General features: G+C 36.8%; 2 protein-coding genes across 2 annotated transcripts; one reads left to right on the top strand and one right to left on the bottom strand.

Annotated features, from left to right (window-relative positions):
- Positions 1-65133: 65133 nt before the first annotated feature.
- On the bottom strand, positions 65134-65772 carry LOC149822773 (putative CCR4-associated factor 1 homolog 6). Its single transcript, XM_089980373.1, has one exon. The coding sequence runs from the start codon at positions 65770-65772 to the stop codon at positions 65134-65136; it is 639 nt and encodes a 212-aa protein (XP_089836499.1).
- A 4137-nt stretch (positions 65773-69909) lies between these two features.
- LOC149822772 (putative CCR4-associated factor 1 homolog 10) lies at positions 69910-70716 on the top strand. The gene has a single exon (XM_089980372.1). The coding sequence runs from the start codon at positions 69910-69912 to the stop codon at positions 70714-70716; it is 807 nt and encodes a 268-aa protein (XP_089836498.1).
- The last annotated feature ends 1373 nt before the right edge of the window (positions 70717-72089 follow it).

Raw genomic sequence — 72089 nt, 5'->3', positions numbered from 1 at the left:
TCGATTTGTAATTTATTGTGCGATATATTTATCGACTTTTTAGATATTATGGTTTTGTGTTGTCGATTTGTAAGTTATAATGTTGAACTGCCGTATTGATTTTCAATATATTATTCGATATGTATATCGATTTGTAAGATATTATATGTTTTGTAATATGTATTCATAAGATATTTGTACACAGACTTTGAAAATGTGTCCATGTAGAAACACATTGTTACACGCATTCAAATCGCTGCTCTGTCAGTGTTTTGTATTGAACTCGTTTCACAACATCTTCGATCTACTAACAGCGTTATCGTCAACACACATGTACGGCATTTTAAGTCTTTTATTGGCATTGTAAGTGACAACTCGAGTCTCAATATAAGCAAATATCAAACCGCAGTTGCTTTTATACTGTCATTCATTAAATCGATTCTTTGACTTGCTAACCCTTATCAGTATCCATTGTTATATACATCTTGATTAAATTGTAGTAAACGTATGATGTTGCTAACGCAACATGATATATTGCTTACAAAACATTCTCGTCTCTTCTCTTCTTTTGCGTTGTCGTTAAGCATTACTGAAGAAAGCAATGACGCACAAACATTCCGACCAGTGCCATTAAAGCATTGTGAGTAACTTTCCATCTCATTATGTTGTCGATGAAGAACACATGTCGTCTTGTGTTTCATTAAGGCATTGTTTTGTTACTTCAGGTAGATCTTGTTCTTATGATGGTTGGAAACTGATCGATATTTATAAAACGTTGGGACCTGCTGACAAGAATGCTTGTTTACAATTGCTAGGAAGAGCCTCCACCCCAACAGGTATCTTACATTCACTCATTATATGCATTGTATCTCAAACCACTGTATTAGTAACATACTATCGATTTGTGAGATATTGGTTTGTTAGTTAATATCGATTTGTTTGCTATTATGCTGGCAACACAAACCGATATATTGCTTATAACATTGTTGAGCTTATCATCAGGTTGTAATGAAGACGACGTAGCTCAATCAATTAAAAGTGATAGAGAATTGAACATCTATATTAATGACGCAACTGAAGAATTGAACATCTGCACTAACGATGCACATGATAAGAATGATACATGCATTAGACCCACTCTTGACTTGAATGTTCCAGTAGAAGAAATGCAATTCAATAATGATGTAGATTATCATGACAGTATACATAATAAAAGTGTAGGCACTACGAATGAATATGGAAGTACACTAGACTATGTTCTAGTAGAAGAAATGCAATTTAATAATGAGGAAGCTGCATATAAATTTTACAATGATTATTCCCTAAAAGTTGGTTTCAGTGTGAGAAGGTTTTCTTGGTCAAAAAATGCACAAGGTGTCGTGGTGAGAAAGACATATGTTTGTTCCAAGCAAGGTTGGAAGAAATCAATGGGAAATCCAACAAGGAGCATGCCAGAATCAAGATGTGGATGTCAAGCGAGAATGGTTTTGAGAAGACATCCGAATGGAAATTTTTTACTTCGTACTTTAATCAGTGATCATAATCATGAATTATCTGCATCATTTATGACTTCTATGTTAAGGTCACATCGTAAAGTAACTGTAGCACATGCTGCAATGACTGAAATAGCCGATAGTGCCAGCATTGCACCAAGGAAGACATACAATTTGTTTGCCCACATAGACGGTGGTCGCAATAATGTGCCATTCACACCTTTGGATCTAAGAAACCACTTGAGAAGGAAGAGGACAGATAACATGAAGAATGTAAAAATATGTTCGTTAGTTGATTACTTATAGAAGAAATCAAGCAATGACCCTGGTTTCTTTAGTGCAATGCAACTGGATGAAGATGAATATGCTGTGAATATGTTTTGGGCCGATTCAAAGTCAAGAGTAGATTATGAATGCTTCAATGATGTGCTTGTATTTGATACTACAATAAAGATTAATACTGAACAATGGTCATTTGCGCAGTTTGTCAGAGTAAACCATCACTCACAGAGTTGTATATTAGGCGGCGCGTTTTTGTATGACCAGACCAAGAAAAGCTTTGAGTGGTTGTTTAGAGTATTTACACAGCCAATGAATGGGAAGCAACCTGAAGTTATACTTACAAATGGCGATCACGCAATTGCGGCTGCAGTGCTTCATGTGTGGCCATATGCACATCATCGACTATGTTTGTGGCATATCTTTCAAAATGCAACAAAGAACATAGGACACATATTTAATCAGAAGACAGGGTTTGATAAAAAGTTTACTAGGTGTGTTCTTGACAGCGTAGACGAGATCACCTTTATGTCTGATTAGGAGGAAATGATTCAGACATACGACCTTGAAGATTGTCTGTGGTTACAAAATTTATATGCAAAAAAAGAGAAGTGGGCATTGGCATATGGAAGACAATACTTTTGTGCTGGTATGATAAGCACACAAAGAGCTGAATCTATGTATGCCACGCTGAAGAAAACCCTGTATTTATGTTTAACAATGTTTCATTTCATGGAACAATATGAATTATTTGTATACGGTCTAAGACAGAATGAGCTTGAACAAGACGTCAAATGCTTCAATACATGACCTCCAACTTTTGGCATGAATATATTGAAGTGACCTGCATATCTGTATACACTAACTGTATTTGAATGAATAAAAAAAGAGGTGTTTCATGTCATGAATTGCAATTTTGAAGGACCCATGCAAACCGAGAATATGCGCAAATACCATATTTTATTGGAGGGCGAAAAACATCACAAAAGGCAAGAAGCACATGTCACGTACAATGTGGACAATGGAAGAGTTGCATGTTCATGCAAAATGTATGAATTCAAAGGTATTTTATGCTGTCATGCATTAAAGGCACTTACTCAAGAGAAGATACAAGAAATACCGAAGTCTTATGTAATGCAAAGATGGAGAAGACAAGCAAAGATTGAAATGCTTGGAGAAGACAATGTGAGTAAATCTGGTGTCGACGAGAAGTGCCACATAGCCTCACATTACCAACAACTGTGTAGGTCATTTATGCATGTTGCTGATTTGGCATCAAGAAGTGAAGAAGGCTATGTATGCATGAGAAAAGAGTCAAGGAAGTTACTTGAAAACATGCAGTTAATTAGCCTGCAGTCTAATGTAGGGAATGAATACAAGTCAAAGAAAATGGGATCGAACAACGTAGGTAAAAATCGTGCTTCGCAAGAGACTTCTGAGAAGTTGTGTCGTAGCATGAACATCATCTTCAACAAGTCGGTAGTGAACGTTGTTGATTATGATGGACATTCATGAAGCACAGGGTATCAAAAGAAAACCTGCCTTTGATCGCAGTCGTCAGAGGACAAAGGGTGCACTAGAATTGGTTGGCAAGAAAAGGTCTAAGAAACAACCAACCTCTAATCAAAAGCAACAAAGCCCTTCACATGAACAGGTATATAAGACATTATATTGTTTTCCATTACATGAAGCTTGTCAATATCTAACTCGTGTAACGTCCAACATGCAGCAATATTCTAAAGACGTAATACCTAATGTGCGAACCTTCAATCCTCCCGACCAGATTTTCGGCAACGATAGCTTCAGTTTTACAAGTCTTTTGGTATGTAATCAATGTTGGGATGAGGTTTGCATTTCTTGTGAAACCTAAGGCAGTATTTTATATTTTGTGTTTATGACAGGCTATGATGAATTTGCAAGAGAAAACTTGTACACATGAATCTCGTTTGGGCTATTAATTAAGTTGTCATGCATCTTTGTATGACCTGATTATGACACTGTCGGATTTGTTAATAGTTTAGGGTTTCCAGCAGAGCTCGTTTACTGAAAAATTGTTGGGTTTCCCTTCTTATTCAGACCGCAGCAGAACTCCAAGGACGTCCACTGATCTTGCCGAGGAAGTCTTTCGTATTCGTTGGAATTTGATTTGTCAGTGATTATTTCGTATTCGCTGTATAGTGATTTGTGCACTCATTCGACTGCGATTTGTATGAGTAATGTATAACAGTAATTCGTTTAGGTGCAATAAATATTTACAACGCTTCATAGTTCAAATCATGTGCATCGATTTTATGAGAAATTTATAACAAAGTAACGATTGCAATACAGGAATCGCTGTACATATAGCGTAATACATTACAAATCGAGATGAAAATTGAACATGAAGCCTCAACCCAATTGCCTATAACATAATCCCTATACCCTAAACTGAATGAACATCGAAGAACACATTTGCGATTTATGCGGTCAACACATGCATGCAATCAAAGTTTGAAAATGATAAAAGTAAAGATCTATAAGAAATGATCGACGTACACAAATTGTTATAAATCTTTACATATTGTATTGAAAATCGCAAAATAAATTTACGTTGTATAGTGTAAAAAAAACATGGTACTGTTACCTGTTGAATGGTAATAGTCAGCAGTGATAAGTTACATATGTCGTTCAGAAATCACATTTTTCCTCGTCGTCATTTAATGTAAATCGCAGGACACATATGCGATTTGTAGGCAAAGAGATTGATGTAGTGCCAAATTCTTCATTGATCGTACATTATTAGAAATTTATAACAAAGTAACGATTTCCATACATGAATCGATGTACGTACAATGTAATACATTACAAATCTAGATGAAAATTGAACATGAAGTCTCAACCCGATTGTCTATAACATAAACCCTATACCCTATGCCGTAAACTGAATGAACATCAGAGAACACATTTGCGATTTATGCAGTCAACACAGGCATGTAATCGACGTTCGGAAATTATAAAAGTAACTATCTATAAGAAATGATCGACATACACAAATCGCTGTAATTCTTTACATATTATACTGAAAATCGCAAAATAAATTTGGCAATGTATGCTATAAAAAAAACATGGTACTGTTACCCGTTGAATGGTAATAGTCAGCAGTGATAAGTTACATCCGTCGTTAAGAAATCACAATTTTTGTCGTCGTCATTGAATGTAAATTGCAAGACACATGCGATTTGTACGCAATAAGATTGATGTATTGACAAATTCTTCATTGATCGTACATTATAAAAAATTTATAACAAAGTAACGATTTCCATACAAGAATCGATGTACGTACAGCGTAATACATTACAAATCGAGACAAAAATTGAATATTAAGCCTCAACCCGATTGCCTATAACATAAACCCTATACCTTATAACCTAAACTGAATGAACATTGAAGAACACATTTGCGATTTACGCGGTCAACACAGGCAGGTAATCGACGTTTGGAAATGATAAAAGTAACTATCTATAAGAAATGATAGACATACACAAATCACTGTAATTCTTTACATATTGTACTGAAAATCGCAAAATAAATTTGGCAATGTATGCTATAAAAAAAACATGGTACTGTTACCCATTGAATGGTAATAGTCACCAGTGATAAGTTACGTATGTTGTTCAGAAATCACAATTTTTCTCGTCATCATTTAATGTAAATCGCAGGACACATATGCGATTTGTACGCAAAAAGATTGATGTAGTGCCAAATTCTTCATTGATCGTACATTATCAGAAATTTATAACAAAGTAACGATTTCCATACATGAATCGATGTACGTACAACGTAATACATTACAAATCTAGATGAAAATTGAACATGAAGTCTCAACCCGATTGCCTATAACACAAACCCTATACCCTATGCCGTAAACTGAATGAACATCGAAAAACACATTTGAGATTTATGCGGTCAACACAGGAATGTAATCGACGTTCGAAAATGATAAAAGTAACTATCTATAAGAAATGATCGACATAAACAAATCGCTGTAATTCTTTACATATTGTACTGAAAATCGCAAAATAAATTTGGCAATGTATGCTATAAAAAAAACATGGTACTATTACCCGTTGAATGGTAATAGTCAGCAGTGATAAGTTACTTCTATCGTTCAGAAATCGCAATTTTCCTCGTCGTCATTGAATGTTAATCGCAGGACACATATGCGATTTGTATGCAAAGAGATTGATGTAGTGCCAAATTCTTCATTGATCGTACATTATAAAAAATTTATAACAAAGTAACGATTTTCATACATGAATCGATGTACGTACAATGTAATATATTACAAATAGAGACGAAAATTGAACATGAAGCCTCAACCCGATTGCCTATAACATAAACTCTATACCTTATACCCTAAACCGAATGAACATCGAAGAACACATTTGTAATTTATGCGGTCAACACAGGCATGTAATCAACGTTCGGAAATAATAAAAGTAACTATCTATTAGAAATGATCGACATACACAAATCATTGTAATTCTTTACATATTGTACTGAAAATCGCAAAATAAATTTGTGTTGTATGCTGTCAAAACAACATGGTACTGTTACCCGTTGAATGGTAATAGTCAGCAGTGATAAGTTACACATGTTGTTCAGAAATCCCAATTTTCATTGTCGTCATTGAATGTAAATCGCAGGGCACATATGCGATTCGTATGCAAAGTAATTGATGTATTGCCAAATTCTCCATTGATCGTACATTATTCATTGATCACAGTGGTTGAGCACTAGATCTTTTAGCTCATAAATACCTGCACAAGTAGTGGATGGTGTGATTATCTTCTACTTCATGAACCAGCAACAGTCAAGCCGGCGGTTCCTTTATATAACTTGAGTTCTTCAATCGAACATGTAACCAACTACATAGCAAATTATGGTCGATGAGGCAGACGGAGACAGCTACATGACCAACAATGGCGAATCAGGCGTATATTGTCTACCCATTGTCTCCATTTTCATCAAAATTCATCTATTTTAAGTCATTTTTTTAATTTCTGTTGTGTACTTTATAATGTAATTTCAATGTCGTTCATTGCAAATTCCTTATTTATTTTAGAAGAACATCTACCGATGAAGTTGGTCAAAAACTTAGTTAATCACTCCTAGAGGACATCAAACGAATGCACTATGAATTCGCACAATACAACATGATTAATAATTTTGTAAGTGTGAAACTAGTAGGAGTTGTCTATATATGTAAGCCATGTGTACGTACGTTAACAACACCATATTTGCTGTAAATAGACTATATCCATTTTCGTCAGTTATATTAAACGCAATGCAACAAGCAAAACTATAAGCATCGTCAGCCCGTATTTCATGGTATATCGGCTGTATTTTATGTTGTTTTTGGTTATTGATTTAGTCCAGTTGATTCATATTTTCACATTGCTATCAACAATGTTTTGGGGTGCAAACTATCTTACGTCGTTTGCCATACTCCAGTGGATTTAAAGACGGCCTACCTTATTGGGTTAACAGTAACCATTGCAGAGACCTTTTGTCAAGTGAAAAAATAAGTAAACATACCTAGAGTGCAAAGTTACAACATTACAGTGCTAACAACATTTGTTATGATCCATTTGCAGATATTGATTCCTACACTTTGGCAATCTGAAAAGCATTGGGTCTTATACGTGATGGATTTACATGAAAAACAACTATGGTGTTACAATTCGTTAGAAGTTGACAGTGGCTTACGGCTTGACATTTCCCATCTCGTAAGATTTCATCTATATGAGTATCATGTCTTCTACTAGGGTCATAAATTTACTTTCGTTCGCATTATTCTCAGATCGGTTTCGTCAAAGGCATTTCGGGAGTCGATGTTAGCGAGTGAATCTATCGCACAACACACCATGCACCTTTACAAAATAACGGTGTTGATTACGTCGTATTTATAATGAAGTACATTGAAGCGATATACAATGGTGCAAAACCCAGTTTCGACGTTGTATGCCATTTCTTTGCCTCTGTTATTGGGGCTCCAATCCACGTCTATTATTTCCACATTACAGTTTTTTATTTTGCAGATTAATATACCTGGATTCCGCGAAGAACTCTGAAAAAAATTGATGGACTTTCTAACTGTAAAGGAAAATTTGTTGTTTTGAAATTGCAATATGCTTCGTCGTCATTGAATGCAAATCACAAGGATAACATGGGCTTTATACGGTAAGCATGCGCAAGTAATGAAATCTTGTAATTGCTTCAAGATGTGCTCTCAACCCGCATGACTAACAGTCACAGAATTAGATTGCGATGTATGCAATCAACAAAGACTTCTAATGTTCGAAATGATAATAGTCAACATCTATAGGAAAATGCTTGATGTTTACACATCACTTTTTTTCTAACACGCACAAACTGAAAATCGCAAAAGAGATTCGCGACCACTCCGGTCAACAAGAGCCCTTAATATCGCTTTCATAACTATAAATAGTACACAATGATAATACAGGTTTGCAGTTCAGAATGCTGGTCTACCGCCATCTTCATTGTTATTACCTTGAAATCTTGTGTAATAATTTAAAAAATTTTGGACTGGGAAACGACATTTCCTTTAATTATCAGTTTGCAGACATGTGAAATAAGTCTGGACGGATACCTCATTTGCGTCGAAGCTGCTTATGCACTCGATTTTAGAACAAGTCTTTTATGCAGGAATTGTCGGTTTCACGGTTCCTTATTCACAAAGCAAAGTGGAACACATGATTAACGTGTGTGATGTGTCATTCATATATAAATGAAACGTCCTATCACTCTCCACCAGTTTTCAAAAAATATGACAGTTTTGATAAACACAGAGCAAATCTCAAATAAAATACACTATGCATTAATGAAATTAAACAATGGTATTTCATACAGCTGTATACAAAACTAATCAATGCGATTGGACATAGTTGTTCAAATCACGATAGCACGTATCATGTGGGTTTGATTTTAGAAATAGTTTTTGGTCTTATACAAATCCACAACTTCGTCCACCCTCGTCCCAACAAATCGCTTTAGTATGGACTTACACCTCGACATTGGGTCGGCCCGAGTCACTTTGCCAACTAATCCCTTCACAGAAAATGAGACATTTTTTAGACTGGTTCATCATTTGCGATTTTAATTCAATGACATTGAGCAATAGAACAATTTCTAAGCATCAAACATCTCTTCCAGCTATGCACTAACTTAGTTCACGATGGAGCATATATATTACGATTTTCATTCTCTTAAGTTCAGCAATACATCGATTTTTGAGGAACAAACCATTGTTATCGATAATTACTTCGTCATTTGTTAAGGGCGAACATTACATGCCTTTGTGGACCACAAATCCCTGAAATCTATTTCTGTGATTTTTGTTCACGGAGTGTGAGTTATACAAAGATGTTGGAACAACAACAAAATATCTGTCATTGTGCAGGATTTTTATTACAATTTTTAGTCTTGTAATTTTAGCGATACAACGATTTTTGAGGAACAAACCTTTCTTATAGATAATTACTTCGTCATTTGTTAAGGGCGAACATTACGTGCCTTTGTGGAACACAAATCGTTGAAATCTATTTCTGCGATTTTCGTTCACGGAGTGTGAGTTATACAAATATTTCAGAACAACAACAAAATATATGCAGTTGTGCAGGATTTTTATTACGATTTTCAGTCTCGTAAGTTAAGCGATACAACAAATTATGAAGTTCAAACCTTTCTTATCGATAATTACTTCGTCATTTGTTAAGGGCAAACATTATGTGTCTTTGTGGACCACAAATCGTTGAAATCTATTTCCGTGATTTTCGTTCAGAGAGTATGAGTTATAAAAAGATTATGGAACAACAACAAAATATCTGCCGTTGGGAAGGATTTTTAATTACTAAAGAGCAGCATTACTGGCATTGGTTCAAAACACACAACACAAAACTATTTTTTCTTACGATTTAATGAAGTAGATGTAGCAGTACAACGATTTAGAAGCGTGTTTTGTAAAGTTGAAATTATATTCCAACGGAGACAGATTTACAAAATGTATATGCTTACAAAAATTTCCTACGGAAATTGGAGTAGACAGTCTCCAAAATCGGTTAGAAATCTATTTACATCCTTGTAAACTTTTCTGGATCGTGCCATCTGTTTCATTTGTAAGTAGTCTTGTTGGCTGATTATTTATGTCTGTCGTCTTTTTAAACTCAATCAAATTTTGGCATAGTTCATCGTGTACTTCAGGTATATCATCTTGCAACAAAATATGTAATGTGAAACCAATATATAACAGGATTCCTCAATAACATCGGATACAAAGCTCATACAATGTCGAAACAAGGTTCTTCTCCATTGTATATTGCTTTAATATGCTTCATTACGAATATGCCACAATCGACACTATTACTTTATAAAGGAGCATCGTTCGCACATAGCAACATCCACTCGGCAATATCGACACCCAAAAGGTCATTTATGAATCCCGCCTGTGATAAATGTAGAATATAGTAAAATCTGGTCCACTTCAAATAACTACGATTCACCTATGGACAAAAGCTTACCAAATGTATAACGTCACGTTCTACACCATTGTGACAGTCCAATGAGTTGTAGCACCATAGTTGTTTATGCCGTAAATTCATCTCGTATAAGACCCAATGTTCGGGATTTTGCCAGAGTGTGGGAAGTAAAATCTGCGAATCCATACAATATTTTATAAATCCATAGACATATCATGATGAGGATGTTAGGACTAAACCTTGTAGAAGGGGTTTGTTCACTTACCTTTTCAAATTTCGAAAAGTCTACGCAGTCATCAACGGTATTCCAACAAGGTAGTGCATCTACGAATCCACTACTGTATGGCTTTCGCCGGACATATGTCTCGTGCACGAAATAGTAAGGTTTAACCACCATGAAACGTGATTAAGTAATAAAAGCAAATAAAACAACAGCAGAACAGACATACCATGAAATAAGGTGTGATGATGCATACTGTATTGCTTGATGCATGGCTTTGAATATAATTGACAAAATCACACATTGTCTGGTTGCAAAAATTTATGAACTTTAAATGCATGCCAAAATGATGACCTAGAAAATGAAAGTAGTTACACACGCACAAAATTACTGATAGTGTTCCCGTCTGCAAATTCATCTTGCATCTGATTGATGTTATCTTCGAACTCTTTAGGGCGTTGTCGCCTGCCCTTGTCTGTGGATGTTGCACTGAGTGCACCATGAGCATTGTATTTATAATTCGATATTGAAATTCTTTTGTACAATAAACAACACAAAGCGAATATACGACATAAAAAGGCAAATGTTATCTTTTTAGGTCACAAAGTTCAAAAAATATACGCCTTAAGCGATAGTACTGGTCTTGTAGATGTGGTTGTCTTCTTCTTTGGCGCTATACCTGATCGTATTGCTCCCATCGTCCTCTTCTTCGGCACCAAGCCTGGTCATATTGCTCACATTGTCCTCTTCTTCGGCACCATGCCTGCTGGTATTTCTCTCATCGTCCTGTTCTTCGGCGCCATGCCTGGACGAAGATATCGATGACACCTTTGCGACTCAGATACAAAATCAATGTTGTCATTCAAATATAAAGGAAATGCCTTTTCACATACCGCTCTTTTTCGAAAACCAGCCTCAAATTAATTGATTGCGATTTAAATAAATAAAAAAATGTCGTTTCGACTGCATATTATAACAATAGTTTGGTGGGAGATTTACCCGACTCGACATTACCCAGTGTCCAGGTATGTATAATCTTTGACGATTATTAAATTGATTATCATATATGGGTACATCGATATATTCATGCCACAAACTTTCCTTATCGGTTTTTTAACAACAAACGTTCATTATCGCTTCAGACTATTATCATTTAACATCGGCAAATTCGTTCCTTCTTGTTGTCCGCATACATCACAAATCGATGTTCACTTACACTGTTTACAAATGGCGATTATTACAAGTGTCAATCAAAGTCTAATATCCAAAGTTCTTCATTCAGGGTTCACATTTCGTATAACATTTTTTGTCATTTCTCAGCATTTCATATCCAAAAATGCATGAATCGCTAACCTATTACTTTGCCAAACGTTACTAACCTTTGTTAATTGCATACAAGTAAAATTAACCTGTACATCGATAGTTGACAATATATGTCGCATTCTAGGAGGTTAAGCTAATGGAGCAATTTTTGGCTCCATTAATCATGTATGAGTTTAGCGTTTTTTATTAATTGGCTACGAGGGAAAACTTTATTTCTAAACAACAGACGTTCCATTTCCTACATGGCCAGCCTATTGATGACCTATATCCCTTTCCACTTAGTGTACTCTAGAACGAAGAGTTATATTGCGATTTTAATTGCGATTGTCATTAAAAAATGATGAGTTTTATTGCATTCAATCTTCACGACAATTAGTTATAGAATTACAACAAAAAACTATAGCGTTTTCTGAACATCAAACTTTTTGTGTTGTTGTTGACTGATATTATTTACGAGGAAAGAACTTGTTCTATCAAGGCGGAGACAAATACAATCGATTAGGGGACCTTGTTGACCGCATAAATTGCATGTGTTATGCAATTTTCACTCAAAAAATGAAGAGTAATATTGTGATTTGTGAACAATATTACTCATGCCAATTAGACATCTATTACGAGTTATATTGTGATTTTTATTCAAGCAAGAAGGTTAGGCAATGCCACGATTTCTGCACAACAGACATCTTATTTCGATTGAAGTTAGTTTATTTACGAGATCCATAGACGAAACATCTCCGTTATATGCAATAAATAAGAATTAAACAATAAAAGAATGTCACGTTAGGACAATTACTTAAAGAATTACAATAAACAACTATCGTGATAAAAAAGAATAGCTAACGTTTATTCCGTAGCACTTGACGAATTAGTTGAAATTTGAGAGAGAACATGTTTCTTTCTTTTTCTTGGTGGTCTGTCTATCCTCGGTGGCCTCTTGGTTGCGTCCATCTGATTAAAAAAAATGGTCATCATCTCTACCATTGAGTTCAACTATCTCCCCATATTGCTTATATCCGTCCTTAACTTTTTATTCTCCCTCTCCATCAGTTCGAACTTTTTGGCGGATACAACATTCTCTTCAGTAACATGTGTTCGCTCTTCTTCGCGATTTGTTAAAGAGATAATCGTTATTATAGCCTGAGGGGGATGACAGACGGGTTGTAGATGCTGGGATGTAACATGAAAGGGGGCACTTGAGAGGCATGAGTTCCCAATTTTCTCAATCTCCAGACTTTGCCGCATAGGTTCCCAATATCTTTAGAAATAGAAGGGATCAAATAGTCGTTCTTTATAATCATACGATACGACACAGACACCACTTGAGTTCCAAATTAATAATTCGTCACTGTAGCGTTCGCGCCAATTCACATTCCTGCCCCCACCACTACTCATCTTCCTTCTAACTTCCAAAGGCTTATTTGGGATAGACTGCCCCAAGTCAGATTGTAGGAGAACTCGACTACCATGCTGCAACTCGGCTTCACAATTGCAAAACAACCAGAAATTATGGTGAGACAATCGAGCAGCCTCTACAACAACGTCTTGGTCATCGTCCTCCCCATCTGCATACGGTCTCCACAAAACCTGTAAATTGGTAATTCATTTTAATAACGAGTGACAAATATATTACAATTTACTTAAGAATGATATGGAGCCAACAATATGTACTATGAAAGACAATATTTTGCAACGAAGATTACTAAAGAATGCTAAACATTACACCATTTTATAATACTGAATGATAAATGCTGACCCGATTGTAAGCAATCTTAGAACGATTGCCTCAATTAGTTGAAACCCATCTAAAATAGACTTCGCATTATGAACTGTGACGTTTATTGTAGCCCAGCGACCGATCATTGGAAAACCGCAAACCGCAGGGCCACAATGTGGACGCAATGAGATAATATGTTTCCATGCCCAAGCCTAACAAAAATAATATATTAGTAACACTACAACCTTCAATGAGCTTAGTCTACAATTACTATGAAATAAACAAGTACCTGAACAAATGGCCAAAAACCACCGACTGTTTTCGTACCATTACTCACACGGTATAATTGACTGTACAAGTGTGCGAGCATAGCTGCACCCCATAGTAGTTGTCAATGTCGTCTAAGTCTTCCAGGTATTGCAGCCACATGTAACTTATTCTAGAACCAGAACAATAAAAAAATAATATAAGACCAAAAAAATAAAGAATGAAGTCGCACAACTCTTGGTCAGCTATTTCAGATGCGCAAGTAGCAGAGCGACCTCCCCATTTATTATGAAAAGATGAGACCTTCATTGATGTGGAATTAATTCCACTAGAAATACAATGATTCCATTCATTCAGCGACACTCCTAGTAGGGACGTGCATTTTTCCCTTGCGTTATAGTTTGAATACCGTAATAGGACAACACTGCCATCGCACTTAAAACCAGTGATCCTCGCCACATCTTCTAGAGTCATTGTGATTTCAAAAGAATCAAACTGGAATGTGTTCGTCTTAACATTTCACTTATTTATCAGGTGGGTCATGGTATTCCAGCAAGTTTCAAAATATTGCTGGTCCAAAAGGCCACCGAAGTGCATGTTTCGTAATCGGTCCTTCTAATATGCACTCAGCTGACCATACCATGACAAAACTGCAGACCATTGACACCGACCTCCGAGCTTTTCACCTAGTGCTCTACTTTTTCTGTGACCACCCTGTAACACACAATAACATATTATTCCTACCAATTGCAAATTAGTACCATTTGTACTTATAAATAATATTATACTAATTGCTATAATTAATATAGGTTGCACTCACACTATCTCAGTAATGGTTATACACGTTAATACCTAACACAGTAATTGTTATACTAAAATCGCTAAACATATTATTAAATCTTCACTTTCAAAATGAATTTATTTACCTTGGTTGCACTTTTCTCCTTTTCAACCAATCTCTTCAACCTAGGCCTTTCCGGTTGGTCCACTACCTCACAATGCCTTTCCCTTTCCTTCTCCTTCTGCTCTGACTTCTCTTTCCTTTCTCTTTCCTTCTTTTTCTCGACCTCCTTCTCCTTCTGCCGCCTTTTTTCATCTTCCTCACGTTGTTTCCATCTTTCCTCCACTTCCTCTTGCTGCTTCTTCCATTCTCTTTCCTTTTTTCCCTCTACCTGCTTCTTCCGTTCTCTTTCCTTTTCTTTCTCTTCCTGCTTCTTCCGTTCTCTTTCCTTTTCTTCCTCCTCCTGCTTCTTTCGTTCTCTTTCCTTTTCTTCTTCCTCCTTCCTTTCTCATGAGTATTTAGTTACAATACATAATGACCAATGGTTTGGCTTATATATACATTATCATCATCATCATCAAAGAAAACTGACATCATCAATAACATCAACCTCCCTCAATATAGTGATGTGCTTCGAAACATACATCATCAACATTATCATCATCAGCAACAACAACACCATCAACTTACTCAGTGGCCTATGCTAGTAATTGAGAACGATAGAAGGCAAATCTATCTACCAATGGAGGTCCTTAACCTTTGCAGTTTTTTTACATGATGTATATTGGCAGCAAATGAAGGTATGGATCCCAAATGGCAGATACGATGCAGCCCCCAAGACTAGCATTATGTGTCATGAATTACATCAAAGTTGAGGCAGATAGGATGCAACCCCCAAAACTGAAAAGTATGGTATGAAAACGCTTAAGAGTATGACGGAAGGAATAGAACAAACAGAAGGTCATCAACACCCACCTGCCTATCATGCAGAAATCGTTGTATAAGAAACAACCTTCAGATTGCATAACGAAAGCTTACACGAAACTCACCAAAACTATAGAAGAAGGCAACAGATGATTCAGCGACAACAGATGAAGGCAAAGTATGCTCCGGTAGAGTTTTTTGCTTAGGGCAAGAATGGATACAACATACAACTTGCTGCATACACAAACTTTGCTTAAAATTTTGGCGCGATAACGACAGAGGGCATTTTTGTCCTTTTCATGAACCACCGACTCAGTTTTCTAAATGGAGGGCATTTATGTCAGTTTCAGGAAGAGGAAGAGAATGGCGGTAAAGGGTACTTAAATCATTGCGAAGGTGCCAAATTACGATGCGATGTGATGCAGACACACATGGGGATACTACCCAGTCTGCATCTTATACGTGGCGCTCTTTGGGAACCCCCGAACATGAGATGGAGCTACCGGCCCTGCTCAGGGGGGGGGGGGGACATATAACCTGCTTTGATCTGTGGTGTGTGTTTTGTTTGGTGATCGTTGTCAGGCAGTATGCTCTTTCTTTTTTTAGGTATTATTTATTTGCAAGTAGGGACCGTTTGTGATGTTACTTATTCTCTGAAATTTGCAATTCGATTGAACTCTTCTTCCTTTTTACAATCTTCCTTAATTATCAACTATGATGATCTGTCTATTTGATGCCCATGTTTTTTTTACCCTCTGTATTTTATACTTTTACATTTTAAGACTTTTTTGTTTATCCTGAGAGAGAGAGGTTATCAGTAATGGTTTCTTGGACCGAAGCAGGTTATATGTCCCCCCCGAACAGGGCCGGTAGCTATATCTCATGTTCGAGGGTTTCTAAAGAGCGCCACGTATAAGATGCAGACCAGGTTGTATCCCCATGTGTGTTTGCATCACATCACATCGTAATTTGGTGCCTTCGCAAAGACTTAAGTACCCTTTACCGCCATTCTCTTCCTCTTCCTGGAACTGACATAAATGCTCTCCATTTAGAAAACTGAGTCGGCGGTTCATGAAAAGGATAAAACTGCCCTCCGTCGTTATCGCGCCAAAAGTTTAAGCAAAGTTTGCGTATGCAACAATCTGTATGTTGTATCCATTCTCTCCCTAAGCAGAAAACTCTACCAGAGCATACTTTGCCTTTATCTGCTGTCGCTGGATCATCTATTGCCTTCTTCTGTTGCCGTATACATTCTTATTGTTTCTTACTCTACAACTGGAATATACAAAATCCTATAGTTTCAGTGAGTTTCGTGTAAGCTTTCGTTATGCAGTCTAAAGGTTGCTTCTTATACAACGATTTCTGCATGATAGGCAGGTGGGTGTTGATGACCTTCTGTTTGTTCTATTCCTTTCGTCATACTCTTAAGCGTTCGCATACCATACTTTTCAGTTTTGGGGGCTGCATCCTATCTGCCTCAACTTTGATGTAATTCATGACAAATAATGTTGGTCTTGGGGGCTGCATCGTATCTGCCATTTGGGATCCATACCTTTATTTGCTGCCAATATACATCATGTAAAAAAACTGCAAAGGTTAAGGACCTTCATTGGTAGATAGATTTGCCTTCTATTGTTCTCAGTTACTAGCATAGGCCACTGAGTAAGCTGATGTTGTTGTTGTTGCTGATGATGATAATGTTGATGATGTTTGTTTTGAAGCGCATCACTATATTGAGGGAGGTTGATGTTGTTGATGATGTCAGTTTTCTTTGTTGTTGATGATGATAATGTATATATAAGCCAAACCATTGGTCATTATGTATTGTAACTAAATACTCATGTAAATGAATGGCATTGTAATGTATCGCGATAGAGCAAACTCTATGAAAAAAAAACCTTGTCTCTTACATATACCTGATTGCAATGAAATTGTGATCTTTTAAAAAAGGCTTTGCAGCGGCTTACGCACATCAAAAAATTTCTTATCGATGTTGACTTATATACTTTTCTATGGGCGAATATTACAAGCTTTTTCTGTGCGCATGAATGGCAAACCAATTTTGCAAATTTTATTTATGGTAGATCAGTAAATAAGCGATTTATGAGGAGCAAACAAGCAAATGTTGACCACAAAAATCATATGTGTTTTGCGATTTTCATTCAATGACTACGAGTAATACAACAATTTCTGAACATCGATTACAGGCCTTTGTGGGCCGCATAAATTGCACATGTGTTTTGCGATTTTCATGCAATGACGATGAGTAATATTGAGATTTCTGAACAACAAACCTTATCACTACTGACTATTGTAGAATTGTTGGACGTTAATCATTGGTAGAACTATTGACCGCATAAATCGCACATGTGTTTTGCCATTTTCATTCAATGACGATGTTGTTAATAATAAGATTTATTAACAACAAACATACTTTATCGTTGTTGGCTGTTATCATTTTAGATGGACGACCTTGTTCAAACATTGTTGACAACATATATCGCATTTGCGAAGGTTGAGCCATAATAGACATTTTTGGCCGCATGAATCACATATGAGTTTGGCAATTTTTATTCATTGACGATGAGGAAAACTACGATTTCTAAACAAAAAACTTTACATATCTTACATTTAGGGCGAACTTGAACAACCATTGTTGACTACATACATAAAAAATCTGCCTTTTTTTATCCCCGCTCACCCATCCCTCAATTAAATGATGAGACATGCAAAAATTATGAAAAGACCAAATGTCTTTCACAACTTACGAAGCACCAGAGCCACAAATTGTTATTTCAGCAATACATGTAAATCACTGTGCTGCGAAGGCACAAATCGTTGTCCAGCGATGACCACAAATAGCCATGCAGTGATGTCACAAACCGACTTCTTGTAGAAGCCACAAATCACTAACTAGCGATGGTCATAAATCGTTGTCCGGCTGATAGCATAAATCATGATACAACGATTGTGAAATCTACTTACGCACCTCCAAGCACTGACCACAAATCGTCAGCGATTTTAGAACATCGATAAGGAAATCCTTAAAGTCAACATCGATAAGAAATGTTTATTGTTCAGAAATCGCTGAATTGAACTACGTCCTTGAATGAAAATCAAATAAGCTGTTTGTGATATATGCAGTCAATAAAGGCTTGTAATGTTCGCCAATCTTAATTGATACAAGTCAACAAGGATAAGAATTTTTTGCTGCTAACAACTCACGCTATTGATGATCCATCATAAATGCAAAACGCAAAATATGATTGCGATTCATGCGGTCAATAATGCCTTGTAATATTCGACTTTCGTAAACGATAAAAGTCATCGATAAGAAGATTTTGATGTTCGCAAATCGTTGTATTGCTCAACAACGTGTGCAAAGCACTAATCAAGGTCATAAGACCTTCACATCCAATCGTCCTAGTAATGACATGCCTCTCATGTTCGAGAGTACACTACGAGAAAAGGGATATAGATCCTCAATAGGAGCCTCCGCAGTGTGTTTGGCAAAGATAAGGGCTTAACAGCCAGATTCTTTCACCTTAAACAATTATTAGTTGCGAGGGGCGAACATATCAACGATTTGCTTTTACTATATAACAACCAAATTCTTTCTCGTCTCTATAGAAATTGAAAGTTTTTGTATTTCAACCTAATTATATTTACATAATTTCTATGCATAGTCTACAATAAGGAATTACACACAAGTCGGTGGTACCGTCTATAAAATCTACTTAAAATAAATGAACATTAAATTACTCTTGCATGATGCATTTAGGGTTTAGGGTTTAGTGTTTAGGGTTTAGGGTTTAGGGTATAGGGTTTAGGATTTAGGGTTTAGGGTTTAGGGGTTTAGGGTTTAGGTTTAGGGTTTAGGGTTTTAGGATTTTAGGGTTTAGGGTTTTAGGGTTTTAGGGTTTAGGGTTTAGGCTTTTAGGCTTTTAGGCTTTTAGGCTTTTAGGCTTTTAGGCTTTTAGGGTTTTAGGGTTTTAGGGTTTAGGGTTTTAGGGTTTAGGGTTTAGGGTTCAGAGTTCAAGGTTTAGGGTTTTAGGGTTTTAGGATTTTAGGTTTTAGGGTTTTAGGGTTTAGGGTTTCTCTCTCTTTTTACCGACTCATCGTTCTAAAATAAAGCTAATGGACAGCCTGCCGATTTGATTCAACGTGTCAGTGATATATAAAGGAAACATCATTTCGCATACCATCCTTTTTCAAAAGCAGCACACAAAATAATTGATTGCATTTTAAATAAATAAAAAAATGTCATTTCGACAGCCTATTATAACAATAGTTAGGTGGGATATTGACCCCACCCCACCCGACCCAAACCATTATCCAGGTCTAAATCCCTAATCTATTTAACTTCTCTTCCTCTTTGTATTCTGCGGTAGAGCAACTTGTTCTATTTTCTCTTACTACCTCGTCTTCTTCTACTTCTTTTCCCTACTACCATGTTTTTTTCTTTCTTTGTTCTTCTGTGTTCCGCCAGACGAAAAAAAGCACAGATGTTATGCATGAAAGGTAGGTGGGTGTTGATGACCTTCTGTTTGTTCTATTCCTATCGTCATGCTCTTAATCGTTCACATACCATACTTTTCAGTTTTGGGGGCTGCATCCTATCTGCCTAAACTTTGATGTACTTTACGACAAATAATGCTAGTCTTGGGGGATGCATCGTAGCTGCCAATTGGGATCCATACCTTCATTTGCTGCCAATATACATCATGTAAAAAAACTGCAAATGTGAAGGTCCTCCATTGGTAGATAGATTTGTCTTCTAGTTACTAGAATAGGCCACTCAGTAAACTCAAGGTGTTGTTGTTGTTGATGATGATAATGTTGATGATGTATGTTTTGAACCACATCACTATATGGACGTGGGTTGATGTTGTTGATGATGTCAGTTTTCTTTGTTGATGGTGATGATAATGTATTTGTAAGGCAAACCATTGGTCATTATGTATTGTAACTAGATACTCTTGTAAATAAATGTCATTGTAATGTATTGTGATAAAGCAAACTGTATGAAAAAAAAACCTTGTCTCTTACATATACCTGATGGCAATGAAATCGTGATCGCTTTTTAAAAAACCTTTGTAGCCACTTATGCACATCAAAAATTTTATTATCGATGTTGACTTATATCATTTTCTATGGGCGAATAATACAAGCCTTTTATGTGCGCATGAATTTCAAACATATTTTGCGAATTTCATTTACGGTAGATCAGTAAATAAGCGATTTTTGAGCAGCAAACAAGCAATTGTTGACTGCAAAAATCACCTGTGTTTTGCGATTTTCATTCAATGACGACGAGTAATACAACGATTTTTGAACATCAATTATTTCTTGTCGATGATGACAATAATGATTTTCGAACATCGTTTACAGGGCTTTATTGGCCGCATAAATCACACAAGTGTTTTGCGATTTTCATGCAATGACAATGAGTAATATTGCGAGTTTTGAACAACAAACCTTATCACTGCTGACTATTGTAAAATTATTGGACATTAATCATTGGTAGAATTGTTGACCGCATAAATCGCACATATGTTTTGCGATTTTCATTCAATGGCGATGTTGTTAATAATAAGATTTATTAACAACAAATGCTCATTATCGTTGCTGGCTGTTATCATTTTAGTTGGGCGACCGTGTGCAAACATTGTTGACAACGTACATCGCATTCGCGAAGGTTGTGCCATAATAGCCATTTTTGGTCTCATGAATCACATATGAGTTTGGCAATTTTTATAGATTGACGATTTGGAAAACTGCGATTTCTAAACAAAAAACTTTACATATCTTACATTTGGGGCGAACTTGAACAACCATTGTTGACTGCATACATGGCAAATCTCTTTTGCGAATTTTTTTCAAGGGGGGAGAGAAATTTAGCGATTTCTGAACGTCAATCGTTTCTTGTCGATGCTGACCGTTATCATTTTCTAACATTGATTACATGCCTTTGTTGACCGCGTAAATCGCATGTGTTTTGCAATTTTCATTCAATGACGATGAGTAATACTGCGATTTATTAACAACAAGCATTTCTTATCGTTGCTAGCTGTTATCATTTAAGACGGGTGAACGTGTTCAGCCATTGCTGACTACATACATCGCATTCGCGGAGGTTGAGCCATAATAGCCATCTTTGGCCTCATGAATCGCATATGAGTTTGGCAATTTTTATTCAATGACGACAAGTAAAACTGAAATTTCTAAAGAAATATCGTTCTATATCTTACATTTAGGGCGAACTTGAACAACCATTGCTGACCGCATACGTCGCAAATCTCTTGTGCAATTTTTTTTCGAGGGAGAAGAGAATTTGAGCGATTTCTGAACATCAATCATTTTTTTTCGATGCTGCACGTTATCATTTCTGAACATCGATTATAGGCATTTGTTGATCGCATAAATCACTTATGTCTATTGCGATTTTCATTAAATGACGATAAGTAATACTGAGTTGACCTTATGAATCATGGATTCTGAGTTTACCAATATAGAGATTATTGCACCCTGCATGCAGTCCTTCAAGTCTGATGCATACATAGCCTTCTTCACTTTTTGATGCCAAATATGTGTAACGATGTGTAGGAAGAGCACCGATTGGAATGCATGTAACGATGTGTTTTTGCACGCACACGTTATCAAAGTGTGTGTACAAATATCTTATAAATACATATTATAAAACATATAATATCTTATAAATCGATATATATATCGAATAATATATTGAAAATCGAAACGACAGTTCAGCATAATAACTTACAAATCGACAATACAAAACCATAATATCTAAAATGTAGATAAATATATCGCACAATAAATTATAAATCAATACAGACATAATTGCCATCCATCTAGAAAACTGAGGCAGCGGTTTGTGAAAAGGCCAAAACTGCCCTCCATCGTTATTGCGGCAAAATTTTAAGCAAAGGTTGCGTATGCAACAAGCTGAATGTTGTAGGATTTAAATAGTTCAAAACAATTTATTCTAGCCCTAAGTAGAAAACTCTAATGGAGCATTCTTTGCCTTCACCTGTTGTTGTCTGATCATCCGTTGCCTTCTTTTATTGCCGTATACGTTCTTACTGTTTCTTACTCTACAGTTGAAATATCCTAAATCCTATCGTTTCAATGAGTTTCGTGTAAGCTTTCATTATGCAATCTGAAGGTTACTTCTTATACAATGATTTCCAAGTTTTAATCGTTGACGATTTATATATTCAAAGCAATAGCGTCGTGTGTTTATTAAGATACCTCGATTTGTACATAAGTTTGTTTAATCTTACAATGAGGTATATTTATAAAGCCAAATATTGCGAGGATTTGTAATCACGATGATCGTTTAATGTGCTGTGCAGGTAAGCAATGTCTGCGGCTCAACAGAGAAGAAATACCCCGACGTTCTATGGGTTGTGCATTAGAGAAGTGATCAGTCAGTCCCATCTATCCAAGGTTTTTGAAAGGTACCAAAATATACTTAAGATCGAGAATGATGAAGAAATGGAAAAAGCGTTGGAATTGTATTATGCGGAGGATTATCCTTCAGATATTGAGGCCGCAAACCAAAGAAGGAATGCGAAACAACAAAAGTTGCGGAAGAAGGATGACAAAGAGAAGGCAAAGCAAAGAAATAAGGAGGAGAACGAAAAAAAAGGCGGAGGAAGAAGGTAGAGGAGAGAGAAAGGCAAAAAAAGAATAAGGAGGAGAGGGAAAGGAAAATGAACATTTTGATGGAGGATGCTAAGGCAGAATTGCTAAAGATGACATTGGAGCAGAAAACAAGGCACAATAGGATAAAGCTATTGAATGAGGCAGAGGAGAGGCGAAGGCAATTGAATAAGGAGGAAGAGAATGAACAGATTAAGAAGCAGGATGAGGAAGAAAAGGAAAGGCGTAGGAGGGAGAAGAAGTTTGAGGAAGAGAAGGAAAGACAAAGGAAGGACAAAGGAAGAGGCAGTTTGAGGAAGGAGAAGGAGGATAAGGAAAAGAAGGAAAGAGAAAGGAAGGAGAAGGAGGAGGAGGAAAAGGAAAGAGAACAGAAGAAGCAGAAGGAAAAAGAAAGAGAACGGAAGAAGCATGAGGAGGAAGAAAAGAAAAGAGAACTAAAGAATCAACAAGAGGAAGTGGAGAAAAGACAGAAACAACGTGAGAAAGATGAAGAAAGGCGACGGAAGAAGAAGGAGGTCGAGAAAAAGAAGGAAAGACAAAGGAAGGAGAAGGCGGAGCAGGAGGAGAAGGAAAGGGAAAGGCATTGTGAGGCAGCGGACCAACCAGAAAAGCCTAGGTTGGAGGGATTGGTTGAAAAGAAGAAAAGTGCGACCAAGGTAAATAAATCCATTTTGAAAGTGAAGATTTAATAATATGTTTAGCGATTTTAGTATAACGATTACTGTGTTAGGTATTAACGTGTATAGCCATTACTGAGATAGTGTGAGTGCAACCTATATTAATTATAGTGATTAGTATAATATTATTTATAAGTACAAATGATACTAATTTGCAATTGGTAGGAATAATATGTTATTGTGTGTTACAGAGAGGTCGCAGGAAAAGTAGAGCACCAGATGAAAAGCTCGGAGGTCTGTGTCAATGGCCTGCAGTGCTGTTGTGGTATGGTCAATTGACTGCATATCAGAAGGACCGATTACGAAACATGCACTTCGATGGCCTTTTAGACCAACAATATTTTGAAACTTGCTGGAATACCACGACCCACCTGGTAAATAAGTAGAATGTTAAGGCAAACACATTCCAATTTGATTCTTTTGAGATCACAATGACTCTAGAAGATGCGTCGAGGATCACTGACCTTAAGTGCGATGGCAGTGCTGTCATATTACGGCATTCAAACTATAACATAAGGGGAAAATGCATGTCCCTACTAGGAATGTCGCTGGATGAATAGAGTCATTGTATTTCTGGTAGAATTAATTCCACATCAATGAAGGTCTCATCTTTTCGTAATAAATGGGAAGGCCGCTCCGCTACTTGCACATCTGAAATAGCTAACCAAGAGTTGCACGACTTCATTCTTTATTTTTTTGGTCTTACATTATTTTCCGATTGTTCTGGTTCTAGAATAAGTTACATGTGGCTGCAGTACCTGAAAGACTTAGACAACATCGACAACTATGCATGGGGTGAAGCTATGCTTGCACACTTGTACAGTCAATTATATCGTGCGAGTAATGGTACGAAAACAATCGATGGTTTTTGGCCATTTGTTCAGGTACTTTTTTATTTCATAGTAATTGTAGACTAAGCTCATTGAAGGTTGTAGTGTTACTAATATATTGTTTTTGTTAGGCTTGGGCGTGGGAACATATTATCCCATTGCGTCCACATTGTGGCCCTACGGTTTGCGGTTTTTCAATGATAGGTCACTGGGCTACAATAAACGTCACAGTTCATAATGCGAAGTCCATTTTAGATGAGTTTCAACTAATTAAGGTAATCGTTCTAAGATTGCTTACAATCGGGTCAGCATTTATCATTCAGTGTTATAAATCAGTGTAATGTTTAGCATTCTTTAGTAATCTTCGTTGCAAGATTTTGTCTTCCGTAGTACATATTGTTGGCTTCATATCATTCTTAAGTAAATTGTAATATATTTGTCACTCGTTATTAAAAGGAATTACCAATTTACAGGTTTTATAGAGACCGTATGCAGATGGGGAGGACGATGACCAAGACGTTGTTGCAGAGGCTACTCGATTGTCTAACCGCGATTTGTGGCTGTTTTGCAATTATGAAGCCGAGTTGCAACATGGTAGTCGAGTTCTCCTACAATCTGGCTTGGGGCAGTCTATCCCAAATAAGCCTTTGGAAGTTAAAAGGAAGATGAGTAGTGGTGGAGGCAAGAATGTGAATTGGTGCGAACGCTACAATGACGAATTATTAATTTGGAACTCAGGTGGTGTCCGTGCCGTATCGTATGATTATAAAGGACGACTATTTGATCCCTTTTTTTTCCTAAGGTATTGGAAACCTATGCGGTAAAGTGTAGAGATTGAGAAAATTTGTAACCCATGCCTCCCAACTGCCCCATTTCATGTTGCATCCCAGCATCTACAACCCGTCCGTCGTCCCCCTCAGGCTACAACAACGATTCCCTCTTGAAAAAATCGCGAAGAAGAGCGAACACATGTTACTGAAGAGAACGTTGTATCCGCCAAAAGGTTCAAACTGATGGAGAGGGAGAATAAGAAGTTAAGGACGGATATAAGCAATATGGGAAGACAGTTGAACTCAATGGTAGAGATGATGAACAATTTTTTTAATCAGACAGACGCAACCAAGAGGCCACTGAGGATAGATAGACCACCAAGAAAAAGAAAGAAACGAGTTCTCTATCAAATTTCAACTGATTCGTCAAGTGTCACGGAATAAACACTAGCTATTCTTTTTTATCACGATAGTTGTTTATTGTAATTCTATAAGTAATTGTCCTGACGTGACATTCTTTTATTGTTTAATTCTTATTTATTGCATATAACAGAGATGTTTCGTCTATGGATCTCGTAAATAAACTAACTTCAATCGAAAAAGATGTCTGTTGTGCAGAAATTGTGGCATTGCCTAACCTTCTTGCTTGAATGAAAATCACAACATAACTCGCAATAGATGTCTAATTGGCACGAGTAATATTGTTCACAAATCACATTATTACTCATCGTTTTTAAGTGAAAATCGCATAACACATGCAATTTATGCGGTCAACAAGGTACCCTAATCGATTATATTTTTCTCTGCCTTGATAGAACAAGTTCTTTCCTCGTAAATGATATCAGTCAACAACGACACAAAAAGTTTGATGTTCAGAAATCGCTATAGTTTTTTGTTGTAATTCTATAACTAATTGTCATGAGTGCAATAAAACCCATCATTTTTTAATGACAATCACAAGGAAAATCATAATATAACTCTTCGTTCTAGAGTACACTAGGTGGAAAGGGATATAGGTCATCAATAGGCTGGCCATGTAGGAAATAGAACGTCTGTTGTTTAGAAATAAAGTTTTCCCTCGTAGCCAATTAATAAAAATCGCTAAACTCATACGCGATTAATGGAGCCAAAAATTGCTCCATTAGCTTAACCTCCTAGAATGCGACATATATTGTCAACAATCGATGTACAGGTTAATTTTACTTGTATGCAATTAACAAAGGTTAGTAATGTTTGGCCGAGTAATAGGTTAGCGATTCATGCATTTTTGGATATGAAATGCTGAGAAATGGCAAAAAATGTTATACGAAATGTGAACCCTAAATGAAGAACTTTGGATATTAGACTTTGATTGAGACTTGTAACAATCGCCGTTTGTAAATGGTGTAAGTGAACATCGATTTGTGATGTATGCGGACAACAAGACAAAACGATTTTGCTGATGTTAAATGATAATAGTTTGAAGCGATAATGAATGTTTGTTGTTAAAAAGCCCATAAGGAAAGTTTGTGGCATGAATATATCGATGTACCCATATATGATAATCAATTCAATAATCGTCAAAGATTATACATACCTGGACACCGGGTAATGTCGGGTCGGGTAAATCTCCCACCCAACTATTGTTATAATATGCAGTCGAAACGACATTTTTTTATTTATTTAAATCACAATCAATTAATTTGAGGCCGGTTTTCGAAAAAGGGCGATATGTGAAAAGGCATTTCTTTATATTTGAATGACGACGTTGATTCCGTATCTGAGTCGCAAAGGTGTCATCAATATTTTCGTCCAAGCATGGCGTCGAAGAACAGGATGATGAGAGAAATACCAGTAGCCATGGTGCCGAAGAAGAGGACAACGAGAGAAATACGACCAGGCTTGGTGCCGAAGAAGAGGACGATGTGAGCAATACGACAAGGCATAGCGCCAAAGAAGAAGACAACCACATCCATAAGACCAGTACTATCACTTAAGGCATATATTTTTTGAACTTCGTGACCTAAAAAGATAACATTTGCCTTTTTATGTCGTATATTCGCTTTGTGTTGTTTATTGTACAAAATAATTTCAATGTCGAATTCTAAATACAATGCTCATGGTGCACTCAGTGCAACATCCACAAACAAGGGCATGCGACAACGCCCTAAAGAGTTCGAAGATAACATCAATTAGATGCAAGATGAATTTGCAGATGGAAACACTATCAATAATTTTGTGCGTGTGTAACCACTTTCATTTTCTAGGTCATCATTTTGACATGCATTTGAAGTTCGTAAATTTTTGCAACCAGACAATGTGTGATTTTGTCAATTATATTCAAAGCCACGCATCAAGCAATACAGTATGCATCATCACACCTTATTTCATGGTATGTCTGTTCTGCTGTTGTTTTATTTGCTTTTATTACTTAATCACGTTTTATGGTGGTTAAACCTTACTATTTCGTGCACCAGACGTATGTCCGACAAAAGCCATACAGTAGTGGATTCGTAGATGCACTAACTTGTTGGAATACCGCTGATGACTGCGTAGACTTTTCGAAATTTGAAAAGATAAGTGAACAAACCCCTTTTACAAGGTTTAGTCCTAACATCCCCATCACGATATGTCTATGGATTTATAAAATATTGTATGGATTTACAAATTTTACTTCCCACACTCTGGCAAAATCCTGAACATTGTGTCTTATACGAGATGAATTTATGGCATAAACAACTATGGTGCTACAACTCATTGGACTGTCACAATGGTGTAGAACGTGACACTATGCATTTGGTAAGCTTTTGTCCATAGGTGAATCGTAGCTATTTGAGGTAGACCAGATTTTACTATATTCTACATTTATCACAAGCGAGATTCCTAAATGACCTTTTGGGTGTCGACATTGCCGAGTGGATGTCGCTCTGTGCGGACGATGCTCCTTTACAAAGTAATGGTGTCGATTATGGCATATTCATAATGAAGCATATTGAAGCAATATACAATGGAGAAGAACTTTGTTTCGACGCTGTATGAGCTTTGTATCCGATGTTATTGAAGAATCCTGTTATATATTGGTTTCATATTACATATTTTGTTGCAAGATGATATACCTGAAGTACGCGATGAACTATGCCAAAATTTTATTGAGTTTAAAAAGACGACAGACATAAATAATCAGCCAACAAGACTACTTACAAATGAAACGGATGGCACAATCCAAAAAAGTTTACAAGGATGCAAATAGATTTCTAACCGATTTTGGAGACTGTCTACTCCAATTTTCGTAGGAAATTTTTGCAAGCATATACGTTTTGTAAATCTGTCTCCGTTGGAATATAATTTTAACTTTACAAAACACGCTTCAAAATCATTGTACTGCTACATCTACTTCATTAAATCGTAAGGAGAAATAGTTTTGTGTTGTGTGTGTTGAACCAATGCCAGTAATGCTGCTCTTAAGTAATTAAAAATCCTTCCCAACTGCAGATATTTTGTTGTTGTTCCGTAATCTTTTTATAACTCACTCCCTGAACGAAAATCGTGGAAATGGATTTCATCGATTTGTGGTCCACAAAGGCATGTAATGTTTGCCCTTAACAAATGATGAAGTAATTATCAATAAGAAAGGTTTGTTCCTCATAATTCGCTGTATCGCTGAACTTACGAGACTAAAAATCATAATAAAAATCCTGCACAATGGCAGATATTTTTTTGCGGTTTCGAAATATTTGTATAACTCACACTCCGTGAACGAAAATCGCCGAAATAGATTTCAACAATTTGTGTTCCACAAAGGCACGTAATGTTCGCCCTTAACAAATGACGAAGTAATTATCTATAAGAAAGGTTTGTTCCTCAGAAATCGTTGTATCACTGAAATTACGAGACTGAAAATCGTAATAAAAATCCTGTACAACGACAAATATTTTGTTGTTGTTCCAACATCTTTGTATAACTCACACTCCGTGAACGAAAATCACGGAAATATATTTCAACAATTTGTGTTCCATAAAGGCACGTAATGTACGCCCTTAACAAATGACGAAGTAATTATCTATAAGAAAGGTTTGTTCCTTAGAAATCACTGTATCACTGAAATTACGAGACTGAAAATCGTAATAAAAATCCTACACAATGACAAATATTTTGTTGTTGTTCCAACATCTTTGTATAACTCACACTCCGTGAACGAAAATCATGAAAGTAGATTTCAACGATTTGTATTCCACAAAGGCACGTAATGTACGCCCTTAATAAATGACGAAGTAATTATCTATAAGAAAGGTTTGTTCCTCAGAAATCGCTGAAATTACGAGATTGAAAATCATAATAAAAATCCTGCACAATGACAGATATTTTGTTATTGTTCCAACATCTTTGTATAACTCACACTCCGTGAACGAAAATCGCGGAAATAGATTTCAGGGTTTTTTGGTCCACAAAGGCACGTAATGTTCGTCCTTAACAAATGACAAAGTAATTATCAATAACAAAGGTTTGTTCCTCAAAAATCGATGTATTGCTGAACTTAAGAGAATGAAAATCGTAATATATATGCTCCATCGTGAACTAAGTTAGTGCATAGCTGGAAGAGATGTTTGATGCTTTGAAATCATTCTATTGCTCAATGTCATTGAATTAAAATCACAAATGATGAACTAGTCTGAAAAATGTCTCATTTTTTGTGAAGGGATTAGTTGGCAGAGTGACTCGGACCGACCCAATGTCGAGGTGTAAGTCCATACTAAAATGATTTGTTGGGACAAGGGTGGATGAAGTTGTGGATTTGTATAAGACCAAAAACTATTTCTAAAATCAAACCCACACGATACGTGCTATTGTGATTTGAACAACTATGTCCAATCACATTGATTAGTTTTGTATACAGCTGTATGAAATGCCATTGTTTAATTTCATTAATGCGTAGTGTATTTTATTTGAGATTTGCTCTATGTTTATCAAAACAGTCATATTTTTTGAAAACTGGCGGAGGGTGATAGGACGTTTTATTTATATATAAATGACACATTACACACGTTAATGATGTCTTCCACTTTGCTTCATGAATAAGGAACCGAGAAACTGACAATTCCTGCAAAAAGGACTTGTTCTAGAATCGAGTGCATAAGCGGCTTCGACGCAAAGGAGGTATCCGTCCAAACTTATTTCACATATCTGCAAACTCATAATTAAAGGAAAGGTCGTTTCTCAGTCCAAATTTTTTTAAATTATTACACAAGATTTCAAGGTAATAACAGTGAAGATGACGGTAGACCAGCATTCTGAACCGCAAACCTGTATTATCACTATGTACTATTTATAGTTACGAAAGCTACATTAAGAGCTCTTGTTGACCGCAGTGGTCGTGAATCTCTTTTGCAATTTTCAGTCTGTGCGTGTTAACAAAAAAGTGATGTATAAACATCAAGCATTTTCCTATAGATGTTGACTATTATCATTTCGAACATTAGAAGCCTTTGTTGATTGCATACATCGGAATCTAATTCTGCGACTGTTAGTCATGCGGGTTGAGAGCACATCTTGAAGCAATTACAAGATTTCATTACTTGCGCATGCTTACTGTATAAATTCCATGTTATCCTTGCGATTTGCATTCAATGACGACGAAGCATATTGCAATTTCAAAACAACAAACATTCCTTACCATGTTTGCTGTAAGATATGCGCTCATGATAAAGGTCAATAGCGGTAAGATATGTTTGATTATCAAAAATCATGTTTTTGCTGAGAAACTTTAATTGCAAACCACGAAATAGGATTGCGATTCATGCGGGCAACAACGACTTCTAATATTCGGTCGAAATAGGATAGATTACACACAAGTTGGTATCACCGTCTCTAAAATCTACTTGGCCTACACGAACATGAAATTACGCTAGCGTGGTGGTCACCGTTGTTCGTTGCTTTTTAGATCCTCGTAGCGGCTGCGTTAGTTTTTCCTCTGCAATTAGAAAGGCCATTAATTTTTTACAGAGTTCTTCACGGAATCCAGGTATATCAAGCTGCAAAATAAAAAAACTGTAATGTGGAAACAATAGACATGCATTGGATCCCCAATAATAGAGGCAAAGAAATGACATACAATGTCGAAATAGGGTTCTACACCATTGTATATCGCTTCAATGTACTTCTTTACAAATACGCCACAATCAACACCGTTATTTTGTAAAGGTGCATGGTGTGTCGTGCGATAGATCCACTCGCTAACGTCGACTCCCAAAATGCCTTTGACGAAACCGATCTGAGAATAATGCGAACGAAAGTAAATTTATAACCCCAATAGAAGACACGATACTCATATAGATGAAATCTTACGAGATGGAAAATGTCAAGCCGTAAACCACTGTCAACTTCCAACGAATTCTAACACCACAGTTGTTTTTCATGTAAATCCATCACGTATAAGACCCAATTCTTTTCAGATTGCGAGAGTGTAGGAATCAATATCTGCAAATGGATCGTAACAAATGTTGTTAGCATTGTAATGTTGTAACTTTGCACTCTAGGTGTGTTTACTTACTTTTTCACTTGACAAAAGGTCTCTGTAATGGTTACCGTTAACCCAATAAGGTAGGCCATCTTTAAATCCACTGGAGTATGGCAAACGATGTAAGATAGTCTGCACCCCAAAACATTGTTAACAACAATGTTAAAATATGAATCAACTGGACTAAATCAATAACAAAAAACAACATAAAATACAACCGATATACCATGAAATACGGGCTGACGATGCTTATAGTTTTGCTTGTTGCATTACGTTTAATATAACTAACGAAATCAGGTATAGTCTGTTTACAGCAAATATGGTGTTGTTAGCGTACGTACACATGGCTTACGTATATAGACAACTCCTACTAGTTTCACACTTACAAAATTACTGATCATGTTGCATTGTGCGAATTCATCGTGCATTCGTTTGATGTCCTCCAGGAGTGATTGACTAAGTTTTTGACCAACTTCATCGGTGGATGTTCTACTGAAATGAATAAGGAATTTGCAATAAACGACATTGAAATTATATTATAAAGTACATAACAGAAATCAGAAAAATGACATGAAATAGACGAATTTTGATGAAAATGGAGACGATGTGTAGACAATATACGTCTGATTCGCCATTGTTGGTCATGTAGCTGTCTTTGTGTGCCTCATCAATCACAATTTGCTATGTAGCTGGTTACATGTTCGATTGAGGAACTCAAGTTATATAAAGGAACCGTCAGCTTGACAGTTGCTGGTTCACGAAGTAGAAGATAATCACACCGTCCACTACTTGTGCGGGTATTTATGAGCTAAAAGGTCTAGTGCTCAACCACCGTGATCAATTAATAATGTACGATCAATGGAGAATTTGGCAATACATCAATTACTTTGCGTACGAATCACATATGTGTCCTGCGATTTACATTCAATGACGATGATGAAAATGCGATTTCTGAATGACAAACGTACCTTATCGCTGCTGACTATTATCATTCAACTGGGAACATTACCATGTTTTTTTTTACAGCATACAATGCGAATTTATTTGGCGATTTTCTTTACAGGAGGTAGAGAATTACAACGATTTGTGTACAATGATCATTTCTTATAGATATTTACTCTTAACATTTTTGAACGTCGATTACATGCCTGTGTTGACCGCATAAATCGTAAATGTGTTCTCCGATGTTCATTCAGTTTAGGGTATAAGGTATAGGGTTTATATTAAAGGCAATCGGGTTGAGGCTTCATGTTCAATTTTCATCTCGATTTATAGTGTATTATGCTGTACGTACATTGATTCATGTATAAAAATCGTTATTTTGTTATAAATTTTTGATAATGTACGATCAATGAAGAATTTGGCAATACATCAATCTCTTTGCGTACAAATCGCATATGTGTCCTGTGATTTACATTAAATGACGACAAGGAAAATTGCGATTTCTGAATGACATACGTAACTTATCACTGTTGACTATTACCATTCAATGGGTAATAGTACCATGTTTTTTCGACAACAAACAACACAAATTTATTTAGCAATTTTTAGTACAATATGTAAAGAATTACAGTGATTTGTGTACGTCGATCATTTCTTAAAGATCTTTACTTTTATCATTTTCGAACGTCGATTACATGCCTGTGTTGACCGCATAATTCGCAAATGTGTTCTCCGATGTTCATTCAGTTTAGGGTATAGGGATTATGTTATAGGCAATCGGGTTGAGGCTTCATGTTCAATTTTTGTCTCGATTTGTAATGTATTACGTTGTACGTACAACTATTCCTGTATTGCAATTGTTACTTTGTTATAAATTTTTGATAAAATCGATGCACATGATTTGAACTACGAAGCATTGTAAATATTTATTGCGCCTAAACGAATTACTATTATACATTACTCATACAAATTGCAGCTGGATGACTGCACAAATTGCTATACAGCGAATACAAAATCATCACCGACAAATCAAATTCCAGCGAATACGAAAGACTTCCTCGGCAAGATCAGTGGACGTCCTTGGAGTTGTGTTGCGGTCCGAATAAGAAGGGAAACCCAACAATTTCTCAGTAAACGAGCTCTGTTGGAAACCCTAAACTATTAACAAATCTGACAATGTGGTAATCGGGTCATACAAAGATGCATGACAACTTAATTAATAGCCCAAACGAGATTCCTGCGTACAAGTTTTCTCTTGCGAATTCATCATAGCCTGTCATGAAACACAAAATATAAAACACTGCCTTAGGTTTCACAAGAAATGCAAACCTCATCCTAACATTGATTACATACCAAAAGACTTGTAAAATTGAAGCTATCATTGCCGGAAATCTGGTCGGGAGGATAGAAGGTTCGCACGTTGGGTATTACGTCTTTAGGGTATTGCTGCATGTTGGACATTACACGAGTTAGATATTGACAAGTTTCACGTAATGAGAAGCAATATAATGTCTTACATACCTGTTCATGAGAAGGGCTTTGTTGCTTTTGATTAGAGGTTGGTTGTTTCTTAGACCTTTTCTTGCCAACCAATTCTAGTGCACCCTTTGTCCTCCGACGACTGCGATCAGAGGCAGGTTTTCTTTTGATACCCTTTGCTTCATGAATATGTCCATCATAATCAACAACGTTCACTACCGACTTGTTGAAGATGATGTTCATGCTACGGCGCAACTTCTCAGCAGTGTCTTGCGAAACACGATTTTCACCTACGCTGTTCGATCCCATTATCTTCGACTTGTATTCATTCGCTGCATTAGACTGCAGGCTAATTAACTGCACATTTTCAAGTAACTCTTTTGATGTTTTTCTCATGCATACATAGCCTTTTTCACTTCTCGATGCCAAATCAGTAACATGCATAAATGACCTACACAATTATTGGTAACAGGAGGCTATGTGACACTTCTCGTCGACACTAGATTTACTCACATTGTCTTCTCCAAGCATTTCAATCTTTGCTTGTCTTCTCCATCTTCGCATTAAATAAAACTCCGGTATTTCTTGTATCTTCTCTTGAGTAAGTGCCTTTAATGCATGACATCATAAAATACCTTTGAATTCATACATTTTGCACGAACATGCAACTCTTTCATTTTCCACATTGTACGTGACATGTGCTTCTTGCCTTTTGTGATGCTTTTCGCCCTCCAATAAAATACGGTATTTGCGCATATTCTCAGTTTGCACGGGTCCTTCAATATTGCATTTCATGACATGAAACACCTCTTTCTTGATCCATTCAAATACAGTTAGTGTATACAGATATGCAGGTCGCTTCAATATATTCATGCCAAAAGTTGGAGGTCGTGTATTGAAGCATTTGACATCTTGTTCAAGCTCATTCTATCTTAGACCGTATACAAATAATTCATATTGTTCCATGAAGCGAAACATTGTTAAACATGAATACAGAGTTTTCTTCAGCATGGCATGCATAGATTTAGCTCTTTGTGTGCTTATCATACCAACAAAAAAGTATTGTCTTCCATATGCCAATGCCCACTTCTCTTTTTTTGCATATAAATTTTGTAACCACAAACAATCTTCAAGGTCGTATGTCTGAATCATTTCCGCCCAATCAGACATAAAGCTGATCTCGTCTACGCTGTCAAGCACACACCTAGTGAACTTTTTATCAAACCCTGTCTTCTGATTAAATACGTGTTCTATGTTCTTTGCTGCATTTTGAAAGATATGCCACAAACATAGCCAATGATGTGCATCTGGCCACACATGAAGCACTGCAGCCGCAATTGCATGATCACCATCTATAAGTACAACTTCAGTTTGCTTCCCGTTCATTGCCTGTGTAAATACTCTAAACAACCACTCAAAGCTTTCCTTGGTCTGGTCATACAAAAATGCACTACCTAATATACAACTCTGTGAGTGATGGTTCACTCTGACAAACTGTGCAAATGACCACTGTTCAATATTAATCTTTACTGTAGTATCAAATACAAGCACATCATTGAAGCATTCATAATCTACTCTTGACTTTGAATCGGCCCAAAACATATTCACAGCATATCCATCTTCATCCAGTTGCATTGCACTAAAGAAACTAGAGTCATTACTTGATTTCTTCTGTAAGTAATCAACCAACAAACATATTTCTCCATTCTTCATGTTATCTGTCCTCTTCCTTCTCAAGTGGTTTCTTAGATCCAAAGGTGTGAATGACACATTATTGCGACCATCGTCTATGTGGGCAAACAAATTGTATGTCTTCCTTGGTGCAATGTCGGTGCTATCGGCTATTTCAGCCATTGCAGCATGTGCTACAGTTACTTTACGATGTGACCTTAACATAGAAGTCATAAATGATGCAGATAATTCATGATTATGATCACTGATTAAAGTACAAATTAAAAATTTCTCATTCGGATGTCTTCTCAAAACCATTCTCGCTTGACATCTACATCTTGATTCTGGCATGCTCTTTGTTGGATTTCTCATTGATTTCTTCCAACCTTGCTTGAAACAAACATATGTCTTTCTCACCACGACACCCTGTGCATTTTTTGACCAAGAAAACCTTCTCACACTGAAATCAACTTTTAGGGCATAATCATTATAAAATTTATATGCAGCTTCCTCATTATTAAATTGCATTCCTTCTACCGGAACATAGTCTAGTGTACTTCTATGTTCATTCGCAGTGCCTACACTTTTATTATGTGTACTGTCATGATAATCTACATTATTATTGAATTACATTTCTTCTACTGGAACATTCAAGTCAAGAGTGGGTCTAATGAATGCACCGTTCTTATCATGTGCATCATTAGTGCAGATGTTCAATTCTTCAGTTGCGTCATTACTATAGATGTTCAATTCTCCATCACTTTCAACTGATTGAGCTACGTCGTCTTCATTACAACCTGATGATAAGCTCAACAATGTTATAAGCAATATATCAGTTTGTATTGCCAGCATAATAGCAAACAAATCGATATTAACTAACAAAACAATATCTCACAAATCGGTAGTATGTTACTAATACAACGATTTGAGATACAATGCATATAATGAGTGAATGTAGGATACCTGTTGGAGTAGAGGCCCTTACTAGCATTTGTAAACAAGCATTCTTGTCAACAGGTCCCAACGTCTTACAAATATCGATAAGTTTCCAACCATCATAAGAACAAGATCTACATGCAGTAATAAAACAATGCCTTAATGGAACACAAGACGACATGCATTCTTCATCGACAACATGATGAGATGGAAAGCTACTCACAACACTTTAATGGCACTAGTCGGAATATTTATGCGTCATTGCTTTCTTCAGTAATGCCTAACGACAACGCAAAAGAAGAGAAGACACGAGAATATTTTGTAAGCAATATATCATGTTGCATTAGCAACATCATACGTTTACTGCGATTTAATCAGGATGCATATAACAACGAATACCGATAAGGGTTAGTAGGTCAAAGAATCGATTTAATGAATGACAGTATAAAAGCAACTGCGGTTTGATATTTGCTTATACTGAGACTTGAGTTGTCACTTACAATGCCAATAAAAGACTCGAAATGTCGTACATGTGTGTTGACGATAACACTGTCAGTAGATCGAAGAGGCTGTGAAACGAGTTCAATACAAAACGCTGACAGAGCAGCGATTTGAATGCGTGTAACAATGTGTTTATGCACGGGCACGTTTTCAAAGTCTGTGTACAAATATCTTATGAATACATATTACAAAACATATAATATCTTACAAAACGATATACATATCGAATAATATATTGAAAATCGATACGACAGTTCAACATAATAACTTACAAATCGACAACACAAAACCATAATATCTAAAAAGTCGATAAATATATCGCACAATAAATTACAAATCGATACGAAAGAAATTGAGCATAATAGCAAACAAATCGATATTAACTAACAAAACAATATAATGAGTGAATGTAAGATACCTATTAGGGTGGAAGCCCTTCCTAGCAATTGTAAACAAGCATTCTTGTCAGCAGGTCCTAGCGTCTTACAAATATCGATCAGTTTTCAACCATCGTAAGAACAAGATCTACCTGAAGTAACAAAACAATGCCTTAATGGAACACAAGACGACATGCGTTCTTCATCGATAGCATGATGAGATGGAAAGCTACTCACGACGCCTTAATGGCACTGGTTTGAATGTTTGTGCATCGGTGATTTCTTCCATAATGCCTAACGACAACGTAAATGAAGAGAAGACACATGAATGTTTTGTAACACAAGGCAGGCACGAGAAGTGGACAATGTGTTGTAAAACACGATAGAAAACAAGGCGGAATCCATAAATAGCAAGAGAGGCTCTACCTGGAGACGAAGGCAAAGTTTGCGTTGACAGTGGGAGCTACTGTTACAGCAGATGGTGCAAGAGTTTAATGAATAGCGAACGTCTACACCATAACACTAGTTAACATCAAAACTTTCTGGATGGAGGACTTTTTTGTCCTTTTCTCAAACCGTCGTTTCCCAACTTTTGAATGGAAGATATTTTTGTCATTTCCGAGAACCGTCATTTCAGGGCAAGAAAAGCAAGTAAGGGTGATTAAGTCTTTGCAACAACACCAGAGTCCGATGCAAAGTTATGTCAACATACAAGGAAATACGAGCTCCATGTGCGTAAATACGTGGCGCTCATTCGCCCCCCCCCAACACAGATGTGGGATTCAGTGAATCATCGGGGAAGAACATACACCACCCTCTCTTCTTGGACCGTATCCAAACAATCTATAATGCATGCAGCAAGGCACCCCAGATCCAGCAACGCAGGTGTCTTACCTACATTGGCCTTCCCAAGTCGTGGTCCCATCCAAAGAGCAGATAACGATAAAAGGGGAACTTTTGGAGATAAAGCTGACAAGATAAGAAGAATCCCAAATAAAGAGGAATCCAGCAAAGATAAACCAAAATGTAAACTCCTAAGTAGTTATAAAAACTGTAAGGAAAGGTCTCTATCTACCTAGGACGTAGGCACACATTGCCAAACCAGGTAAAAGTATGAAAGGATTAGGTGACATGCCAAAGCACAAATATTTTGTGATGTGAATTTATCTCAGGCCGTTAGTGGCCTTAATTTCATCACCACCATTTATTGTGTAAGGATCTTCATCAAAACGCTGACGATTTGTATTTAGTGGTGCACTGTTTGGACTCATACCAGATCTTGCGAGATCCGAATTTGTTTTGAAATTTTTGTAGTAAATCTGAATTTGAATTAGATCTTAAGAAGTAAGATTGAATCTGAATCTAAAATGCATGTGGTAATATAAAGATCCAGAAATTAATGGACAAAACAATCTATTTACAAATATAAAATGCAATCGGGTCAGACTTTAAATCGAATCAATTTCAGGTCTGATTTAAAATGCTGATTTGAATCTGACCCATATCCAAAAGTAATTCAATTAACATATTTGATTATAGGTTTGGATCTTAATTAACTATATATATCGAGAAAAAATGTTGGATTCCCATAGAATATGCAGTCAGATCTGATTTGCTTGCTGCCCTACCATGTATAGAAATTATGTGGGGAATGAGGATGTTATCTGGACCGACAGTTCTTATGGTGATATTCATATCATATAGTCGATAATACTGAATACTTAGCCCACATCTCACTTGGAAACCATGAATCTCACTCGAGGTATATGAGAGTAGGGCCCACACACACTTCAATAAGCTGAGATAGATGCAGTAATTTGTTTATATACAATAGTAATTTGGTTATGTACAGTATGGTTACAAAGGTTTATGGCCAACATGAAGTGATAGGATCATGTCAAAGGTGTACCTTTTGAGGGATATTATTGTTCCATCACTGGTGCATTGGAAGCCATTCATCTATCCATGTGATGAACGACAACTCAAACACCATGGTTGGATAGTTTACCTCACAGATTGGTCTTAACAAAATTTAAAGATGTTCATCTTATAGATGGGCGATCAAATTAAAATTTGTAATAGCATTTTAATATTTTTATGACGTGTCCACTGCTGGTTAAAAGTTGTCAGATACATTTCCATTAAGTTGCGAATCATTATTAGAGTTGTGACTGGTTGACCTAAAATTAAGACCCAAATCTGGGATTCAGGTCCATTTAAAAGTTGTGGAGTCATATGGGTTAACCGGTTCGGGTACATTCAGTCATGTACAATCAATCGGGGTTTTTAATAGACCCATCTTGATTTGGGTTGGGTTGGGTTCGGGTCTGAATATCGCTAAAAAAAAGTAGGCCCCATATAAGTAAAATGGGTTCGGCTTTTAGCTCGGGTTTCGACATGATTGGTATTATAGACCCCATTTTTATGAGGAGGAACCCTTGCTGAGAACCAAGTTATTTAGTGGCCCCCACCCCTCAAGGGAAACCTTGAGAGGGGTTATCGAAATTGAAGCCCTCGTGAAGCCCACTAGTTAAAGATACTAAAACATATGTAAATTGATAGAATTAATTGTTTATTAAGAAGTTTACATGCTTAAAATAATAAGTTTATTAACTATTCTAATTAATTTCAAATTTTCAATATAAAAAATATTTTTGTAAAAAGGAATCAAATGAGATATCATACTAAAAATGTATCAAATTCAATGAGTTTTTCAGTATTATTAACAATGGTGAATGGGCCTAATGAATTAAACAAGGCATGTTCAGGCTTGGCTCATTTGCCATTGGATTCAGTTAGTGGCTCTTCTCATCTTCATTTATAGCCCATCAGAGCTTGACAAGACCATCCAAACATGAGCAGGCTCATGTAAAAACAAGGATTCATGTTATTTAAAATGGAATATATATATATATATTATAGTTAAAATAATATTTTTATATATTATACTTAAAAAATTATTTCAATTCAACTTTTATTGTTCTATGATCTTCAGTGACACACAACACATATTGAAATTATTAAAATGATTGAGTTCTTTATTTTTATCTCAAAGAAACTACTTTGCAACCGTATATCAGAATTCAGTGATTTTTGATGTGTAGTGGCCTATGAGACATGGGTCATGGACACGTGACCCACCACCAATGTACGCAACTAGATATGTGCTCTAAATAAACTTAATAAATGCTAACAAAGACCTTATAAATGGCGATGCTTCAAACTGAACTAAGCATTAGGGGGCCTACATGAGCGCAAGCACGAGAAATATTAGCTCACTAGAGCCAAGTTCGGGAATGAAATCACCAAAAACAAAAACCCAACTCGAGAAATGGGTAAACAACATGTGATAATATATATATATATATATATATATATATATATATATATATATATATCCTAATCAATGATGTGCTAACTTCTTTATGTTGTTTATATAAGATTAAAATTAACCACAATCATTGTTCTCTAAAACATTAGATTTCATTATCTCAACTAAATGTAAGCCATTGGAAACCTGCACAACACAAAAACTTATCGAGATGACAAAGGGTGCTCCAGCGAAAGAAGATGAAGCACTAGAATTTTTGTAGAACGTTTAGGGAGAAATATTGCGAAGAACACCTTTTATAGCTGAGGAGTTTAATGCATATGGAACCCGCCAAAGTTTTTTTGTCGGTTCACATCTTATAATAAAAGATTTTAAAATGACATCGGTGTTGGCCACAAAGATCTGCCTTTGTTGCAAAAATGTTGTCAAAGTATAATGCAATCAGATGATGAAATATCATACAAATCAATATGGAAATTACTAATAATAGCTTATAAATCCATATACAGAATCAAAATAGAAATCTATATTTTGAATCAAGTCAATATCTTAAATCAATATTAAGAATCAAAACATCTTAAATCGATATAAAAATTTTTATTGATATCTTACAAATCGATATTTAGAATCAAAACAATGTCTTAAAACGATATTAGGAATCAAAACAATATCTCAAATCGTTATTAAAAATAAACATATAAATCAATATTAAGATTCAGAACAATATCTTAAATCGATTTGGAAATTCGTGTTGATATCTTTAAAATCAATATTTAGAATCAGAACAATATCTTAAATCAATATTAGAAATCAAAACAACATCTTAAATCGATATGTAAATTCCTATTGATATCTTAACAATCGATATTTATAATTAAAATAGTATCTTAAATCGATATTAAGAATGAAACAATATCTTAAATTCTTATTAAGAATCAGCATAGAAATCAATATTAAGATTCAAAACAATATCAAAAATCAATTTGAAAATTTGTATTGATATATTAAAAATCGATATTTAGAATTACAACAATATCTTAAATCGATATTAATAATCAAAATAATATTTTAAATCGATATACAAAATCATGATAGAAATCGATATTATGCTGAATTGCTGTATCGATGATTAATATATTATGCTTTGTCTATTGCGATTTATACATTGAATATCCTATTGTGATTTGCCTTAACGAGCTTTGTCTAAGCAATTTACTTGATACTGATTGTCCTTTCGCGAATTAATTTTATGAGCTTTGTATAAGTGAACATGTCCTACTGCGATTTATACAATGACTGATTCATAAAAAGTGGAAATGAAAATATAATAAACAAATTGACACGATGTTTAGGCATAGTAAACTATAAATTGAGTTAACTTCAATGATACATTACAACCAAATTCATTTACAAAATATATGAGTGTTGCACATTCTTTGCTTCTCATGCAAATATCCTCAACTGAACATTTTTTGCTTTAAGAGTGTTGCACATTCTTTGTTTTCAGAGATCGTCCAATGTTATCAATTATGGCACAAAATTCATATTCCAGCTAGCAAGAGCTTTAGAGAGAGATATATGCAATCAACACATAGAACCGCTTTGCAGCAATAAATGAGTGCACTCTTGAGAATATGTTTCACAAACATCAGCTCAAGCACTCTCTCCTTGAAGGCACCAATTCTATGTGCATATTTGTCATGAAGTATATCAAAGGTAGGCAAATATTTTTTCAACTATGAATTATAGTTTGCGAACAATGGAGGGTCCGACAATAAAAATAGATAAAAAAGATGAACATCAACATCACCCCTTGTCTATCATGCAGAATATTTGTGCTTGCTTCAGTATGGCGGCAATAATTGAAGATGATTATGGTCATTATATTCTGCGTAAGATTTGATATACTTCATGACAAAGGCGCCATATACTACAAGAAAACACGTTGTTAGCGACGGACTATTTCCGTCGCTCGTTAGCGACGGCTTAACAAGCGACAAACATCCGTTGCTATAATCAATGAAGCATACAAAACCAGCGACGGACTATAGTCCGTCACCCCGTCCGTCGCTATTTAGTGACGGATTTTGCGACATACTATTTTGTCGTTACGGCCGCATGATTTGCCGACGCCTCTTGCGACAAACTCTAGTCCGTTGCTACTTAGCGACAGACTTGGCGATGGTGGATAGTTCGTCGCTATTTTCGTAAATTTGATTTACGTGGGCTTAGCGACGGATTAATTCCGTCGCTAAGCCGTCGCTAAGTTTCGAATAACCCTAATCCCAGACAGCTTTTCCTTTTCTTCTTTCGCTGCTCTCGCCGTTCACCGTTCGTTGGTCCCATTCCCGTCGTTCGCCGGTCCCACCTTTCCCAGGCCCCGCCGCCCGAAGGAAGGTAAAGGATGCCCCCCCTCTGCGTTTTCAGGTAGGGGGTTAACCCCCTGCCGTTTTCGGCAGGGCCCCTCTGCCCCCTGCCTTTCCGGCAGGGGTTAACTCCTTGCTGGAATAGGCAGGGGGTTAACTCCTTGCCGGAACAGGCAGGGGGTTAACCCCCGCATTTTTCGTCAGGGGGTTAACCCCCTGCCTTTCCGGCAAGGGGTTGACCCCGGCAAGGGGTTAACCCCTTGCCTTTCTGGCAGGGGGTTTAACCACCTGCCGGAACAGGCAGGGGGTCAACCCTCTTCCTGCTCAGGTAGGGGGGCAACCCCCTGCTGTTCCGGCAGGGGGTCGACTCACTGGCAGAAAGGACTCATTGGCAGAAAGGCTGGGGTCGACCCCCTGCCCGAACAGGGGGTCAGTTAACCCCCTACGTTTCGTAAGGGGGTTAACCCCCTATGTTTCGTAAGGGGGTCGACCCCCTGCCGGAACAGCAGGGGAGTCGACCCCTTGCTAGAACAACTTTTTTTTTATTTCGTGGTGACTTCATTTTAAAACAATGTTTTTTTGTGCAGATTTTTCAACAAAATAAGCTCGTGCTCAGCCACCTGTGGTAAGTAAGTGTCAAAAATAATGCAAATCGGGTAAATACCCGTGGTGAGTAAGTGATGCAAGCGTATCACGTGTTATTTAATTTATTAGATGTAACACTTTATTGTTCACATACTCACTTAGTTGTTGATATTTAGGGTTGCTTTGTTGGAGTTCGAAGATCATGCTGAGCATGATTTTAATGTATGAATATTGAAGTGTTCTTATTTTTGGAGTACGGAGTCCATGCTAGGCATGGTAGTAGTTAGTGAGATATTGAAGTGTGTTTGCTGCATGTACATGTTTGCCATTTGTTTGATATGAATGATTACGATGTATTGCAATGTTTGATGTAATTGTATCTATGCTTGCATGTAGTTATTTTCAATTTGATTATGACTTCCATGTGAAATTGTATAATGAAAGCATGTTTCAAATGATTGTATCGTGTCATTAATAGTTTGCACATGAAAATATTAAGTTATGAATGCATGCATCAAAATTCTTGTTATTGTATGACATCATATATTGCATGATAAATTTGATATATTCTTCATCGTAGCATTCTGATTGTTCTCTTTTAATTCGTTAGGCTATTATTCGTAACATCATAAGAAAATGACTGCAAACCGTGAATGGATGTACCGTAGGATAGTGGACAATGAGTTATCGCATGAATATATGGATGGTGTTGACAGTTTTATTGAATTTGCAACGGCAAGTGTCAGTACAGTGGATCTCACAAGTCATATTAGGTGTCCCTACAAGATTTGTAAGAATAATCGATTTCTAGAACCTCATAGCGTTAGACATCACCTATACAGGAAGAGTTTTGTAAGTGATTATCAGAACTGAACGTTTCATGGAGAAGAATTTTGAAACGATTTTGATGCACGGGTGAATGTGGTGCACGATAATCCATATACATATTTGATATTTGATGCTGCAGGAACAGAACTGGGTTCTGCTATGAGTTCTAGTGATATACGAACTGCCGTAGATAAAGAATCACCAAACGATGCAGCTAGTAGATTTTATGATTTACTTAGAGATGCTGATGAGCCACTTTGGAATGGTTGCGAGAGTCACACTATCTTTTCTGCAGTTCTTCAACTAATGAATTTGAAGTCCGAGTATAATTTGAGTCAATCATGTTTTGACCGTTTGTACATAATTGTGAAGAGTATGTTGCCCAAAGATGAGAAATTGCCACAAAATTTCTATCGTGCGAAAGTTATGGTCAACGCTCTGAGTATGTGTTACAAAAAGATTGATGCAAGTCCAAATCACTGCATGTTGTATTTCAAGGAGCAGGAAAACAACATATCATGCCAGTCATGTGGGCATCCTCGATTCAAGCCAAAGACAAGAGGTAATGGTAGTACGAGATCAAAGGAAGTTTCATATAAGTCGCTCCGCTACTTTCCTATCACTCCTAGATTGCAGAGATTGTATATGTCTTCAAAGACAACTAAACACATGAGATGGCATGCAAATAAAGTTTGACACAATGAAAACAAGATCACGCATTCTGTTGACGTTGAAGCTTGGAAGCACTTTGATCGTACTCATCAGAACTTCACAATGGAAGTGCGAAATGTTAGACTCGGTCTATGTACAGATGGATTTAATCCATTTGGAGGTAGATCAACTCCATACTCATGCTGGCCAGTATTTGTAACTCCATACAACCTTCCACCAAGCTTGTGTATGAAACGTCCAAATCTTTTCTTGTCTCTGTTGATCCCTGGTCCGACCTCACCTGGCCAAAATCTTGATGTATATTTAAGGCCATTGATTGATGAACTAAAAGTACTGTGGGATGATAGTGTTACCACGTATGATGCCCACAAAAAACAAAATTTCAACATAAAGGCCGTTGTTCTATGGACAATCAGTGACTTCCCTGCATATGGTATGCTATCTGGTTGGAGCACACATGGGAGGTTGGCATGTCCGTACAGCATGAAGAATTCCAAAACTTTTAGATTGAGGCATGGAAGGAAGCCTTGCTGGTTTGAGTGCCATCGTCGATTTCTACCCAGCGATCATCCGTTCCGATGACAAAAGAATGCATTTAATGCAGACACAACTGAAACGGAAGGTCCATCCTCAAGATTGTCCGACATAGAGATTCTAAGAAGATTGCGATACTTTCCAGATGTATTAACAGATGCCCGCAGTCCTACACCCTTTCGTGGATTTGTGAAGGATCACAATTAGACGAAGAAATCTATTTTTTGGGAACTATCGTATTGGCCGATCCTATTGATACGACATAATTTGCATGTGATGCATGTGGAGAAAAATGTGTTTGATAATTTGTTTAATACAGTAATGAATGTTAAAGGAAAAACGAAGGATAATCCAAAGGCCTGTATAAATTTAAAATTAATATGTAAAAGACCAGAATTGGAACTCAAAGAGTATAATGGCAAAGTACTAAAACCAAAGGCAAAGTACGTGCTCGGACCTGATCAAATAAAACATGTATGTCAATGGTTGAGATAATTGAGATTTCTAGATAGATATGTCTCTAACATTGCTCGGGCTGTGAAGATTGACGATGGACAGTTATATGGGCTGAGGAGCCATGATTGTCATATCTTTATGCAACGATTGATACCCCTAGCATTCCATGATATGTTAGACAAACCTATATGGGGGGTACTGTCTGAGTTGAGCAGATTTTTCAGAACATTGTGTGCATCAGAGGTCGTAGTATCAGATGTAAAGAATCTCGAGGACTCTGTCATTACCACTGTTTGTCTGCTAGAAAAGATATTTCCACCAGCATTTTTCGATGTTATGGAACATTTGATCATACATCTGCCATATGAACTAAGGGTTGGTGGCCCTGTGCAATATCGATGGATGTACCCATTTGAAAGGTATATGTTTTTTTATATTTGTCACTTTAATGATAGATATTTAAAATTTGAAATGTATATTTTTGCGAGATGCATGTTTGTAAACACCCCAATTTTTCACTCACCTTCCTGATATATCCATCGATCATCACATTTCGGTTCCCCAAAACCAATGAAGGGCAAAATGGTCATTTTCTTAAATAGAACCTTGCAGAAAGTCTAAAATTCCATTCTCGAGTCTCAAAACTTCTCTATTTTAGACTCAGAGACATCTTCAAATTGCAAATCCTCAAAATCTCATGCTTAACCAGAAGTCAGAATTTTCAGATTCAAATTCAGAGTGGCAATTTTGTAGAACATGTCTTTGCATAGCATTGCATGAACATTTCATATCATTTCACTGCACAACATGTCATTTTGAGATCCAAAACTCCTGATTTTTAAAATGTCAATCCAGATTCGAGTTTTAAATATTTCAAAATTAATTTTAAAACCCTGGCTTTTCAAAATTATCAATTCTTCCCATTTTACCCCCAGGACCCTGAATTACGAGAAGTTTTCTCAAGAAAACAATCTGGATGGTTATAATATTTCAAAATTCCGCCAGTTGAAAAGAGAGGGACACAATTTCAAATCCATAAGACCTTATTTTAAACTTTTACAAAAAAGACTCTGAATTTCTCTGCATCTTCTAAGTTTTGAAATCAAGCCAAATTTTGCTTCGTGTTTTTCCAAAACTAGCCTACTATTATGAAAATTCCAAAAAAAAATTCCACTTGGCTCTTATTTCAAATAAGTGACGTGGGGCCCGCCTCGATGTGGTGTCACACTAGGATTTTCAAATATTTCTCTTATTTTCAAAACAGCGCACATCCGGAAGTGGAATTCTTTTATTTGATTTATTTTTTTATGAAATAATTAGGGGTCCCACGTAGGTGGCGCCCCAATAAGGATCCTTGCTAAGAAAAACAATTTTTTTTGTTTTGTTTTCTCAAAAAGTTTTCAAATATAGCTAAGGTGGCACCACTTTAAAGAAAAAAAAAGAGAAAAGAAAAACAAAATTTATTTTTATCATTTTCCTTTTTTTTGTTTTGTTTATTACTTTTCAGCCCCTAAAACGGAGCCACCGTAAAACCCCCAGTTTACCTAAGTTTCAAATATCAGCTTAAGAATAGGAGTCCCCCCCTCTCAAATCGGCGAGCCCCCTTTCTCAAAAGGATTTCAATTTTTTTTAAAAGTTTGTTTCAAAAGTTATCAAGATCGGCTAAAGGGGAGAAAAAGGAGGGGTTTTTGAGGCATCGGCTATTAAAGAAAGAGGGAAGGTCCAGCAAAGGAGGAGAGAGGGGGGGGGGATTTCCAGAGCTTTTCATTTTTTTTCCACTTCCCCTTTCGACTAGCAGAAAGTCGACCCACCTACGATTTCAGCTCTTACTCCCTTCCCATCTTCTTCAACCCAGTCGATTGCTTTCTCCTTCCTTTCAACCCATCAGCAGGAGACCAGTCGTGTCTTCAGCTCAGCAGTAGAGGCAGTCCAGCAACACACTCCAAAGGAAGACAAGCCTCCAACGACTGAGATTTAGGGATTTTCTCATCTACTCCTGGAGGCTCAGCTCACCCTGTAAGAAGTGCCTCTTCAACCTCTGCCAAATCAAGGAAGGAGCAGAAGATGTGGCTTCTATTAGCTTTATATTTTTTTTTAGTGATTGATTTTATTTGCTTTATGTCAGAAATGTAATAACCCAATTTGGAATAATATTTACTTTACTGCTTAGATTAGGCTGCATCTCATATAGTTTGATTTCAGCAATATCTTGATCCTATGATGCTTATATCTAAATTTTCAAAATTCACCGTGGATGTACACGAATGGCACATGCACCAACTCTTAGAGAGTTGATGAACTTGGTGGAATCCATATTTACGACCCTAGTCGGAGTATGGACGAGACCCAGATCCATCATCTTTCTACCAGTCACATTGAGACTACACTCTTAGGCTATCTTAAAAAATGCACCTCATATTTTCAATTTTGCAAAATATTGTGCATTAAATGAATTAAACTCTGAACATATTCATGGCCACAGTCAGAATATGTGAAGGATTTACTTTGGCTTAATACACATTTTTCCAACAAATTTCTCAGAAAATCCTTTCAAAATGCATCCATTCATATCATTTGTATTATGAAATCATTGGTTTTCTTGTGATTTTCTTAAGAAAGTTTCATTCTCAAGAAATTGATTTCTCAAGAAACTCTGAAAATTTTTCAAAAGCAGTTTTCCCAAGTCAAGTTCTTCCACAGTTTTCCATGGAAAAGGTTATTTAAAAGAAGTCTCTCATCTTTCTCAAAGATCAAAATTGATTTCCAAGTGTTTCAAGGCTAAGATTCTTAGGATTTCAGTTTCCCGAATTTCAATTCTCCCTCTCCAAAGAATTTTCCAATGAATCTCAACCATTTTCCAAAGAAAGCTTTCAAAAACTTGAAGCTTTTCCTGACAAGCATTTCCCTTCAAATGTTTACCCTTTTCTCAAGAATTCTTTCCATTTTCTCAGGATTTTCATCTATTCATGATTTTCCCAAAACTTTATAAACTTTCTCAAGATTTTAAAACTTTTCATCAGAGTTTCCTGAGGAATCGAGGTTCATCATTTTCCTGAGAAAGATTTTTTCCAACTCCAAAAAGCATTTTCTAAGCATGCATCATATTTCCCAACTTGCATTTTACCAAAATCTCATAGCACATGCCTGAATTCTCTGTGCATTTAGGATAGAACACGATTTTAATGATTTAACTAAGTCAAGCATAGTTTTGGTCCTTGGTTCGATTACCCCTGTTAAAGGCGGCAGAAACGGTCGAACCTCGTACCGACAGGTCGAGCCCCATCCCATGGATTTTCTCGCAAATTTTCAAAACGGAGGCGAGTATTTCAAAACATTTTCCAAAATCCGGTCAAGTTTGAATCGCGAAAGTATTTTCCTCTTTCTCTTCCGCAAGGAAGGGAAGACGGGAAAAATTTTGCGACGATAACAATGTTCGACCTAAAAAAAAAGGTTCGTAATAAAGCAAGAGTAGAAGGCTCTATTTGTGAGGCGTACACTTTAGAAGAGATTTCAAATTTCTCATCTATATACTTCGAACCTCATATTCCAACACGTTACACATGCCCGCTCTGTAACGATGATGGAGAACAAGTAACTGTAGCTGACAAGCTGTCGATATTTCAACCACTTGGGCATGCATTTGGTAGTTGTCGATCAAGGCTATTGACATATCGAGAGCAAAATGTAGCACACATCTATATTCTTTTTAATTGCTCAACGATCTACCCATACATCGAGTAAGTATATGTAGATGCAACACAATTATAAATCCTTTTATGTTCTATATGTGGATACATGGCTTAGTAATATAAGTATTTGTGGTTTGCAGACTATTTGATTTGGAGTTGCAAAGAGAAGTTTCATATCTCACTGATGCAGAAGTACAAAAAACATGTGAAACTAAGTTTGTGGAGTGGTTGAAACAGTTGGTAAAGAAGTTAATATAAATTTTGTACTTATAAACAACACTAAGTTGCTTAATTGATCGTGATCACAATCATTGTTTATGTCTGTGCGTAGGTCTGTCATGGTGATGTTAAAGATCAAGGAATATGTGATTTAGAAAATGGTCCGACCAAAGTTGTGCAATGCTACAACGGGTACATCGTAAATGGTTATCGATTCCATACAAAAGATTACGGTATAAACAAATCAACGATAAATAGTAGCGTGTGTGTCAAGGGTAGTAGCTACGGTGAAAATGAACATGATTACTACGGTGTTATAGAGGAAATAATAGAGTTGACTTACTTAGGCATAAATAATAGGGTAACTTTATTCAAGTGGCATTGGTTTGATCCAACTACAATAAGACTCGACAAAGCTTCAGGTATTGTGGAGGTGAATCATAAATCCAGGTTTAGAACATATGAACCATTCATATTAGCTTCGCAAGCTCAACAAGTTTATTATACTTCATATCCGAGTACAAAAAAGTCAGATAGACATGAATGGTGGGCAGTTTGCAAGGTGAAGTCCAAACTATACCCTGAGTATGATCAGTTACAGGAACATGAGTTAGTTGAAGACAACGATTACTATCAATCAGATGATGTCTATGACTTTGCTTATGGTCACGATGTTGCGCATGATATGCATGTCATATCTCTATTGACCGATGAAACATTCATAGAGGAATGTGATCCAAATGATGTACCAAGTGGATGGGCAAACAATGAAGAAGAAGAAGAAAAAGAAAAAGAAGAAGAAGAAAGTCAAACTAGTGACGAGGAAGAATTCTCAAGCTAGTGAGCAAAATCTTGTACTACAAACCTCTATTTAAATGCATTGCAATACTTGATGTGAATGATTTGAATTATTTGAATGTATTGTAATACTTGATGCGAATGCATGAGTTGTATTGTAACACTTGATGTGAATGATTAAAATTTTTATTTGAATGTATTGTAATACTTGATACGAATTATTTGAATGCATTGTAATACTTGATGTGAATGATTTAAATTATTTGAATGCATTGTAATACTTGATACGAATGATTCGAATGCATTGCAATACTTGATGTGAATGATTTAAATTATTTGAATGTATTGTAGTTTATGCAATGAATTATTTGAATTATTGCAATACTTGATGTGAATGATTTGAATTATTTGAATGCATTGTAATACTTGATGCGAATGATTTGAATGCATTGCAATGCTTGATGTGAATGACTTGAATGCATTGTAGTACCTTATATAAATGATTTGAATGTATTGTAATACTTGTTGTGAATCATTTGAATGTATTGCAATACTTGATGCGAATGATTTGAAATATTGTAATACTTGATGCGAATGACTTGAATGTATTGTAATACTTGATGTGAATTATTTGAATGTATTGTATGACATGTTATTTGTTAGAATATGGTTCATGGAGGTTACAGTGGTCGCTCATCCAGTAGTAGCCAGGCCCAACCTTCATCTTCATGGGCTCCTGTGATAGGTATATCATTCAACTAATTGGATGCTTGATTAGTTCAAATGCGCATTCTGAGAATTTCTAACGTATTTTTTTACAGATGATGTTTCGCCTATACACGACCCACCTACACCAGTTGATCACACAAGTAAGGAGCCAACACAGGAAGCAAGGTCTTCTCAGTCTGACACAAGAAGACTCATTCGAATAGTGTATATCGATAATCGACCATAAGTATTTCATTTTCAATTATTGCATATCTTATAAATATTTTATATTGATATTTACTGTGTAACAATTCATGTGCATCACGAGGTTTGAGCCACAAGAAGTAGTACGGGAGATTAGGAATTCACTTCTTCAACATCTATCAGGATCGGTTGCTCAATGGAAAGAGTACCCAAAAGAGGTGTTAGACAGATTGTGGTCCTCATTCACGGTATACAGTTGTTCCTCGTAGTTAATGTGTTTCATATTTAATTTTTTTAAGTAATGTCTACTAACTTTCTGAAAATATTTGTAGGCTTCGAATCGCTTCGCAATTACGGTGGAAGAAAATGATGCAAGGAAGGTGTGGCAGAAGGTGACTGCCAATTGATTTGCAGACATGCTGCACACTATAAAGACTGCAGCAAAAAAAGCATCTGGCGTAGTAGATGATCCACTACAGTGGAAGGGCCATGACCCTATTACTATCAGGAGAGATTACTGAGATGAAATGTGCGATAAGTGGGCGGGAGATGCATTTCGAAATCGCTCTACGAAGGCTGCACAAAATCGAGAGAAAATGCCCGAAGCCTATCTACACACAGGTGAATCTAAGGCATTTGGGAGCCATCTGAAGAAAATGGTAACTCATCAATATATAATATTAATTTTATAAGTATTGTTGCAAACTTGTGTACTAAATCTTTTGTCATTTAACTTCACAGGAAGCAGAAAAAGGAGGCATTGTACCATATAAGGATGTGTTTGTTAAAACACATAAACGGAAGACCACGAGAGTCTTTGTATCAGAGAAGGCGAGAACGACAACGGTATGTATTTATTCTATTAATAATCATTACAATATGCAAGTTATCATAATGTTATCATTAATTATTAATGCATACTTTAAACATTATTTTGTAGGAGGCATATGAGCAACAAATGATAGAGTGATATGATGATGACGCTACTCAGCATCCATCATTTGATCCTGCAGCATGGGTGACTGCAGCAGGTGAACCAAAAAAAAGTCGCGTGTTCGGGTTTGGGAGTAATCTGAACACTTCACCAGTTATTGCTTCTTCCAGTTACGGCTCACAGGCTACTTTCACCGACATAAGCTCCAAGCAGCAACCTATTCTTTCCGGTGATAATGTACGCCAGATCATTAAAGACACAATGCATGATTACTTCCATGACACTGTCGCCCCCTTTTCTCCGAGATGATATCACCAGTATTGTGCTGAATAGAGGATCTTCGATTGCAGATCCCTCTCAAGTATAATCACATATTCAATTTTTTGACTGCCTTAGCACACATATGAGCATGATAGAATCACATATATCACTTTTTTCCTGCCTTAGAGCACATATGAGCATGATAGAATCACATATAGAGTTTTTTTATTGCCTTAGAGCACATATGAGCATGATAGAATCACATATAGAGTTTTTTTATTGCCTTAAAGCACATATGAGCATGCTATAATCACATATAAAGTTTTTTGCCTGCCTTAGAGCACATATGAGCATGATAGAATTACATATAAAGTTTTTTTGACTACCTTAGAACACATATGAGCATGCTATAATCACATATTCAGTTTTTTGACTGCCTAAGAACACATATGAGCATGTTATAATCACATATTCAGTTTTTTGACTACCTTAAAACACATGTGAGCATGCCAAAATCACATATAGATTTTTTTTACTGCCTTAAAACATATATCATTCATGATAGAATCACATATAAAGTTTTTTGCTTTGCCTGCCTTAGAGCACATATGAGCATGCTATAATCACATATTCAAATTTTTGACTACTTTAGCATACATATGAGCATGATCGAATCACATATATAGCTTTTTGCCTGCCATAAAGCACATCTGATCATGGTAGAATCACATATAGAGTTTTTTTTGACTGCCTTAGCACACATATGAGCATGCTATAATCACATATTCAATTTTTTGACTGCCTTAGCACACATATGAGCATGATAGAATCACATATAGAGTTTTTTTATTGCCTTAGAACACACATGTGCACATGATAAAATCACATATAGTGCGTAATTTATTTCATTATATTTTGTTTATCAATACTGACTGTTCTTTTCTTGTGTAGGATGCTAGCGATAATCAGCGTAGCGGAGCTGAAGGGGTAGATAAAGGCAATGAACAAAAAGACACACAAAATCTTGGCGATGATTAGAGAACTGTGTTGAAGAAGTTCTATTTTTTTATGTTTCCTAATTGTAATTATTGAATTATAAATAATTAAACTTGTTAATTTTAAGGTGGAATGATTAATTGTTGTAGATTCCTTTTATATGGAATTTTTTAGTGTAGTTTATTTTTTATTTATAGGAAATATAAATTGTACAAGAAATATAAATTGTACCGTTCTCGGTATTTAATTTTTAAATAATTTTTTTTTCGTATTTGCGACGAATTAGCGACAGAAACATCCGTCACTATGTATATAAATCTAGCGACGTCTTTGCGACGGACGTAAATCCGTCGCCAAGCCGAGGTCACCGTTTAGTACCAGCGGATTGGCGATGAAATACATCGCTCGTTAGTTCGTCGCAATTAGCGACAGACCTGGTGACGAATTTATTCCGTTGCCAGTTAGCGTCAAAAAATTTGCGACGTAAGCATACCGTCACCTCGTCGTCGCTAATCCGTCGCTACGCCTGTTAGCGACAAAATAGCGACGGAATGCGGTTGTCGCTAATCTGCTGCTTTGTTGTGGTAATAGTCGTATATATAATGAATATATCGATGTATACACAGAAGATAACAACCATAATTATCATCGAAGATTATACAGATCTTTCCTCATGGCGTGAAACAAATACATTATCAACATCAAAACCCATCTATCAAGCACAGATAGAAGGAACACATAAGAACAAAGAAGAAAGAAAAATACAAGGGAGAAGAAGAAGAAGGAGAAGGAGAAGGAGAAGAAGAAGAAAAAAAAGAAAGTGGAGGAGAAAAAAGAAGAAGAAGTTGCGTTGCCGCAGAAAAGAGGAAGAGAGGTTAAATAGATTAGGGTTTTAGACATGGACAACCGGTCGAGTAGGGTTTTACACAGATCTATATTACAGTTTTACATAGAATAGGGTTTTACGCACATGTACACAAATCAATACGATATTTAGACTTAGTAAAGTACAAATCGTTTTACAACTTGATAACTATTAAAAAGTTGTAAATTGTTATCCCTGTTATATAGAAGAAGTGTTCTATCACGATCTGTACATCAACATACATTAAGTTAAAGTTGCAAATTGTTATCACTGTTTTATAGAAAAAAGTGTTCTATCAAGATCTATACATCAGTGGACCTAAATCGTTAACGATTTGTCCTATCATAATTTGTGTTTACCAGCTTTGTCTATGTGAACGATATCCTATCATGAATTGCTTTTATGAGCATTTTCTACATGAACGATATGTCGTATCACAATTTACCTAATGACTGATTCATAAAAGGTGAAAAGGAAATAGTTGTAAACAAATCAACACAATGTTTAGATTTACTAAAGAACAAATCGACACGATGTTTAGGGTTTCAGGGTTCAGAGTTATGGTCTAGGTTTTAGGGTTTATGGTTTAAGGTTAAGGGTTTAGTAATTTATTAAAAGTTTAGGGTTTAGCGTTAGGGTTTAGTAAGATATTAAGGGTTTAGTGTTTAAGGTTTAGAAGTTTAGGGTTTAGGGTTTAGGGTCTAGGATTTAGGGTTTATGATTTAGAGTTTAGGGTTTAGGGTTTAGGGATCGGGGTTTAACGTTTGTGATTTAGGGTTTAGGGTTTAGGTTTTAGGGTTTACGATTTAGGGTTTATGGTTTAGGGTTCAGGGTTTTGGGTTTAAGGGTTATGGTTTAGGGTTAAGGGGTTATGATTTAGGTTTAGGATTAGGGTTTAGGGTTTATGATTAAAGGTCTAGGGTTAATAGTTTAGGGTTCAGGGTTTCAGGTTTAGGGTTATGGTTTAGGGATAGTGTTTAGGGTTTAGGGTTAAGGTTTAGGGTTTAGGGTTTAGGGTTTAATAATATATTAAGGGTTTAGTGTTTGTTGTTAGGGTTTAGGGTTAGGGTTAGGGTTTAGGGTTTAGGGTTTACAGTTTAGTTGTAGAGTTTACAGTTAGGGTTTAGGGTTAAATATTTGTAGTATGTAATTGAAACCTATGGACGAGGAATAACAATTGTAGCAACATGAGGTGGTAATTTGCGTGTTCAAATCGTTGCTCATTTAGCGATTTCTATGGAAATCACTTTAAGGCATCGTACTTGTAATTAAATAGCTATCATGTGAATCACTATCATCAACAATTATAAATCACTATTGCATCAAACATATAAATCATTCCTAATTTAAACATACAAATCGATGCTTAAAACTTACAAATCAATGTATAAATTGTACCCTTCATAAGTACATATTGTAAATGACCTTCTTACTGTGAGCTCAGGTGAGCTAGAAATGATTAATATTCTAATTGTTCTGAGCTTGAGAATGAGCTTGGTTGACTTCGACTGACTAGGGTCTGGGATGACCTAGGGGTAAAATGGTAATTTTCCTAACAAAAGTGGGTAAAATGATAATTTTCTAAGACAGACTCGGGGTTAGACTCATATACTGACTTATCAGGGTTGGCACTGCACGAGGGATGTGTCTGAAAATGGATGAGGACAATTTGAGGTATTTACAGATATGCTAATATGTGTTTGAAAAGATGACATATGATTGTATGGTTAGACTTGATAATTAAATGATCTCATGATCACTTAAAAACAATTTTCATGCGATGAAATCTTTCATAAGCCTCCAACTATTCTCAAGACTGGATAGGATGCTACCAAACTTGTGACTACGTGCATCTGCAATGACATTTGCCTTTTATGGGTGACATGATAAGGTAAATTCATAATCCTTAATAAATTCTAACAAATATCAATGTCTCATTTCCTTTTGAGAGAAGAGATACTTGAGACTTTTGTGATCTGAGAAGACCTTCAAACTTGTCTCTATATAAGTAGTGTCATCAAAGCTTTAGTGCAAACACCACTGTTGTAAGTTCCAAATTATGGGTTGGATAGTTTCGTTAGTGAATCTTTAATTATCTTGATGCATAGGTTATAACTTTATCATTCTCCATCAACACAAAACTCAAGCTAATTACAGAGGCATCTGTGTGTATCAAAAATCCTCCTCAACCAGAAGGCAAAGCTAAGATATGAGTTCCATTTGAATTTGATTCTTTTGCGTAGGAGTTTGGTCATAGACAAGGCAATTCTAGAAAAGTCTTGAATGAATTGTCGATACTAACCTGCTAATCCATGAAAACTTCTAATATCACTGATGTTTTTGGCTATTTTCAATCCAGTACAACCTTTACTTAGGTAGGATCCATGCTTATTACATTCTCAGATATCACGTGATCCAAAAACATCACTTATTTTAGCCAAAATTCACACTTGAAAAATTTAACAAACATTTGGTGCTCTCTAAGGACTCCTAACATGATCTTCAAGTGTTCTTGGTGTTATTTTATACTTTATGGATAGATTAAGATGTCATCTATGAATACAATCACGAATGTATTGACATAAGGTCAAAATGCTCGGTTCATGAGATTCATGAAGGTTGTTGGTATAATAGTGAGTCTGAATGGCATCACTACGAACTGCTAATGTTCATACCTTGTTCAAAAGATAGTCTTTGGGATATCTTTATCCTTAATCCTAAGTTGATGATACCCAGTTCTAAGGTCAATTTTAAAAAATAATTTTGCCATTTGTAGTTGATCAAACATATCCTCAATACGGGATAATGAATATTTATTCTTGATGGTAGCTTGATTGAACACCATATAGTCGATGTGCAATCTCATTATTCCATCCTTTTTTTTTCACAAATAATATTGGTGCACTCCAAGATAATGCACTCAGTCGAATGAATCCTCGATCTATAAGTTCCTTTAATTGCTTCTTTAACTCCTCAAATTCTGCTGGTGTCATCCAGTATGGTGCTTTGAAAATTGATGTTGTTCTAGGCAGTAACTCGATATTGAATTCTACTTATTGTTGTGGTGGAAGTCCATGTAACTCCTATGAGAATACATCAGGGAATTCTCTTACTACATCCAACTCTTCTATTGATGTAGTTCTAGGCTCAACTAGATTGATACTAATAAGAAAAGCAATGCATCCCTTTTGAATATATCTTTAAGCTTTCAAGGATGATATAACTCCACCCACTAGTGTGGGCCTAGACAGTTTAAATTCTATAGTCGGATAATATCTAGTCTTGAAAAAATGACATTTTTTTTTCTTATATTTAACTTGTGCATGGTAGTCGAACAACCAGTTCATGCCCAATATGACATTGAAGTCAGTTATATCGAGTAGGATTACATCAGCAACATGCAAGTTCTTTCCTATTATTAGTACCTCTACATTTAGTACATAGATAATGCACAACGAATGCTCACTAGTTGGAGTATGTACCTCCAATGAGTATTTTAGGGTTTTGACAAGTATATCTCATTGTTTCACAAATTTCTTTGAGATAAAAGATTGAGTGGCACCATAATCGAATAAAATAAGGGTTGCTCACCCAACGATTAGTATAATACCTTGCACTAACTCGCCCTTGGTCAGTTGTTCCATGGTGGTGGTATATACTCGTCTGCCACTACTTTTTAACCAGATGACTTTTGTTATTGTTAATGTTGTTGTTGTTGCTGTGGTGGTTGCTATGATAGTTGTTGTGATATTCCTGTTCTACTTCTCCATTCATCGATAAACTTTGCATGACATTCCTTAACATAGTGGAGTCGCCCTGGATGGTAATTCCTATAATGAAGACAAAGTTGTATTTGCCCTTGTTGTCATTGTTTATGTTTCTATTGAGGCCTCGTGCCCCCTTGTTGTCTTGATCTCTTATTTGGTGGTATGAACCTTCTACCATCTGGTTGTTTGTTGAAGAATCTTTTTTTAGGCCAGCTCTTCTAACTTGATGATTGTTGAACCCCTCAATTATTTTGGGTTCTCTGAAAATCATTCCAATCTTTCTTTAGGAGAGTAGCCACTTCTATGGTTCCATCCAAAGTTTTAGATCCACGTGTATAAGCTTTTGTTCTTAAGATTTGTTTGAGCCCTCATACGACCTTCATGGCACATACTTTTTTCGGTATTGTAGATGTTTGAACAATATAGCTCTAATCCTCAGAATCTAATGGTGTACTCTATAAGGATAACTCTTTCTTGCTGAAGATCTAGAAATTCTTGCATTTTCCTTCTCTTCTTATGCATCGAGGAATATGCTGAATTGAATACTTTGATAAATTATTCCCATAGCACTGGTCCATTGTGGAACTTAACTTCCAAGATGGTAGCCTACCATCTTTCCACATTCTTTCTTAATTGGTAGGTTCTGAAGTCTACCATACTATCCTCAAGGAATCATAGGACTTTAAAGATTTGTTCAATCTCTCATACCTAGTTTCTCGCCGCTTTCGGGTTAGATTTTCTAGTAAAAGAAGGAGGATTCATATCTATTAACCTCTTATACAGAGTTTTATTTATAGAAAAATTACAATTGCAGAATGATTGTGTGCAACTTGTTAAAGATTATCGCTCGCTTCCACTTGTTGTTTTATAACCCTGACGAGGTTGGTTTGTATGTCCATAATCGTGTTACACCTTACTTGTCATGCCATCTACGCAAGAAAGTTCTATGTTAAGTAAGTTTTGGTCTTCTCATCTTGGTATCATATTGTTGGGGTAAAGTTGCACTTATCAGTGTTAGTTATTAACAACAACGATATATAGACGTAGTCATATATATATATATATATATATATATATATATATATATATATATATATATATATATTCACTTTTTGTCGATAGCTAGAACAACACGAGGAAAAGGAATGCATTAGGTATTTGTCAATGTTTGGCCACAAAGTACCTATAAAAATTTAGGAGTTGCTAACTCCTAAGGGACGACTTGTATAGTGCTTGCAGTATTTTACCTGGCTTCTAGTGTGGATTTTCTTGGGCATGAGTGCTTGAGGAGGTGATGCCAGTGTGTATTGTGGAGACTCAGGGGGTGTGTTGATTACCTCAGGGGTATACTCAGGGAATGTTAGTGTGTAGATCGATGAATCTGGCTTTGGTTCTCGTAACATTGGGTTTGGGCCTTTTACAATCAGTGGGAATGACATAGGGTCAGTTTGTGATTAGGGATGGCAGTGGACCGGGGGAAAGCAGGGCCCCGCCTCGCCCAGTTTGGACCGGGGATGAAGGGTATGAAACGGGGATGGAGGCGGGGGTGGAGGATAAAATCCATCCCCGCCGCGGAGGCGGGGCAGGGGTGGACGTGCACTTTTCCCCGCCCTGCCCCATCCACGCCACGATCCCCGCCTAATCCCTGCCTAATCCCCACCCCGACCACCTTTCCCCGCAATATCCCCGCCCCGCCTCATCCCGGTTTGGACCGGGGATGAAGGGTATGAAACGGGGATGGAGGCGGGGGTGGAGGATAAAATCCATCCCCACCGCGGAGGCGGGGCGGGGGTGGAGGATAAAATTTTGAGGCGAGGCGGGGGTGAAAACCTTGTCCCCTGCCCCGCCCCGCCCCACTGCCATCCCTATTTGTGATAGTACATCCACTTGCAACTCAGCATTCCCCTTCCACTTTTAATGTTCTTGCTTTAGTTGACATTCATCTATGGTATGCTCTCTCATTCCATAATAAATGTAGTCATATAATTCACGAGGACATATCTGTCATGTATGGTCCATGTTGTATCATTTACAAATTTGGGTTTCTTGTAACAACAGTTGCATACTACAAGTCACAGTGGTGATAGCTTGATTCAATTGATCGGTTCTTTGTGCCAGGTTATGCATAGCCCCTATTATAATTTGACAGTCTTCCCACGACATCTAAACATATCATGATATTGAGTTCTCTACAAGTTTCATTTAACATATAATGTAATAATCACTAAGACTTAGAATCTAGAGATACTCAGTGTAATTATTGATGTCATTGAACCTTGAACCAATTTTCTTAACTTTGCACTGATACCAATGTTGTCATGCCCCAAAATTTTTTAACTTAAAAGCTTAGAATTTTAACACATTTTTTTGAAATAATATAACAAAAATAGTTTGGGTTTTGGAAGAGTCAGACGATTTCAACGTGTTATAGAGATGAAAAATATATAGAGTTTCAACCATAAGAAAGGAAAACCATTTCATGTATTGTAAATAAACCAAGTTATAAAAGTTTATACATTATCAAAAGCTTAATAAAGTATCTCATTAGAATGAAACAAGTAATAGTTGGTTTCAAGATCGAAACGTAGCTAGGGGTGTTTGGATCAGGGTACCACCTCACATCAAACTCTTGCATTACATCATTCTTCATTACTTGTACCCCATAACAATGAGGTCAAACTCTTTCAGTAGGTAAGCAAACTTAAGCTTTATGCATTATGATAAGAAATCAAAATATCTACCGTATTGTCCCATATGCAAATATCAATATGACTAACATGCTAGAATTATGAAATGATATGTTCATAAGCTTGATAACATCATTAATAGCATGATCATAATAATAAGATATCAATAAGAACAACATAATCTCATAAATAACAATATAATCTCAAATAAATTGCAACTAACTATGTGAGTGTGTTAGAAAGGTTAGTATTAAGTTTCGATAGTCTTACTCCTATGGGTATGCAGAGGTGGTCATCACGACAGCGAGAGATACTGCAGTGTTCATTATGCAAGGGGTATATTTATTGTAGTCTCTGTCGCCAAGATCCCCAACCCAAGTCACAACCTCTAAAGGACTGAGAGATGATCGATGCATGGGTAAATTTGAATTGTAATTCTTATCGCTGCAACAACTAAGGTCTACCCTTTGTCTGATGACCAGGACCTCCCTAACTCTGAGAGATGAAATTTTGAGGATGCCTTGCTCCTCATTTTTCAAGTTGTTATGACATATGGTTATAAAAACCTACATGTGATAATTGTCACTCTAGGTGATAAGGCTAGTGATCCGCAACACATCTTCTAAGGTCATGGTGATCTCAAAAGAATCAAACTGGAATGTGTTTGTCTTATGATTCCATTTATTTATCAGGTGGGTCATGGTGTTTCAGCACATTTCAAAAAAATGCTGGTCCATAAGGCCACCGAAGTGCATATTTTGTAATTGATCCTTCTGATATGCACTCAGCTGACCATACCACGACAGAACTACATGCCACTGACACCGCCCTCTGAGCTTTTCATCTGGTACTCTACTTCTCTTCTTACCTCCCTATAACATAAAATAGCATATTATTCGTACCAATTATAAATTAGTCTCATTTGTCTTATAAATAATATTCTACTAATCGCTATAAATAATATTTATTGCACACACACTATCACAGTAAGTGCTATATATAGTAATACTTATCACAATAATCACTATACCAAAATTGCTATACAAAAATTGTTACACATAGTAATCGCTAACACATTAAATCTTAACAGACAAGATATATTTATGTACCTTGGTCGCACTTTTTTCCTCTTCAATTCATCCTTCAAACCTAGGCCTTTCTTGTTCGTCCACTACCTCCCACTGCTTTTCTACTACTACCGTCCTTAACTCCATCACCTGTCATATGTTTTTCAATTTGTTCCTTCCTTTCTATTTCCTTCTCTTCCTCGTACTGTTTCCTTTCCCTTTCTTCCTCTTCCTCCTCCTGCGTATTCCTTTCTCTTTCCTTCTCTTCCTTGTACTCTTTCTCCTTCTTTTGTTTTTTATTTTCCTTTTCTTCCTCAACATCCTCCTCCTTCCATCACCTTTCCTTCTCTTCCTCATACTTTTTTCTTCTCCTTTCCCCCTCTTCCTCCTCCTGCTTCTTCCTTTCTCTTTTCTTTTCTTTCTTGTCCTCCTTTTCCTTCCTTTCTCTTTCTTTCTTTTTCTCATCCTCCTTCTTCTTCCTTTGCTTTTCCTTATCTTCCTCAAACTCCTTCTCCCTCATTCGCCTTTCCTTTTCTTCCTCATCCTGAAGCTTCTTCCTTTCTTTCTCTTCCTCATACTTTTTCAATTGCCTTTGCCTCTCCTCCTCTACTTCCTTATTTCTTTTTTGCCTTTCCCTCTTCTCCGCCTCCTTTATTTGTTTTACGCTCTTTCGCATAGCTATATGCTTCATCAACATCCTTTGCATTTCCCTCTTATCCTCCTCCTCTTTATTCTTCAATTGCCTTTTCCTCTCCTCCTCCTTATTCCTTTTTTGACTTTCCTTCTCCTCTACCTTTGCTTTTCATTCTCCTTCTTATTTCTTTGCTTTTCCTTCTCTTCGTCATCCTTTTTTTTCTTCATCTTTAGTTCTTCTTCATTTTTCCTTTGATCTTCAGCCTCAATATCTGATGGATAATCCTCTGCATAATATAATTCCAACACTTTCTTCCTGTCTTTATCATTCTCAATCTTTAGTATATTTTGATACCTTTCAAAATGCTTAGATGGATGAGACTGATGGACAACTTCTCTAATACACAACCCATAGAACGATGCGGTATTTCTTCTCTGATGAGCTGCAGACATTGCTAACCTACACAAAACATTAATTTAACCGCATCATTATATGTTACAATCGCCTCCCCAAGTATATAATAATACAAATGATCCTATTTGTTAAACGATCACCAACATTATAAATCATCGCAATATTTGGCTTCATAAGTAAACATCGTTGTAAGATTTAACAAACTTAAGTATAAATCGAAGTATCTTCATAAATACACATCTCTATTGCTTTGAATGTATAAATTGTTGCAGTTTCAAACTTACAAATCATTGTATAAATCGCAACCGTCATAAGTACATATCGTTAAAAGGTTTAGCCTTCGTAAGAACCAATCGTGCAAATAGTTTTTCGATGCCCACAAGGTGGATCGCTTGCTTTCTGTCCATATAATGCATACAACTCTAGTTTCTGGTTGGGCCGGTTCTATGGCTCTATACGAATTAGTTGTTTTTTATCCCTCTGATCCCGTTCTTGATCCAATGTGGCGACATGGTATGTACAAATCAATTTCTTTTCGTATGGTACAAGGTGTTATTTAGCATGAAGATGGTTTCCTAGTAGTAAGATTTAGCATTCACATTTACAAATCGTTTTGATTGTATAACGAAACTTTACAGGAAACTCACTGAAACGTTAGGAGTTTGGGTAATCCAACTGTAAAGTAAGAAACACCTAGAAGGTAGATGCAACAGATGGTGGCAACGATGCTACCACTACGCATAAGACAGAAAAGGATGCTTTGGCGGTAGCAGAAGAAATCAAAAGATGCTATGACAACAATAAAAGAAGGCAAAGGATGCTCCGACGACAACAGAAGAAGGCAAATGATGCTCCAACGAGAACAAATGAAGGCAAAGGATGCTTCGGTAGACTTTTCTGCTTAGGGAGATAACAGATTGTTTGGACTTTTTAAATCCTAGAGATAAACCTTCCTACCTACGCAAACTTTGCTGAAAATTTTGGTGCGTTCACGATGCGTCGTTTCACTTTTCTAAATGGAGGGTAGTTTTTTCCTTTTCACGAACCGATGATTCAGTTTTCTTGATGGAGGACACTTTTGTCCATTCCAAGGAGAGAATGGCGATAAAAGGTACTTAAGTCTTTGCAACAACACCAGATTCCGATGCTAAGTGATGCAGACACACATGGGGATACTAGCGGCACGTGATCTTATATGTGGCGCTCATTGGGACCCCGAACACAAGATGTAGCTAACTACCCTCTTCGGGGGTGGGGGGCATATAACCTGCTTCGCCACCCTCTCCTCTTCAAGTACAAGCAGAATCTCTTAAACACATCGTCCACCGACCTCACAAAACACTTAAACCAGTGCGAGAGGGCTCCATACGTGTTTCTCACATCGTACAATATTACCGAGTACCACTTAATCCTATCCCGAAACCCAAAGCTCAGCTCCAACAAGCAGTTATGGAGAACCTTCATCATCGGCCACACGACGTCAATTCCCTTGCAATAGAGCTGGTCCAAGAGGACGCACGGTAGGATACCGTTCCGCAAGTTGACCTCGACATCAATGCCATTCTTTACCATGAGCTGCCGGAAATCGGCGTTGAGATCGTTTGAGGGCTTCGTCAGCTTGACATTGAACAGAAATATGCACCTTTCACTGGTGTCGGGGTGGATAGGGAGGTTGCCGGACTTGTCCATGAAGGTGAGACCGAGCTGGAGGAGACACAGGCCGTTGTTGAAGGGGCTGAACGTCGGCCGTTCATCGAAGCGGATAAAAATGGCATGGGTGGTAACGTAAGGGTACTGGACGACTATCTGGTGGATGAAGTCGAGCTCTCGTTTGACGTTGTGGGCCCTGACCTGCCTGACTGTGACGGATTCCATGTCTTCGAAAAAATGTGAAATTACAAGACTGAGAAAAGAGAAGAAGGAAAAAGAGGGGTTGCTCAATCCTTGGGGGAATATATGGGTTCGTTATATATTGTGATAGTGGTAGGAAGAGTCAGGAATATTTGTTTTTTTAGAGAATATAGAGTCAAGATTATTGACCAAATACGTTTTGATCGGATAAACCATCAAGATAGGGATGAACATGGGAAAGCAGTACAAGCAGGAAAGAGAAATGCATTCATGCCAGACCATACCATGTAAAATAATATTTCTTATTATTTTTACATTGAAAATTTGTGAGTCTAGTATATAATTTCACAAACTATATCCAGGTCCATGTATTAATCGAATATTCGGCTCCAGACCCAGGTCTTAATTGGGTCTTCTTATTTGTCACCCTTACCAAACCTTATAGGGTTTGATCCGGTTTGGATCCAAGTAAACCCGACCCATTGAACCCCTACTCGTCAATATATAACAGTAATCCTATCCATATTAGAACCCGCACCTAGTACCCATGTGACATAACCCACCCATGACACTGGTAGGCCCAATCACATGACTGAGTGCCAGCACTCTTTGTTAGGATGTGGAAGCAGGGATGGCAGTGGACCGGGGGAAAGCGGGGCCCCGCCCTGTTTGGACAGAGGATGAAGGGTATGAAACGGGGATGGAGGAGGGGACGTTCACTTTTCCCAGCCCCACCCCGTCCCCGCTACAATCCCCACCCATTCCCTACCTCATCCCCGTTCCCGCCACTTTTCCCCGTAATATCCCTGCCCCGCCCTGCCTCATCCCCGTTTGAACCGGGGATGTAGGACATGAAAAGGGGATGAAGGCGGGGGGTGGAGGTTAAAATCCATCCCGGTGCGGGGATGGAGGTTCTAATCTTGAGGCGGGGCGGGGGCCCCACCCCACTGTCATCCCTATGTGGAAGGCTGTGCTTTCAAAACACAATAGATTTGTGCTTCGTTTTATCACCTGATCTAACCTTGAGCTAGAGTACGAACTTCACACTTGGTATTCACAACTCTCTTTCTCTCTGAGCGAGACAGGTGTTATCATAAATAAATGTCAAAATCAGTTTGTTATTTGCTTTTTTGGGTTCCATCGTTGGCATCTTTCCGAACTAATGGCAATATTACCGAGGCTTAACTTGATTGCTGATGGATGGTGTTCAAAAATGGTTCAGACCTAGGTGGGACAGATCCTGGATCTGATTTCAGATGTTGGTACTGGGTTTGGAATCCAGTTCAATAAAACGCACAAAAACAAAAACCATACAATTGAGTGATGTGGGACCCAACCTGGATCTGATTTCAGGTGTTGGTACTGGGTCTAAAATCCAGTTCAATAGAACCCACAAAAAGAGAAAGCATACAATTGAGGCCAATATAAAACAATTAGATAATATGATTTGGCCCTTTCTATTACAGGATGGTCAGAAAAATAATTATATTAATACCCCCTTACTGCTAACTAGATAAAAGTGCTTACAGTACGAATATTCATAATATGCATCACAAATAGAAGAACAAGCATAGGCATGGTACCACAAAGAGCAAAATTTGGCCACACAAACAGAAAAAAAAAGGCATTATAAACATGATATCCTGATTCCACACAATCTATGTGTTAATTCACCCAAAAAAATCATATTAGAAGTTTTTTTTGTGTGAATCCATCGAGAGGATGCGGCTTATTAGCCTCTTTCTAATGATGGGTTATTCTCCATCGAGTCTATGTACACTTCTCCTGGCAGTGGGTTTCAAATTAGTATTACTACTTGGTTGTAATTTCTAATTACTTCAACTTATTCTTTTTTGTTAGATTCAAACTTAATTGTCTTTTTTATTTACTTGAACTAATTGTTATTTTATAATTTCTTAGATATTTTACTTGACAATCTTAATTTACGTTAATTCTATATTGGATATTATTTTTCTCAAAATTTTATATTGAGTCTTTAATTTTTCAAAATTCAATTTCAAGGCTATACTTTTCAAAATTCATTTCCAAGGTTTTATTTTTTCAAAATTCAATTACAAAACTATAATTTTTCAAAATTCATTTACAAGGCTATATTTTTTCAAAATTCATTTATAAAGCTTTATTTTTCAAAATTTATTTTCAAGATTATATTTTTCAAAATTCAAAAATGACTAATTAAATTTAATAAGTTCTATCAACTCTGCATTTTATATTCTAGAGATACAAATCAACATTTTTCATATTCATAGGTGTATTAAAATACCTAAAAATACATGGATCTTATAGCCACAGACCCATATGTACCATCCTTAGGCATCAAGGCCACCTTCGGCCATCACGCACTTCGCAACCGCAATGCGCACAAGATGAGGTCCTCTCTCTTTCTTGCTCACTTTAATTAATATTTTTTATTATAGTTTTTTATTAACAAATAAGTTGTGATTATTACTTGTTAGGATTAAGATTTAGGTTTTTGTTTTAGCTTTTTTTTAATAGTTGCATTTCAATAACTAGGATTTTGGGCTTTTTGTGTTTTTGTTTCAATTAATATTTTATGTTTTTAATGAGATTGATATTAATTAGTTATTTCTATATTTTTTTAATTAACATTATACAGTATTCACATGGTTGATTTTGGTTAGAAATTTGAGAGTTTTATTATTTTTTGGCTCAATTAGCTTATGTATGAAAATTATGATTAATATTTGGTAGAATTAAGGCTTTCATTTAGTATTTTTTAAATAGTATGAATATTTAATTAGGTTATAAAGTTTTTTGTGTTTTCTTTGTATAGCATTTATATTTTTATTTTGTTTTTAAATAAGATGAATATTTAATTTTAAGTAATTTTTGTGTTTTTGTATTTTTAAATTAAGATTCTACATGCTTGGTAAACATAAATGCATGAATGGTATAAGAATTAGGGTTGAGATTTTATAATTAAAAAAATGCAATCCAAAGAAGAATCTTATTAAATTGGTGACGCTGAATCCATCTATAGGGTCAGGTTTGATCATAATAAGATCTAAGATGGGTATGAATATGGCATATGATATAAGGGATGTGGAGCCAAACTTCAGCGGAGTCATTCAAGACCAACATGAATGGTTGTCTTACCATATGACAGAACAAGAAAACAAGACCGGATTGGGTCATACCGAATCCCCACCCAACATCTCAGCTGAATCACTTCCACCGTTCCCCATGCGAGATGTGCAGTGGGGATTGACTTGTAAACTTCAAAGCACAAATTTTTGTTTGTTTTAAAAAATCACCACCATCCATGGCACTTCATCACCACCGGTGTAATCTATGGGGTCCACCAAAACCTTATGGTCACAAATAGATGAAGACTGACGGCCAAGATTTCAAAGCACAAAAGATTTGTGCCCAGTTATATCACCAGATCTGACCTCGTTACAGACTATGCACTTCAACTCCATACTCCAAAGACTCAGTGTGTGTGGTATGGAACTGCACAATCAAGATGCCCATTACTACCACGGTACCACCATAACCATTCATAAACGAACAGATATATCCTCCCCTAGAGAGAGAGAGAGAGAGAGAGAGAGAGAGAGAGAGAGAGAGAGAGAGATCCGAATCAGATCGGATAGAATATGATTGAATCCGGATCTGAAATGTATGTGGTAATATTGGATCTTAATAAATAAGCATCCAGACAAGGTACTTGCATGTTAAAAAAGTGCAATCTGATCGAATTGAGTCCAAATTAGATCCAACATGAATATAGATTCTAATATGAATCAAAATTCAGATCCAGAAATAATCTGATTTAACAACCCCAAATCTGATACATTCAAATCTTCCTTTCAGGATCCAAATCCAGAAATAACAGGATCCGACTAAACGCTGGCTACCATAACTCTCTCTCTATATAAAAGTAAAATCAAGAAGCAAACTACTAGTGCCATCATCACCACCGAAAATTAACCTATATATCCACAGAGATAGATAGAGAGAGAGAGATCCCTTCCCTTCCCTGCCTTCTTGCCCCCTTCTTTCATTTTCTTGGCATTTCACTTTTTCACGAGAGAGAGTGAGAGCTGTTGGGTAATAATCCCTTGCCTGCCTTCTTGCCCTTTCCCTTCTTTCATTTTCTTGGCATTTACTTACGCCATGGAACAAAACACAGTCGTGCACGTCGGGGCTGTCAACCTCCTTAGAGAGTTGGAGTACATCAGAAACCACATAGTCAACAACTTTTCCTACGTCGCCATGTGGCCCATCCTCGCCAAAGCCAGCCGTGACCTATTACTTTTGCCCGATGGCGAAAACACACCGGAAATCAAGTACGCTCACTTCGCCGAAAACATCAACACCGGCCGAATCCGCCTCTTGCAACTGGGCTTCACCTTCTCCGACGAGAACGGCAACCTCCCCACCCACCCCCACACTGGCCAGAAGTTAGTCTGGGAGTTCCACGTCAAGGTCGCCAACTCCCCAAACGAGATCAATGCTGACTTGCGGCAGTTTCTGACGGAGCGTGGCATCAACATCGACGTTAACCTGCAGAACGGTATCGACCTGAACATCCTCAGCCCCCAGTTCAGGTGGTCGAGCTTGTTCATGAAGGACCGCATCACATGGGTGGTGTTAGGGATGGCCTTCAACTTTTGCTGGATGCTGAAGGTCGTCTTGGGGAACGTGTGTAACACGCTGCAAGAGTTCCAGAGGCATGTGAGATTCTTGTTCCCAAGGTTCTACGACATAAGGCACCTGATGCTCTCCGGTGGCTTCTCGTTGCCAATGCATGAGGTCGCCAGGTTGCTCCATGTGGGAGTGCTGGAGACGATCACTTTTCAACTGGGTTGGCGCGGCAGCCTTAAGACGATGCAGGCCTTCTTGGAGTTGAAGCGCCAATACTTTCCCAACGGTATTCCGCAGAATCATGTCAATGTGATCCACGGGGGTCACAGGGTCTGAAGAGAGAGAGAGAGAGAATTTTCTTGAAAGTTTTTAGTTTCTTTCTGGTGTTGGTTGTTCAAGATTAGCCGTGGTGATAAGAAATTTCACAAATCTATAGTAGCCACCATATATTAATCCGACTCTTCAAGTTTGACCCGGATCCTAGTTACACTTGTTTGTTGATCACCAAACAGGTTTGGTCTGGGTCGGTGGGTCACAACCTACAAGTTGAAAACCCCCGTCAATGACTCTATGTTGTCCGTAGGCCAGTTCAATTTCAAGGTTTAAGTGGAAAAATCGACCGCAATAGCCCTTAAGCAATATGATAAATATCCACAATATTTTTAAAATATCACAAAAAAAGCATATGATATTTTGGTCATCATTTCAAATAAAAAATATCACTGATAATATCTATAACCAAAGGTATCATGAATTTGCTATGATAAAAAATCATTATTTTTGGTTTAAAAAATAAAATCTAAGGGTTGATTCATATTAAGTCGACCATGATGAGTCCATCTATAGGGTCAGATTTGATAAAAAAACAAGTTGCACAATAAGATTTATTTAAGAGGGGTATGGAGAAGGGGATTGTTGGAACAGAGCAGACAGGAATGCAACCTAAAATTCTAAAATCCAAACAATGCAAAAAGGAGTTGATGAATGAGGCATCAAGGCCAACCATCGGTATATTTTACTGTTTGATACAACACGAAGCCACAACAGTAGATCGGTTCATATTGAATACCCACCGAACATCTCGCCCATCGTGTGTGCGGGCCCCACTCTTAGTGTTCCCAAGTGAGATGTGCGGAAGGAGCCGCAGGGCAGTCGTTCCTTAATGCAGAGTGCACTTGGTATTCCATATGTCTAAACACTTTCTCTCCTCTTACGGTCATATGATATAAAACAAAATCGCTGGTTATATTCAATTCCCACCACACATCTCACTTGGGAACCATGAGATATGTGAGAGTGGGGCCCATGCACGCCATTATCAACTGAGACGTGTGGTGGTGATAAGGAATATAACGTCATATTACAATATGACAGTAGGTGCTCCTCTTAAAGAAAAAAAGAATGTCTTAAACTATAAAATATCTAAAAATTCAAAAGGATTCAAGAAAGCTTAACAGAGACAAACCATCGTAATTGAGTGTCAAAAAAACCATCGTAATTGATGTAGAACAGAAAACCAAGAAGAAGAAGATCTCAATTGAACCGGGCCGAATCCTTCAACAGGCAACTTGAGAACATCCACATTCCAACACAAACTCCCATTTAAATGCAAGAAAAGTAGCATAAAAAAGAACGTACCACAAACTCAGAGGGTCGCAAGAAAAACACAACCACCCAAGAAAAACAAATTAAGGAAACGAACTCTGAGG

The sequence above is a fragment of the Nuphar pumila genome, chromosome 11, assembly GCF_984573655.1.
Source record: "Nuphar pumila chromosome 11, dmNupPumi1.hap1.1, whole genome shotgun sequence".
Classification (NCBI taxonomy): domain Eukaryota; kingdom Viridiplantae; phylum Streptophyta; class Magnoliopsida; order Nymphaeales; family Nymphaeaceae; genus Nuphar; species Nuphar pumila.
This window is presented reverse-complemented; position numbering and strand designations above follow the sequence as displayed.

Bases quoted from the DNA above. Each gene is read 5' to 3' on its own strand.
- LOC149822773 (XM_089980373.1), bottom strand. From the start codon at position 65,772: ATGGAATCCGTCACAGTCAGGCAGGTCAGGGCCCACAACGTCAAACGA.
- LOC149822772 (XM_089980372.1), top strand. From the start codon at position 69,910: ATGGAACAAAACACAGTCGTGCACGTCGGGGCTGTCAACCTCCTTAGA.